This window comes from Bombina bombina, chromosome 6 (assembly GCF_027579735.1).
Source record: "Bombina bombina isolate aBomBom1 chromosome 6, aBomBom1.pri, whole genome shotgun sequence".
NCBI classification, from domain to species: Eukaryota; Metazoa; Chordata; class Amphibia; order Anura; family Bombinatoridae; genus Bombina; species Bombina bombina.
The window spans coordinates 10564249-10636337 of NC_069504.1; the positions used below are offsets into that span (position 1 = coordinate 10564249).

Genomic DNA, 72089 nt, shown 5'->3' on the forward strand with positions numbered 1-72089 from the left:
CTACTTAAAACAATTATAAATATCAATATACTGTATTATTCTTCATTTAGTTCTATGTAACATAATCATATTTAATAGGTTTTTTTTTACAAATTATCCAAATAAAGTATAATCCTAGAAAACTCATTATATGCAGAACAGTAAGTGAAGTAATAAACTTAAACAGCAGCTCTAGGCTAGCATCAAATTTGAAATATGCTACACAATAATTTTACCGAAACTAACAGGCAAAAAAACCGAAAACCGAAATAGCCAAAAATGCCATTTTCGGGCCGAAACTTTCTGCGGCCGAAATTTCGGTGCATCCCTAGTATATACCAGTGTTATAATACAATTTATTTATTTTATTCTTTAACATAACCTTCAATTAAAATGTATAAATGAAACAGTTGAAATTAATAATTATTCCTAAATTCTTTAGATTAGTTAAGATTTATATACACATTGCAATATATTTATAGAAACCAGACTATGAATCAAATTATACACACTTATGCTGTTATAATATTCTATACGACAGATCATAAAAAATATACCTTTAAAATGAAACTTACACACAATGAATAACATTAAAATACCACACTAAAATACCAGAATATGGACCACTAACTTCATAGTGTTTAGATAAACAATATACCAAGATACTTCACACAAATCTTACTGGGTCTCAATAGATTTAAGATAACTTTCAGACAATTATAATTTAGTTATTGAGCCCACAAGTTATTCTATATAACTTCAATTAGAAACATCAGAAATTGTATATATTATTAATGCAAACAGCCAATTTATCTGAGCTGAAATAACCTCTTATTTAACTACAATAAGGCAAATTCTAAATTATAAATATATAGCAATAACTTATTAATTTATGATATTAAAATACGAAATTCTTTCTAAACATTATTTAATAAAATCCCAACAGGAACCAGCACTATAACCAACTGCCAAGCCCACAATCAAATCATAAGAACAGCACAGAGGTGTCAGATTAAAAATCCCTTTATTTTAGAACATGGGGATCAAACAATGAACACAACGTTTCGGGGCGGTCCCCTTAATCATGTGATGTCATAGTACAGCCTTACAATTTCCTTTATAGCATTAGCAATTCATGTGTTTAATTACTCAATTGATTAATTAACTTAGCTAATAAAGGCTGTCAAAATTCAATAAAGTCATAAAAAACCACTTGTCATATAGGAAAAATAATCCAAACTCTATATATATATATATATATACAATTAAGTTAAAAAGACTCACAAAGTAACTAGTTACATGATTGTATATCTTGTCTAATTTTCTTGTTACACTAGCACAGTGGTTCCCAACCGCGGTCCTCAAGTACCCCCAACAGTCCTGGTTTTCATTATAGCTGAACCAGTGCACAGGTGAAATAATCAGCTGATGGATGAGAGCAGGTTGGTTACAGATCAGCCGATTACTTCACCTGTGCACTGGTTTAGCTATAATGAAAACCAGGACTGTTGGGGGTACTTGAGGACCGCGGTTGGGAACCACTGCACTAGCAAGAACTACCAAAGTAATGATACATTGTAACCATCTTAGTGTTTCAACCAGCAACCAACTATGCATTAACCGTGAAACACTAAGATGGTTACAATGTATCATTACTTTGGTAGTTCTTGCTAGTGTAACAAGAAAATTAGACAAGATATACAATCATGTAACTAGTTACTTTGTGAGTCTTTTTAACTTAATTGTATATATGTATAGAGTTTGGATTATTTTTCCTATATGACAAGTGGTTTTTTATGACTTTATTGAATTTTGACAGCCTTTATTAGCTAAGTTAATTAATCAATTGAGTAATTAAACACATGAATTGCTAATGCTATAAAGGAAATTGTAAGGCTGTACTATGACATCACATGATTAAGGGGACCGCCCCGAAACGTTGTGTTCATTGTTTGATCCCCATGTTCTAAAATAAAGGGATTTTTAATCTGACACCTCTGTGCTGTTCTTATAAACATTATTTAATACCAGTATACTTACTACAATCTAACTAAAGCTTTAGAATATCTTTGATTTAAAGGGACACTGAACCCAAATGTTTTCTATCGTGATTCAGATAGAGCATACAATTTTAAGCAACTTTCTAACTTACTCCTATTATCAAATTCTTTCCATTCTCTTGGTATCTTTATTTGAAATGCAAGAATGTAAGTTTAGATGCCGGCCCATTTTTGGTGAACACACTGTGTTGTTCTTGTTGATTGGTGGGTAAATTCACCTACCAATAAACAAGTGCTTTCCATGGTTCTGAACAAAAAAATAGCTTAAATGCCTTCTTTTTCAAATAAAGAAAGCAAGAGAACAAAGAAAAATTGATAATAGGAGTAAATTAGAAAGTTGTTTAAAATTGCATACTCTATCTGAATCACGAAAGAAAACATTTGGGTTCAGTGTCCCTTTAAATATAAAAGTATGAAATAACCTTTAATACGTTACCAGATAAAATTGAAGTTCACCTCATAAATTAAAAGAGGTATTTTTGCAATATGGATAAGGAAGTTAGCCCAAATTTGCTTTATAGAGACTGGATTCCAAGGCAACAGTTTGTCAGTCAAAATTCAGCAGCCAAGACCCCTTTCTTTCTCCTTGCATGAGGTTTTTTTTTTTTTTTAAATCCATATTTTATTAATTTCCAGCATAGTCAACAATCAGAAATGCAAAACAGAGAACCACCTTGCAGGCTGTATCAAGAACATCCAAAACAAGTCAGACAGAAAATAGGGGCGACAATAATATGAATCAGCAAGGGACAAACAAAACATGGCAGGATTATTAATATGATTACACTAATTCCTGTCAATAATTACGAGTGGTCTGCTACAAGATTATGCCTTCAAAATTTTAGCTATCTATAAAAAGAAAAAAAAGAAAGAACGAAGAGAGGGAAGCAAAATAGGAATTGCCCTGCCCCCCTCCACCAAAAAAAAGGAGAGAGTTAACTTTCCTTTAAGCCACCCTGTGGGCTAAGTACAATCATCTAAGGTTAATTCACCTCTTAAAACTGCTGTTTGAATCCATTCTGAATTTTTAAAGGGATATATTAGTCTAAGCTGAATCTCCTGTCTGTTTGAGAAAATAAAGTCAGCCCATTTTTCAAAAAAAGAGTCTATTTCTGCTTCCGATATAATTGAAGTTGCATGTTGTTCTAGTATCAACTTAGCGTTTACAGCATTAATAAATAAAGAAAATTTAGGCCCCTTCTTAGACTTCCATGAGGAAAAAATAACGTTCCTTGCACACAGGATACTAAAATTAATAGTTTGTTATCTTCCCTCTTCCTGAACTCCCTTAAAAAAATAATCTCCTCTTTATCCAGAGAGATCTCCTTCTTTAAGATTTTGGATAACCAAAAAGATACCTTTTGCCAAAATTGGCCTACTTTTGGGCATCCCCAAATACAATGCATTAAATCTGCATTAGGGCAACGACAACGGTCACACTCATACATTTGCGTCCTATTCCATCTCCCAAGATCTCCTGGAGTAATATAGACTCTGTTAATCAGTTTCAAATGTGACTCACGCCATGATAGCTGGGGCGTTGCCGCCCATGCCCTAACAATACTCTTAGGGATTGTTAATTCCTCTACTGATGGAATATCTACAATCCATTTTGCCCTTAAATGTTCCACTGCCAGTTGTCCCTCCTTAGATAATAGCATATTATACCATCCTACTATGGCCGTTTTTCCTTTTGAAAAGATATTTATTCCCGCATATATTCTTTCCCAATTTTTACTGAAGAGATTAAGATCTAGGGTATTTAGAAAATGTCTTACTTGAAAATACCCAACCATATCTCTGTTGGGCAAATTATATTTTTCTTTAAGAAAACCAAATTAATATATTACTTTACTATCCATATTGATACATTGATGAAAAGATATAAGCCCCTTACTTTTCCATCTTCTAAAGATCTCAAACTCACATCCTGGCAGAAAAATTGGATTGTCTTGGATTGGTAGATATCTAGAAAATTGGAAGTCAGCCCCCAACGCTGAACATAACTTATGCCATGCTAATATGGGATTTTTAAATGTATACATTTTTTTTAATAAAGCAGGCCAATATTTTATCTTCAGATGCACCAAAGCTTTTATAGAGTGAGGCCTAAAAAGAACAGATTCCATATCTGAGAAAATTAAGAGGGAGCTATCTGTTAACCAATCAGGCACTATTTTTAATAAACAAGCCAGATTGTATTTCTGAAAAGAAGGGAAGCTAAGTCCTGCACAATCTTTACTTTGGGTAAGTCTTTTTAAAGATAATTTAGACTTAAACTTACCCCATAAAAATAATCTACAAGCGTGGTTTAAGAGTTTTATATCAGTCTTTCTTAAAAAAAGAGGAACATTTTGCATAACATATAATAATTTAGGTAACACTACCATTTTAATTAAATTTATTTTACCCGCCAAAGAGAGAAGAAAAGATGACCATTTTTGCATGTCTTCAACAATTTTCTTAATTATACCTGAAAAATTTTCACTATACCATTTTTCCGGACAGCTAGAAACATTAATTCCCAGATATTTTAGGCTGTTGACTACCTTAAAAGGTAAAGGCGAAAATGAATCTTTATTCCTTTTTACCCACAATAATTCCGATTTTTGAGAGTTAATTGCATATCCCGAAAAGGATCCAAACATTGTTAATACTGACATTAGTTTCATAATATTCTCTTTTGTATTAGAAAGAAATATAAGCAAATCGTCCACATAAAGGGATACTTGAATGACTCTATCCCCTACCTGTATACCTTTAATACTACTGCAGAGTGCAATTGCTAGGGGTTCGATACTTAAATTAAACAATAATGGGGAGAGGGGGCACCCCTGTCGCGTACCCCGAAACAATTGAAAAAATTGTGAACATGCTCCATTAACTATCAGTGCAGATCTTGGATTACTATATAAAGCTTGGATAAATGTGAGAAAGGAGCCTCTGAAACCATAAGAAAAAGAAGCACAGAGGCGCCAACATGGCCTAGTAACGTCACGGCAGTCGGATACAAAACATCAGCAGGATAGGAAATATACTCACAAGCGTAGCGCACCCAAATGGTGCTATTGCGGCAGCCTGGAACATCAAACAGTGGTCCAGCTCACTGGTGTCTCCAGCCAGATAGAGATGATCCTTGGCGAGGGCCTATCCTATGATGCCTATAAGGGCAAAAAAGGCACACACATAGCCCAGTAACGTTTGTACACCAGATAAAAAAGGATTCAAGGTTGTACTTACAGGAAACAAAGCACCACCAGGTGCAATATCAGCAGTACTGGGACCTCTCAGCCGCCCAGTGGACTGTGGAATCCAATTTGCAGGATGCAGAAAATCACCACTTTGGAAGATAGGATTAGCACACACACTCTGCCCCCAAACAGGAGCAGAATAATTGTGATAAAGCAAGTGTATATTTAAAAACTTTTATTTTAAAAACAGCGACATGTTTCTCAGCCACCACAGGCTGTTTCCTCAGGCTAACCTGAGGAAACAGCCAGTGGTGGCTGAGAAACATGTCGCTGTTTTTAAAATAAAAGTTTTTAAAAGCTGATATTGCACCTGGTGGTGCTTTATTTCCTGTAAGTACAACCTTGAATCCTTTTTTATCTGGTGTACAAACGTTACTGGGCTATGTGTGTGCCTTTTTTGCCCTTACAGGCATCATAGGATAGGCCCTCGCCAAGGATCATCTCTATCTGGCTGGAGACACCAGTGAGCTGGACCACTGTTTGATGTTCCAGGCTGCCACAATAGCACCATTTGGGTGCACTACGCTTGTGAGTATATTTCCTATCCTGCTGATGTTTTATATCCGACTGCCGTGACGTTACTAGGCCATGTTGGCGCCTCTGTGCTTCTTTTTCTTATAGATCACGCCACACCAGGATGACCGTCCTATGACAGAGAGCTGCCTTCTTTCTTTTGGATTATTTTTTGTGCGGACATTTTGTTATTTGATTATACCAATATCATCTGGGTCCACTTGTGAGCATATCATCTCTAATAATCTGATATAAGTGTGCTAGGTTTATTGTATATTCTCTTAATTATCTGTATATATCTGCTTACTGTTTGCTGCTTATTGTTAGCGCCCCCTAGGAGTGTGGTGTATGTTCTATATGCACCACCCTCCTTATATCTTTTGTTATCGCCTCTGAAACCATAATGATCTAGAGCAGTAAATAACTGATCCCAGCTAATGGCATCAAAAGCCTTTTCCGCGTCTAACGAAATGATTACTTTATCTTCTTCACCCAGCTTCCCTTCTTCTTTTTGTGCATTATAATAGTCAACTGTTAGTAATAATTTCCTTAAATTAGAAAAAGATGATCTACCCTTAAGAAAACCAGTTTGATCAGTGTGAATTATTTTACTTTCTGTAATCTAGTTGCCAGAATAGTAGCCAATAGTTTGTAGTCTGTGTTGAGCAACGAGATTGGGCGGTAAGCATCTACCTTTTCTGGATTTTTTTCCTTTTTTCGGAATAAGAGTAATTAGAGAGCTACTAAAATTACTAGAGGGTACAAGCCCCTTAGAAAAGTATGCATCAAAAAGAATAACTAAAGGATCTGCAACATATTCCATCAACATTTTATAATATTCAGCTGGTAATGAATCTGGACCTGCAGCTTTATTAATACTACACTCTTTTATCGCTGAAATAACTTCTTCTTTGCTAATTGGTGCATTCACTAAGTTCCGGGCCTCTTCAGTCAGACATGGAACTTTATATGTATCCCAAAAAAACTTTTTATTCGATTCATGTATTCCTTTAAATGAAAAAAATCTGTTTAAAATGCTCCAAAAATTCTGCCGCAATTTCGTGAGATGAGTTACCCTTTTTTCTTTGCCTTGAAGCACTGTGATATAATTAGAGCCCCTATTTTGTTTAACAAGATTAGCCAAAGTTTTTCCTATCTTGCCACCATATTTATATAGTCTCGCATATGTTCTTACCACCTCACTGGTGGCCCTTTGTTGAAGGAAAATTTCCCTTTCTTTTTTAGCCTGCATATATCTGCGCAAGTTATTACTTGATGCTTCCTGAATGTAAGCATTATACATATTTGCTAATTGATTAACTAGCTGTGTATCCTGTCTCTGATTTCTTTTCCAAGATCTATATAAATACGCTGTTATTTCCCCTCGGAGCACTGCCTTAGAGGCTTCCCAATAGGTTTCAGGGCATGATACCGAGTTAACATTATAATATTCAAACTTTTTCCAAGATTCCACCAACCAGTTCTTAAATTTTACATTTGAGTAGAGATATTGTGGGAAGGAATAGTTCGCAGACCTTTTCCGTGAGGTGCCCAATGTTATTGACCGGGAGACAGGCGCGTGATCAGAAATAATTATTGCATCAATATCTGCCTCTACCATACCTGTTAGTTTTTCATTTATCAGGAAATAATCTATGCGAGATAATGTTTTATGCGTACTAGATTTACATGTAAAGCCTTTCATATCCGGGTTTTGGATGTGCCAGATATCTTTCAAATTTAGGGCATTCCTGAATTTTCTAAATATTGTAATTTCTTGCTTTTTTGGGGGAGCCCCTTTACCTTTAAAGAAACATCTATCTATTGGATGTTGTGCAATAAGATTTAGATCGCCAGCGACTATCAACTTACTATCTATAAACTGTGAAAATTTTGATTTCATTTTCTCCCAAAATTCTTTTATGTTATTATTGGGACCATAAATATTGCAAAGTATAAACCTTTGCTTCATTATATCCAACTGAAGAATTATAAATCTGCCATCAGTGTCTATCGCTGAGTGAATAATTTTATAATGTAAATTTTTATGTAACAGTATCGCTACCCCTCGCTTTCTAACTTGCCCTGTTGTTGCAAAAACTTCACCAACCCAATCTGTTTTAAGTTTAAGTGCTTCATTTTGCTTAATATATGTTTCCTGTAGGAAGGCAATACTACATCTAAGTTTTTTAAGATGTTTTATTATCATTTTTCTTTTCACAGGCGAGGTAATACCTCTGATATTCCAAGAAAATAAGTTAACTTTATTCATTTAAAAATTGTTCAACCAAACAACAGTCGCAGAGGGGAACAGGGCAGGGAAAAAAAAAAGGAGAAAAAAAGAGTGAAAACAGACATTAAGATAACACCTTTCGCCTAACATATGTTCCCTAAGTTTCTTAAGACTCTCGCTCATTTAAGTATAAACAAAGTGATCATTTTTGTACATGCTCTTCTAAAAATCTAGTTGCTTCTTGTTGCGTATTTAGTATATGCCAAGAATTATCCTTGAATACCTTAATCCTAGCAGGATACATTAAAAAAGCTTCATAACCTTTCTGAATAATCTGCGTACATAAAGGAGCCATTACCTTTCTACGATTAGTAGTTTCCACAGAGTAATCCTGGAATAACATTATTCTGTGCCCTTCTAGCAAAATATTTTTTTTTTTACGGTAAAAATTCAATAAATCAACTGTGACAAAACCAATCTTGCCACTGTACATTGGAGGGCCTGTTATGGAACATTGTTTGGGCTAGAGGTACATGGGCTTAAGGATACCCAGAGACTGCATGGAAATATGGAATTTTATATGCTGGACACCCCATGTACTTTCATAACTCTGTCTTATGTCTATGTCACCCTGTATCCATAAATAAAGGATGGGTACAGGGTGTGAGTGCCCCTTGTGGGAGCAATTGTGACTCTATAAGCCAAGTGGGCATAAAAGACTTTATAGCTAATAAGAACTGTTCCTATATTCAGTAATAAGATGTATTCTATGTATGTTTCAGATCTGATTGTGTCTCAGGAGTCTGTCTGGGTAAACTGATTGTGTCCTTGTGTGATTATGTTAACTAGACTGCCCAACATCAGATTGTCTGAGTACTTAATATGTTAATCTGTTTTACCTGTGAATAGACAATTCTTAGAGGTTTGATGCATTGTTCATATGTTTGCTTTACTGTTTAACCAATGCCCTCTGTAACCTGAAGCCAGGGTTATATTCAACCCCCCCATCTGGGGTCAAAACCTGTATAAATACTAGGTATTCAGCCTTTAATAAAGATATTCTGTGTAAACCTGAAAACGGGCTGGTTTGTGAATTGCTGATTCCCTATGCAGGACGTTGTTCCCTGGTATTAACCCTTGGTATCCTGTTGGTACCGTAACATCAACCTTATCTTGAAAGTTTAACATTTTGGCAATAATAGGTCTTACTATTTTTGATCAGTCTGATTTAAATCTTTCCTGCCCTATTCTATGCACTCTCTCTACAATTAGCTGGTACTGTGATTCTGGCATATCTAGCAGTGCAGGTAACTTCTCTATCATAAATTTATTTAGGTCTTTAAATTCTGCTGACTCAGGCACACCAATAATTCTGAGGTTGTTCCTTTTGGATCTGTCCTCAAGATCATCTATCCTCTCTTGAAGTTTTTTAAGTGCAGATCTATAAAAATTTGTATCCTGCTCTGCTGTATTCATTCTATCCTCTATGTCTGAAATACATAATTCAGCTGCTTCAATCCTATTATTAAACGAGTGTACTTCATTAGTTAATGTTAACACATCCTGTCTGAGCTGATCAAATTGAGGGCTCATTGCCTCATATATGGCTTTAACTAAGTGCTGAGAATCTGTATATTTTTGCTGTGGTAATTTCTTCAGTGATACTATCTTGTAGAGTAGCACTTGTTTTGCCTTTTTTCTCTTTTTTTAGGAGGCATTACTGGAGACTTAGTTCTAACCGAATGCACAAATTTCTCCATAGGTAACAGAGATAATACCAGCTATCTATACACCCAGACCTAACAAAGACAGCTTATTAATAGTTTTTCACACTTATCAGGAATATGTAGTTATGCACCCAAAGCACAAAATATGAAATAATTATCGAGCCTAAAAAATAAAATACATCAGAGCAGGCAGTCCACAACCGGCAAGAATATAGATTTGAGTATATACACGGTATTCAGAGACAGATGAAAAACACTTTTACATTGGAAAATTTCCAGTATGACTCTGAGGCTTCTCTTTTCCATTTAAAGACGAGAAAATGCTTTATACACAGCCTGGAACAATTCTTTATAATTACGATGAACTTGCTATTACATCATTTCACTGATAGCTCTGTGAGGGACTTGACTTTATCCTTGATAGTCCTTCATACTTATTATTAGAAATACAAAGTGGCAATGATGCTGACAGCAATAGTAACAACCTTTGTACACCTTATGAATGAACAAACAGGGAGAAATAAACTTAGGCCCTGTACTGAATCTTCACCCTCCAACAGAGCAAATCAGACTTGCTTTTTCAGAAAATTCCAAAACTGGCTACTTCACAAGTTAAGGATGGAACATGTAATATGCTTTTAAAGACTAAAATCCCAGAGCAGCACTGATCTTCTTTTAATAAGCTCTTCACCCACTCCCGTGGCTTAACCAGACACTAGAATGCATAAAAGTGCACGGCCAGATTAAAGCATTCTCACTGCACACTAATTACAGCCTGATATCTGGGCAACTTCACTGGTAGCTCTGTGAGGGACTTAACCTTTTAGGGAATGCAGCAATCTCTTTATAAAAACAGAGAGCAAAACTTCACCCTCCCAACAAAGTTTACCAGACTAGATCCAGCCCCTCTACTTATATGAGACTTGCCACAAAATTTTCTTCTGTACTTCAAATGTGCTAAAATGTTCAGCAAAACTATGATTTAGTAGCTGTGTTTCTTCACTGGAATTTGTGTGAGGGACTTATCCCTTAAGGAGTGCAAACAGGTCCTTTACATCAAAGAAACATGGCCATAAAGAAAAAGAGCCTAGTTTGCCTCAACTCCCAAGCATCTTAACCCTCCCAACAAAACATTGCCAGACTACTTCTAACCCAGAATCATATTTACAGTCTATCAGACAGTTTACCCCACAGGCATATATGTGAGAGTTATTCAGGCTTTTTGAGGTAAAACAAAAGAAACATAGGTCAGGTTTACGTGTCTAAGGCCACTAGACAAATTGGCCTGGTTAAAGGGTTACCGGTCAAGCAACAGATTCCCTTGCTTGTGCGAAGTCCTGTGCCCTCCTATTTCATGGCTGTTCTCAAGCTGGGGAGCCCCCCCTGCCAAGAGACTTAGACCTCGTCGACTACCCAAGAGAGTGCGTAAGCCAGAGGGAAAACAGCTCTCTTGTTCCGCTCAGCTGCAATGGCTTTTCTTTAGCTGCGTTGCTTGCCCCGTGGGATAGATGTTAAACATGCCGCCTCCTCGCACACCTCACTGAGCGTTCACGGACGCACCACGCACCTCTACATCACAACGTAAGCACAACAGACGCTGTAACCGGCAACCCTTGCATGAGGTTATATCATGTGATATACCCCACTCATTTTTATTCTAATCATTGGTGAATATGGGATATGCCCCACGGAAGCTTGTCTGTGATAGGCCCTTCGAGCTGAACATCTCTTGGTTATTTGGGAGGCGCCTCCCTGAGTTGCCATTTTCCTTTTGGTTGCGATACCATGTTTGAACTATAGGTGGCAGCAGACAACCAGAAATGCAGTCTCACTATTAATACTGCTACAGCTTAATATCTCACCTTAAAATGTTTATTCAATATACTAAAATTTCTTGTATTAATAAACTTATCTAGTCAACATATATATTCCATTTAATATAATTGAAAATGTACAATTTGAAATCAAACACAAGTATATCTCTAGTACCACATTACAAAGTAATTATTATTCATTTAAATATATGGAATATATGGGTATTTTAAAGATTTTAATACTTTTAGCATGGATCTAATTAATATCTCAGTTATCTTAATATCACATACATACCTTGAGATCAGCAATCATATGTAATTTTACATAATTATATTTATATTAGACTACTTTCCCATATAAATATTGCATGTCTGTATATCTCTTGCTGAGTGTATAAAAACATATGATGTTGTTTATATTTTTCATTTAGCAAACATTCACATTTAATATTATACAGACAATCTCATATCCATTTATTTGTACCTATTTTATAGTCTGAGGCATATATTAAATATTTGAAAACTATATAGATAATTTGGTATCAAAAGTATATAGGTTAAGATATTTTGAAATCTTGATTTTTAGGCCTTCAACTTCCCATATGTTAGCTGTATCATGAGTTCAGATTCTTTGTGTATCTAAGGTTCAGGAGCAATTTACACCTCAGTGTAAACTGTCATTTCCCTCTGTAAAAATAGGTTCTTCTCCGCATACACTTAAGCCTCAAAGGACCCATCTCAGACATCATGACTGTTTATCCACAGGGGTTCCTGTGATCTAAGTAATTAATTTTTTAGGCTAAATTAATTTAGAGATTTTAATCTGGGAAGGCTATACAAGAATAATTCATTAGAAATTACCTCTCTTCTGAGACCGTGATCAAAGGCTCTTGAGACGTGACATTATCTCTTATAGTTTGGGACCAATGTTTGTTCTTTTTAGAAGTCCTGTCTATTTCTTTTATTCTACAAGTCTGTAGTTGATAATAAAAGGGAGAGGTTGATATCACCCATTCCAGTGTTTGTTCACAATGCAGCTCAATCAATTCATAGTAGATATTAGCTAGATGAGATATTAAATTATGTAATATCCAATGCCATTCAGCCATACCCTGACAGTTGTAACTGCGCTCGGCTTGCACTGGCCCAACGCTTTTGTTACAGAAAATGAAAAATCAGACCCTTAATCCAATAAACCAAGAACGGGTCAATGTAAAGGGATAGAAAGGTGAAAAATGAAATGGGTGTATTTCAGTTTTAAATAGAAGCATTTTTGCTATATACTTCTATTAGCAAAATTACTTCTAGTAAAAGTCACTACTGTTTTTCTGGGGCAATACGCACATATCCTGTGAGGGCACGTGCACCAGAGCTCAGACACTACACCTTTCAGAAAGCTGGCAGAGGTGTGTATTGCTTTCTCAAGATGTCATTTGTGTCATACAAACCACAGCTGATTGTCTGAGGTGTAGTGTGAATACTGATGCATGTGCCATCACAGGATATTTGGGTATGCGGTAGAAAATTAATAATAATGTTTATTAGAAGCATTTTTGCTGTTGGAAGTATATTGCAAGATGTTTCTTTTTCACACTGAAGTGCTCCCATTCAACTATACGTTTTTACCTTTCTATTCCTTTAACTTTGTACATTGCAGAAGAAACAAATTGCTATTTCATGTGCCAAGTATCTTTAGTGTATGACTGGCGAGTTGGCAGCCAGAGGTCACATTAGTATAACATATACGGCCCTCTAGTCAGTATGAGCCTAACAGATAAACCTAAACAACAAAGCACCACAAACAAGGTTTATAGAAATGGTTTAATTTAGGCTGACATAAACAGCTCAGTACAAGTCTGGTGAAGTCATATGGTCTGTTGCACTAATACAGGTGTATCCTGTGGTGGCGAGCTCAGTCATCTGAGGAGAGATGTATACGTTTGCATGTGTCGCTTCACGCTCTCTGCAATATCCTGCTCTGTCTTCCCTCGGTTGTAGTAATCTGTGAACAGCCCATCTGGGTTAAGCAAATAAATGATAATCGTGTGATCCACAATATAGTCATTGTCCTTATCTGGCTGCCCGGTGCTGTAATACACGCGATAACCTTGTGCTGCCTGCTTCACCTGCTCTGAGGTCCCTGTGAGCCCCAGGAGCCGCGGGTGAAACTCACTCACGTACTTGGCCAGGGCCGACACACTGTCACGTTCTGGGTCCACAGTGATAAAAACTGGCAACACAGGGGGCAGGGAAGGGTCCTTATCCAGGATGGACACTGCAGAGCTCAGTTTCTGTAGCTCATCAGGACAGATGTCTGGGCAGTGAGTAAAACCAAAATACAGCAGAACCCACTTCCCCCTCAGATCCTGTTTGAAACATGGCTGACCATTGTGGTCCAACAGATGAAAGTCTCCCTGCCCCACAGCTAACGTCCTGAGCTGCTTTATCCTCTGCATCTTCTGCTGCTCCTGCTTCTCCCACCGAAGGTAGAGCCATGTTCCGAGTGCTGCTCCACCAATAACACCTGTCACAGCCAGCCGCAAGCGCAGGGAGATGGGCTGCCTTTTAGAATTAATATGTTGCTTCTGCTGTAATGAGGAGGAAAGAGAGAAAGTTCTTGCAGGGGTTACACAGCTGTTTGTAAAAGTTGAACACTTGGGGAAAACCCTGCAGGTAATTGCTACACTGTGAAGGCAGAGAGAGTGGAACTTGCCCAATATACTCCAGATGGCCATCTTTCTACAGGAAAAAAACAAGGTTATTAATAGAGTAAAACTCCAGACGCTGACATATGGAGCCGGGCAACACTCAAACACAGATGGTACAGGTAGCCGGCTACACTCAAACGGTACAGGGAGTCGGGCAACGCTCAAACAGATGGTACAGGAATCCGGCAACACTCAAACAATACAGGGAGCCGGGCAACTCTCAAACACAGACGGTACAGGGGGCCAGGAATAACAGGAATTTAAACATTCAGAGTAACATGTATATACCAAACATAGTTTTACAGGACTCAGTGTAGAGGTCCTTTAGAAGAACTTTATTTGTAGATGCTGAATTTTTACAATGTATATTTTTAATACCAATATACTAAGTGTATGTTTAGTATATAGTGCTTGTCAGGTCAGTCAGGCCAAAATTCCAACTGAATTTGTACATATTGTATAGTATATGCAGGTGCTTTGTGTATACCGATTTTTGCTTTATAAACTTGATATACATTTGGCAGTATGGAGTAAAACAAAATTTATGCTTACCTGATAAATGAATTTCTTTCTGGATATGGAGGCCACAACGTCATCAATTATTGTTGGGAATATAACTCCTGGCCAACAGGAGGAGGCAAAGAGCACCATAGCAAAGCTGTTTAGTATCACTTACCTTCCCACAAACCCAAGTCATTCGACCAAAGGGAAATGGAAAAAGGAATAATACAAAGGTGCCTGACGTTTAGTCAAAATAACGGTCTGAAAACAACGGGTGGGGTCGTGGACTCACCATATGTGGAAAGAAAGAAATTTATCTTAATCAGAGTTACAATGACCGACTCAGAAAAAACACGCTTAGATAGGACTAAGCGTTCAATCTCTTCGAAGTCACGCAGGAGCTATTAGAATAACCTATGCGCTCTCCTGAAGATATGAGCAATGCCTCGTGGAAAGAGAGCAAACAAAGGAAACATATGCCAGACTAAAAACCCAAGGAACCGCCAGATCAACTATCAGGGTAGCCTGCGGATCATTTGACCTTGAACTGTACCTTGGCGTTCTGAACCAACTCCAACCCCCCCCCATGTGAGGGTTAACCTGGAGAACACCTCCGGATGGAGAACCCACTCCCCGGGATGAAAATTCTGTCTGCTCGGGAAGTCTTCTTCCTAGAAACATAGAAACATAGATATTGACGGCAGATAAGAGCCATAGGCCCAGCAAGTCTGCCCGACCTTACCTAACAGTATAAACTTATCTAGTTTGTAGGATAGCCCTATGCTTGTCCCATGCATTTTTAAAGTCCCCCACAGTGTTTGTTGCTACTACCTCTTGAGGAAGTTTATTCCATAAATCAATCACTCTTTCTGTAAAGAAGTGCTTCCTCAAATTACTCCTGAATCTACTACCCTTTAGCTTGAGCTCATGACCCCTTGTTCTTGAATTTTCCATTTTATGTAAAATACCCACAGCCTCAGTTTTACTAAACCCTTTAATGTACTTGAAAGTTGCTATCATATCACCTCTTTCCCTTCTCTCCTCTAAGCTATACATATTTAGGTCATTGAGCCTGTCCTGGTAAGTTTTATTTTTTAGACCATGTACCATTTTGGTAGCCCTCCTTTGCACAGATTCAAGTTTGTTAATATCCTTCTGAAGATATGGCCTCCAGAACTGCACACAATACTCAAGATGAGGCCTAACTAATGATCTATAAAGTGGCATAAGAACCTTACTATTTCTGCTGCAAATACCTCTACCAATACATCCAAGCATTCTGCTAGCCTTACTTGCTGCATTACTACATTGTTTACTAAGTTTTAAATCATCTGAAATAATAATTCCCAAGTCCTGTTCCTCATCTGTAACAGTCAGTAAAGTGTCATTGAGTCTGTAATTAACATTTGGATTTTTCTTCCCTAAATGCATTATTTTACACTTTGCTGTGTTAAACTTTAGATCCCAGTCGTTTGTCCAATCCTCCAATTGTTGTATATCACTTCTCATTTTGTCTACCCCCCCTGGAACATCCACTCTGTTGCAAATTTTTGTATCATCTGCAAAGAGACATACTTTCCCCTGTAGCCCTTTGCTGATATCGCAGATAAATATGTTAAACAAAACAGGCCCCAGAACTGACCCCTGAGGAACACCACTAGTAACAGCCCCCTCTGCTGAATGAACTCCATTTACTAAGACACTTTGTTTTCTGTCCTTAAGCCAGCATTCCACCCAGTTCACAATTTTTTAATCTAGACCAAGGAGATATAGTTTGTGAATAAGTTTATTGTGTGGGACGGTGTTAAATGCTTTGCTGAAATCTAGATATGCTACATCAACTGCTCCTCCCTTGTCTAATACTTTTGTTACATAATCAAAGAAGTCAATTAGATTAGTCTGACATGATCTCCCTGAAGTAAAACCATGCTGATTTTGGTCCTCTAAATTGTTTGTCTTTATGTAAGTCATAATTCTTTCTTTTAAGAGGCTTTCCATTAATTTCCCTACTACTGAAGTTAAACTAACTGGCCTGTAGTTGCCAGATTCTTCTCTACTGCCCTTTTTATGAAGGGGTATTACATTTGCTATTTTCCAATCATCTGGGACAGCTCCTGTTAATAGTGACTGATTAAACAGATCAGTTAATGGGACAGTTAGCACTGATCGAAGTTCTTTTAAAACCCTTGGATGAATATTATCAGGACCCACTGCCTTTGTAACATTTATTTTTGATAATGCTAACAAAACATCATCCTCTGTAAAAAGATTACTGTTAAGCTTGTTTCTATTTTGCGTAGCATCCCTTAATGTAGACATTGTATCTTCACAATCTTTAGTGAAAACAGAACAGAAGTAATCATTGAGACAGTCTGCAATCTTGCTTATCTCCTTCTATTATTCTACCATCAACCGATTTCAATTTTACTATTCCTACCTTATTTTTTCTTCTTTCACTGATATATCTAAAGAATGTTTTGTCCCCATGTTTTACTGACTGTGCTATCTTCTCTTCTGCATGAGCTTTAACCTTCCTAATTAACTGCTTAGTCTTTTTTTGTTGGAGTCTCCATATTTTCATATCATCATCTGCTTGTGTGTGTCTGTAATTTTTATAAGCTATCTTTTTTGTCTTTACAGCATGTGCTACTTCTTTGGAAAACCAAATTGGTTTCCGCTTTCTTTTACTAGAATGTGGATGGCAGATAGACAGCCATTGTGAGCTACCACCCACTGAACAAAGCCGAGCCACCTCCTTCATGGCTAAAGAACTCCATTCCTCCCCGAGCCACTGAGGTGATAGTATCCAACTGGAGCCTGATAAACCAGCTAAGGACAACTGAGGCATTGAAAATCGCTCTCCACTCTGAGATGTTGATGGGGAGAGCAGACTCCTCTTGAGTCCAAAGTTCTTGCGCCTGTAATGAGTTCCAGACTGCTCCCCAGCCCAGAAGGCTGGCGTCCGTGGTCACAATTACCCAGGAATGTCTCCAGAAACATGCGCCCTGAGACAGATACTCTTTCAAGGAAGACTAATTTTCAGAAACTTGAGAAGATCCCAGATAATGGGAACAAGAAGATACATATCCTTCAGGTCTATGTTAGTCATGAACAGACCCTCTAGAATAAATACTACTTTGAAGGACTGTACTCTGAGAAACTTGAAACAAAAACCTAGATCCTGTTCCCTGAATGGGACTGGAACTATCAATCCCAGAAAGGAATGTCCTGAACCCAGTTCAAGAACACCTTATTATACCTGGACTGCAGATACCCTAGAAAGGTGAAATCTGCCCTTGGGAGGAAAAAAAAAAACTACTACATCACCTGGTATTCTCAGGCGGTCTCCCATCCAAGTACTAGGCAGGCCCAACCCTGCTTAGCTTCCGAGATCAGACGAGATTGGGCACATTCAGGGTGGAGTGGCCGTAGCCCCAAAAGACTTGACTGACCCTGCAGAAACAGTCTAGTCTATTCCACTTGACGTGTGGTAGAAAGAACTTTTTGCCAGACAAGGTCCAACCCTTGTAAGGAAACACCAGAAGCTTAGATTGGAGGAAAAATTAAATATAATCCAAATAATGATACGTCTTGGTCAAATTGGATATTGAACTTGCATCTGCAGTATTATAGAGCCAAGGCTGTGCCACCAAGCCCAGATAGGCTTTTCATCTGACCAAAATTTCAGCCACAACGCCCCGTAGGCTAGTACAGCAAGTCTAAATAGGCAAGGCATCACTCTAGATGATCAAATAAACCTCCAGCTTCTTACTCATGGATCCGTAAAGGAACAGCTATCCTCCATAGGGATCAAAGTACTCTGAGCCATAGTAGAAAAGCTCCCTTCTACCTAAGGCATTTTAAAGGAGTCAGCGACAGGAAAATCCTTTAAAGGACGGGAGACAGGGAGAAAAGTAACCCTAGTTTCTTTCATGTAATTAACAAGAGTCCATGAGCTAGTGACGTATGGGATATACATTCCTACCAGGAGGGGCAAAGTTTCCCAAACCTTAAAATGCCTATAAATACACCCCTCACCACACCCACAAATCAGTTTTACAAACTTTGCCTCCAAGGGAGGTGGTGAAGTAAGTTTGTGCTAGATTCTACGTTGATATGCGCTCCGCAGCAAGTTGGAGCCCGGTTTTCCTCTCAGCGTGCAGTGAATGTCAGAGGGATGTGAAGAGAGTATTGCCTATTGAATGCAGTGATCTCCTTCTACGGGGTCTATTTCATAGGTTCTCTGTTATCGGTCGTAGAGATTCATCTCTTACCTCCCTTTTCAGATCGACGATATACTCTTATATTTACCATTACCTCTACTGATTCTCGTTTCAGTACTGGTTTGGCTTTCTACAAACATGTAGATGAGTGTCCTGGGGTAAGTAAGTCTTATTTTCTGTGACACTCTAAGCTATGGTTGGGCACTTTATTTATAAAGTTCTAAATATATGTATTCAAACATTTATTTGCCTTGACTCAGAATGTTCAACTTTCCTTATTTTCAGACAGTCAGTTTCATATTTGGGATTATGCATTGAATTATCATATTTTTCTTACCTCAAAATTTTGACTTTTTTCCCTGTGGGCTGTTAGGCTCGCGGGGGCTGAAAATGCTTCATTTTATTGCGTCATTCTTGGCGCGGACTTTTTTGGCGCAAAAATTATTTTCCGTTTCCGGCGTCATACGTGTCGCCGGAAGTTGCGTCATTTTTTGACGTTATTTTGCGCCAAAAATGTCGGCATTCCGGATGTGGCGTCATTTTTGGCGCCAAAAGCATTTAGGCGCCAAATAATGTGGGCGTCTTATTTGGCGCTAAAAAATATGGGCGTCGCTTTTGTCTCCACATTATTTCAGTCTTATTTTTCATTTGCTTCTGGTTGCTAGAAGCTTGATATTTGGCATTCTTTCCCATTCCTGAAACTGTCTTATAAGGAATTTGATCTATTTTGCTTTATATGTTGTTTTTTCTTTTACATATTGCAAGATGTCTCACGTTGCATCTGAGCCAGAAGATACTACAGGAAAATCACTGCCTGCTGGATCTACCAAAGCTAAGTGTATCTGCTGTAAACTTTTGGTAGCTATTCCTCCAGCTGTTGTTTGTAATAATTGTCATGACAAACTTGTTAAAGCAGATAATATTTCCTTTAGTAATGTACCATTGCCTGTTGCAGTTCCCTCAACATCTAAGGTGCAGAATGTTCCTGATAACATAAGAGATTTTGTTTCTGAATCCATAAAGAAGGCTTTGTCTGTTATTTCTCCTTCTAGTAAACGTAAAAAGTCTTTTAAATCTTCTCTCTCTACAGATGAATTTTTAAATGAACACCATCATTCTGATTCTTTGGACTCTTCTGGTTCAGAGGATTCTATCTCAGAGATTGATGCTGATAAATCTTCATATTTATTTAAGATGGAATTTATTCGCTCTTTACTTAAAGAAGTACTAATTGCTTTAGAAATAGAGGATTCTAGTCCTCTTGATACTAATTCTATACGTTTGGATAAGGTTTTTAAAGCTCCTGCGGTTATTCCAGAAGTTTTTCCTGTTCCTAATGCTATTTCTGCAGTAATTTCCAAAGAATGGGATAAATTGGGTAATTCATTTACTCCTTCTAAACGTTTTAAGCAATTATATCCTGTTGCGCCTGACAGGTTAGAATTTTGGGACAAAATCCCTAAAGTTGATGGGGCTATTTCTACCCTTGCTAAACGTACTACCATTCCTACGTCAGATGGTACCTCGTTTAAGGATCCTTTAGATAGAAAAATTGAATCTTTTCTAAGAAAAGCTTATCTGTGTTCAGGTAATCTTCTTAGACCTGCTATATCATTGGCTGATGTTGCTGCAGCTTCAACTTTTTGGTTGGAAACTCTAGCGCAACAAGTAACAAATCGTGATTCTCATGATATTATTATTCTTCTCCAGCATGCTAATAATTTTATCTGTGATGCCATTTTTGATATTATTAGAGTTGATGTTAGGTTTATGTCTCTGGCTATTTTAGCCAGAAGAGCTTTATGGCTTAAGACTTGGAATGCTGATATGGCTTCTAAATCAACTCTACTTTCCATTTCTTTCCAGGGAAACAAATTATTTGGTTCTCAGTTGGATTCTATTATTTCAACTGTTACTGGTGGGAAAGGAACTTTTTTACCACAGGATAAAAAATCTAAAGGTAAAAACAGGGCTAACAATCGTTTTCGTTCCTTTCGTTTCAACAAAGAACAAAAGCCTGATCCTTCGTCCTCAGGAGCAGTTTCAGTTTGGAAACCATCTCCAGTCTGGAATAAATCCAAGCCTGCTAGAAAGGCAAAGCCTGCTTCTAAGTTCACATGAAGGTACGGCCCTCATTCCAGTTCAGCTGGTAGGGGGCAGGTTACGTTTTTTCAAAGAAATTTGGATCAATTCTGTTCACAATCTTTGGATTCAGAACATTGTTTCAGAAGGGTACAGAATTGGTTTCAAGATGAGACCTCCTGCAAAGAGATTTTTTCTTTCCCGTGTCCCAGTAAATCCAGTGAAAGCTCAAGCATTTCTGAATTGTGTTTCAGATCTAGAGTTGGCTGGAGTAATTATGCCAGTTCCAGTTCCGGAACAGGGGATGGGGTTTTATTCAAATCTCTTCATTGTACCAAAGAAGGAGAATTCCTTCAGACCAGTTCTGGATCTAAAATTATTGAATCGTTATGTAAGGATACCAACGTTCAAGATGGTAACTGTAAGGACTATATTGCCTTTTGTTCAGCAAGGGAATTATATGTCCACAATAGATTTACAGGATGCATATCTGCATATTCCGATTCATCCAGATCATTATCAGTTCCTGAGATTCTCTTTTCTAGACAAGCATTACCAATTTGTGGCTCTACCGTTTGGCCTTGCTACAGCTCCAAGAATTTTCACAAAGATTCTCGGTGCCCTTCTGTCTGTAATCAGAGAACAGGGTATTGTGGTATTTCCTTATTTGGACGATATCTTGGTACTTGCTCAGTCTTTACATTTAGCAGAGTCTCATACGAATCGACTTGTGTTGTTTCTTCAAGATCATGGTTGGAGGATCAATTTACCAAAAAGTTCTTTGATTCCTCAAACAAGGGTAACCTTTCTGGGTTTCCAGATAAAGACAGAGTCATGGACACTGAATCTAACAGACAAGAGACGTCTAAAATTGATTACAGCTTGTCGAAACCTTCAGTCTCAATCATTCCCTTCGGTAGCCTTATGCATGGAAATTCTAGGTCTTATGACTGCTGCATCGGACGCGATCCCCTTTGCTCGTTTTCACATGCGACCTCTTCAGCTCTGTATGCTGAACCAATGGTGCAGGGATTACACGAAGATATATCAATAAATATCTTTAAAACCGATTGTTCGACACTCTCTAACGTGGTGGACAGATCACCATCGTTTAATTCAGGGGGCTTCTTTTGTTCTTCCGACCTGGACTGTAATTTCAACAGATGCAAGTCTCACAGGTTGGGGAGCTGTGTGGGGATCTCTGACGGCACAAGGAGTTTGGGAATCTCAGGAGGTGAGATTACCGATCAATATTTAGGAACTCCGTGCAATTTTCAGAGCTCTTCAGTTTTGGCCTCTTCTGAAGAGAGAATCGTTCATTTGTTTTCAGACAGACAATGTCACAACTGTGGCATACATCAATCATCAAGGAGGGACTCACAGTCCTCTGGCTATGAAAGAAGTATCTCGAATTTTGGTTTGGGCGGAATCCAGCTCCTGTCTAATCTCTGCGGTTCATATCCCAGGTGTAGACAATTGGGAAGCGGATTATCTCAGTCGCCAAACGTTGCATCCGGGCGAATGGTCTCTTCACCCAGAGGTATTTCTTCAGATTGTTCAAATGTGGGGGCTCCCAGAGATAGATCTGATGGCCTCTCATCTAAACAAGAAACTTCCCAGGTATCTGTCCAGATCCCGGGATCCTCAGGCGGAGGCAGTGGATGCATTATCACTTCCTTGGAAGTATCATCCTGCCTATATCTTTCCGCCTCTAGTTCTTCTTCCAAGAGTAATCTCCAAGATTCTGAGGGAATGCTCGTTTGTTCTGCTAATAGCTCCGGCATGGCCTCACAGGTTTTGGTATGCGGATCTTGTCCGGATGGCATCTTGCCAACCATGGACTCTTCCATTAAGACCAGACCTTCTGTCGCAAGGTCCTTTTTTCCATCCGGATCTGAAATCCTTAAATTTAAAGGTATGGAGATTGAACGCTTGATTCTTGGTCAAAGAGGTTTCTCTGACTCCGTGATTAATACTATGTTACAGGCTCGTAAATCTGTATCTCGAGAGATATATTATAGAGTCTGGAAGACTTATATTTCTTGGTGTCTTTCTCATCATTTTTCTTGGCATTCTTTTAGAATACCGAGAATTTTACAGTTTCTTCAGGATGGTTTAGATAAGGGTTTGTCCGCAAGTTCTTTGAAAGGACAAATCTCCGCTCTTTCTGTTCTTTTTCACAGAAAGATTGCTATTCTTCCTGATATTCATTGTTTTGTACAAGCTTTGGTTCGTATAAAACCGGTCATTAAGTCAATTTCTCCTCCTTGGAGTTTGAATTTGGTTCTGGGAGCTCTTCAAGCTCCTCCGTTTGAACCTATGCATTCATTGGACATTAAATTACTTTCTTGGAAAGTTTTGTTCCTTTTGGCCATCTCTTCTGCTAGAAGAGTTTCTGAATTATCTGCTCTTTCTTGTGAGTCTCCTTTTCTGATTTTTCATCAGGATAAGGCGGTGTTGCGAACTTCTTTTGAATTTTTACCTAAAGTTGTGAATTCCAACAACATTAGTAGAGAAATTGTGGTTCCTTCATTATGTCCTAATCCTAAGAATTCTAAGGAGAAATCGTTGCATTCTTTGGATGTTGTTAGAGCTTTGAAATATTATGTTGAAGCTACGAAATCTTTCCGTAAGACTTCTAGTCTATTTGTTATCTTTTCCGGTTCTAGGAAAGGCCAGAAAGCTTCTGCCATTTCTTTGGCATCTTGGTTGAAATCTTTAATTCATCTTGCCTATGTTGAGTCGGGTAAAATTCCGCCTCAGAGAATTACAGCTCATTCTACTAGGTCAGTATCTACTTCCTGGGCGTTTAGGAATGAAGCTTCGGTTGACCAGATCTGCAAAGCAGCAACTTGGTCCTCTTTGCATACTTTTACTAAATTCTACCATTTTGATGTATTTTCTTCTTCTGAAGCAGTTTTTGGTAGAAAAGTTCTTCAGGCAGCGGTTTCAGTTTGAATCTTCTGCTTATGTTTTTCGTTAAACTTTATTTTGGGTGTGGATTATTTTCAGCAGGAATTGGCTGTCTTTATTTTATCCCTCCCTCTCTAGTGACTCTTGTGTGGAAAGATCCACATCTTGGGTAGTCATTATCCCATACGTCACTAGCTCATGGACTCTTGTTAATTACATGAAAGAAAACATAATTTATGTAAGAACTTACCTGATAAATTCATTTCTTTCATATTAACAAGAGTCCATGAGGCCCACCCTTTTTTGTGGTGGTTATGATTTTTTTGTATAAAGCACAATTATTCCAATTCCTTATTTTATATGCTTCGCACTTTTTTTCTTATCACCCCACTTCTTGGCTATTCGTTAAACTGATTTGTGGGTGTGGTGAGGGGTGTATTTATAGGCATTTTAAGGTTTGGGAAACTTTGCCCCTCCTGGTAGGAATGTATATCCCATACGTCACTAGCTCATGGACTCTTGTTAATATGAAAGAAATGAATTTATCAGGTAAGTTCTTACATAAATTATGTTTTCTCCTATTCCCAATAAAATTTCTAGAAACACTTCCTCATAGGAAGGAACATCATAGAAATGATAAAGTTAACAAACTTCCAAGGGTTGGCAACGACCGGGTTATCAATGTCATCCAAGTAGCTAAAACCTTTAACAGTACACGAGGTGTGGAAGCATACATCTAAAGGAGACCACTTCAGCATCAGATGAAGGAATTATACCCTCAGAAGCTACCAGCAAATCCTCCTCACCAGACTTAGGAGGGAGAGCAGCCTGTGGAGCAGAAACCTTACAAGCTGAAACACTAATGTCCTCTTGCATATTCCCTGTAGGTAAGAAAAAACAGATACAGCCACAGATGGTACCTAAGCTGCAAAACCTGTAGGCAAATACACTCCTCCAGGAAATTGAGAGGAACCGCAGGGAACTTCATGTGACGCAAATGAGGCTTGGGACGTTTAAGGAAAAAGTTGTGGCATTGCCTGACCAGCATCATCCTGAAAGACATGAGGCTAGCAAAAAAAATTTGCAATATTTTTTTTTTGTTAAATGAACACTGTCACTTTAAGAGTATAGAGACTTGCCGTAAAACAGGACATATATATATATATATATATATATAGAAGAGTGTGAGACAAAACAAGCGCCCAGAGGCACACTTTGTGTAGTATGTTCAAATAAATTACTTATACTGTAATGGTTGGAAAAAATCCGCTCTCACCTGGTTCAACTTCAACTTATGAGGTATGTAATAGGCACTTCTGTTTATATACTCTTGTCCCGTATCGTCCTCCTATAAGTCCTCAGGTCTCCAGTTCTTCCTAGGGGTATGCAGAGTGTTCCTGGAACTCTGCAGCCTATATTTAGAAGGGGACTAGGGCATAGGAGTAGGGTGATGTGTAGTGTTTAAAATATACAACTACCAGGTGATAGAGATAAAAACAGGTGTTTTATTTATATACAAAAAGTAATTTTTAACAGTGCAAGATAAAAAGCCCCTGCAGGCCTTTCTTTTAAAAAGAGAGAAAGATATTCCACGTTTAGCAGAAAAACACTATAGAGCTGTAGTCATACAGGTGTTACATCCAGCATGCAGTGTTAGAAACACTGGTGACTAAATCGCTCTGATAAACATATGAACAGGTATGGAGCACCAAAGGATATTCGCAGATCTGCTTTATATGAGTGTATATTAAAGCAGTCCAATCCTTTATGCAGCTCCGTGTAGATGTGTAGGCACAGCGTGCAATGTCAGCGTGTGGCGGGGGGCGGAGTCTAATGCGTTTCGTAGCCAATGGGTTACTTCATCAGAGGTGTGGGCCGCCCCCCAACCTTGATCTATTTATACGCATTAGTGAGGCTAGTTTGCCTCCTGCGTGCCCCTCTAGCGCCATTTTGAATGAGGGCAGACAAATTTGTGCTTCTTTATGTATTTACAAAAAATGTGCAATATTATTTAGACACGTAGTAATATCCTCAACATATAATCCATTGTGTACATGGTATACATGTTCTATCAGAAAATGCTAAAAGGTATTAGTCTCCTCACATATTTATATCCTATGCCAGATTCCTTCAGCTGGAAAGCATACCAGCTGGAGAGTTAACATAAGACAACATAATTTTAAAAACATAGTTACAAATTTTACACAGACAAATAAAAAGTAAATAAATACATAGAATCTATATATATATATATATATAAAGCGTTTAAAACCTTATAAAAGTATTTAAAACCTTTAAATAGTGCATTATGAAGAGGCATGTCAGAAAATTATATTTAATGTATATTTAATAGGGTTGCCTGTTTTTGTTATTACAGGACTTCTTGAAAGCGCTGTTAGTTTGTGGATAGTTGGGGGGTATATTATTTTTGGGTTTCAAACAGTTTTTCTATATCTATCACAGCCTTTATATGTAAAAGCAGATGTTAGTTGTTATATTAGTTAGTTTTTTTTGTTTCTATTGATATGAATTAGAAGTGGACACAATAGAATGCTATCTTGGATTTTACAGAAAAGCTGCAAGGTCAATATCTCTGTTTAACCCTTTGGGTTCCAGAGTTTGTAATTTGTGAATCCACATCATCTCCCGTTTGCGTAATTCTAGGAGTCTACTACCCCCTCTTTTCCCTGGTAGTATGTGGTCTATTGCTTTAATAAAAAAATCATTTTTATTTTTTCCATGAACCTGAGAGAAATGGGTTATTAGTGGGTTTTTAAGTATACCTGCCTCAATATTTTTCATATGCTCAAGGCAGCGAATTTTAAGACCCCGTGTCGTGCGCCCAATATACCTTTTGGGATTGCTGCATGTGCATTCTAACATGTAGACCACAAAGTCTGATTTGCAGTTTAGTAAGCCTTTAATGGGGTAATTGTCTCCCTTTATCCCGCTCTCAATATATTTGTTATACTTTTTCTCTTTATGTGTGTGTGCACAACAGACGCAGTTCTTTCTATAGCACTTATAGAAGCCTTGTAGATTCGTGATCTTACCACTACCTTTTTTCTTTTTCAGTTGTGTATCACTGGGTGCCAAAAAGTTCTTCAAATTTTTGTTTTTCTTATAGGTAACATTTGGTCTATTTCCTATAGTATCCTTAAGTATGGGGTAATTCTTTAGTATTGACCAATTCTTTTGTAATATATTTTTGATTTTCCATTGTCCTTCATTGAATGTAGTAACAAAATTAATTCTATTATCCCTTTTGTGTCTGACAGTACTTCTACTTATATTATTCATATTTGCAGCTGGCTGTTCTTGACTAGTATCCTTTCCTCGTATGAGTGTCTGTCTATCTAATTTAATTACTTTCTCATCGGCACCCTTGACTGTCTCTATAGGATAATGTTTCTCTACAAACTTATCTTTCAAAGTGTGTGCTTCTATTTTAAAGTTATTGATATCAGTGCAATTACGTCTCAGCCTTTGAAACTGACCGTAGGGGATGTTTTCTATCCACTTAGAGTGGTGGCTGCTTCTTGCATCTAGATAACCATTTGTATCCGTAGATTTCCTATAGAGTTTGCTACATATCTTTCCCTCAGAAATATATAGTGTAACGTCCAGAAAGTCAATAGAGGACTCTTCTAGTCTTTGGGTGAACTTTAGGTTCATACAGTTTGTATTCAGCTCTTGTACAAAGGTATTCCAAAGTTCAACTTCACCATCCCAAATAACCAGAATGTCATCTATGAACCGATGCCATCGGATTATATTTTTATATTTAAACTTAGAGTCTTCATAGATCATATCCTCCTCGAAAACTCCCATGTACAGGTTCGCAAAATTGGGCGCAAATTTAGTGCCCATTGCGGTCCCTGTACATTGTAGGTAAAAATTTCCTTCAAATCTGAAGTAGTTGTTTTTTAGGATATACTTAATGGATTCTAGTATGAAATTTCTCTGTATAGGTGCAATATGATTAGTCAAGTTTAGAGATCTTTTGATAGCGTCAATCCCACATTCATGTTGGATTGATGTATATAGAGCCGTTACGTCTAGGGTTGCCCATTTATACGTGGGTTTCCATTCTAGGCCCTCTAATATTTGTAGGAGGTGAGGAGTGTCTCAAGTATGACTTTAAATTCACAACCATTGGTCTAAGAAATAAGTCCACATATTCTGAGAGTCTGGATGTCAGAGAATCTATTCCCGAGATAATGGGTCTCCCGGGAGGTTTCTCTAGACTCTTGTGGATTTTTGGCAAATAATAAAATATTGCCGTCTTAGGTTCATCATTGGCTAGATATTTCCTCTCTCTTTCAGACAGTACTCTATTTTGATAACCGCTATTGATAAGTTCAGTATATGATCTTATAAATATGGAGGTAGGATCATTTCTCAGTGTTACATATGTGGTGGTATCTGACAGCTGACGTGTTGCTTCCTCCAGGTAGTCTATCCTATCTAGGATTACGATCCCTCCTCCCTTGTCAGCCTCACGAATTATAATTTGTTCATTGTCCATAAGTGTTTTTAGGACATTTTTTTCTTTTATACTTAAGTTATAGTTGTATATCTTATAGTTATCGCACAGATCCATGCACTCTTGTGTAACTTTGTCTTTAAACTGACTGATATATTTACCCTGTGATTGAACCGGGAAAAATATGGACTTTAGCCGTAGGCCACTATTAATTATTTTAGATTCATCTATTATTTCTAAATCATTACTGAGTTCTGGTTGGGTCTGAAAGTTATTTCTACTCTCATTTTCTAAGTCCATTAAGGCTTCTAATGTTTCCATATCTGTCTGTGTCAGGCTATCAGAATTTTGTAGCCTTTTTTCCTTTTCAAAGTGTCTGACTAGTGTGAGTTTTCTTATGAATTTGTTTATGTCAATGAAAAGCTCAAACGGGTTAGGTTTTTGAGTCGGTGCAAAGGACAGGCCTCTTTTAAGTAGACTTGTCTCCTCTAAGCTTAATATATGTTTAGAAAGGTTAAAGATTTTAATAGTATCTTCTTTTCTGACTTTTATCTCATTTCCCTTCGTCTTTTTAAGCTGAGATTTTCTTCCAGCCCTGCACCCTCTTCTTCTTCCATTTGTCTTTTTCCCCTTCTCCCTTCTGGGGGTATTTGTGGTTGTCTCCACTCTAGGGGTGTGTATTGTGTCTCCCTTCCTTCTCTTTGTGTCTCTATATTCCTGGGTCTGTCTGTCAGATGTCTCTCGTGAAAATCCTTATCTTGATAATTATTTCTATTTCTGTGGCTATTTTGGTTGTATTGCTCTCTGGGTGTCCTTATTTGGTCCCATGTGTCCCTCCATTCATGATTATGGTTCCCTATCTTATGTGGATATTGATTATTCCTGTTTGAATTGTAATTATGAAATCTTCTGCCTCTCGTATAGTAATTATTTCCTCTATATGAATGGTGTGATTCATTTCTGCTGTATCCTTCGTCCCTATAGTATTCTTGTTTGTAGTTAGTGTGTTGGGATGGATATTCTCTATTAGCACAATCATATCTATTGTGTCTAGGAGTTGGTTTTCTAGGGGGGAATTCGAATCTGATGTTAGATGGTTTAGGAGTTCTTAGATCAGATCTCTTGGTTTCTTTTTCTTTTATGTGATTGTTTTATGTGATTGTTTGTTTGTGCTGACAGACAGACCCAGGAATATAGAGACACAAAGAGAAGGAAGGGAGACACAATACACACCCCTAGAGTGGAGACAACCACAAATACCCCCAGAAGGGAGAAGGGGAAAAAGACAAATGGAAGAAGAAGAGGGTGCAGGGCTGGAAGAAAATCTCAGCTTAAAAAGACGAAGGGAAATGAGATAAAAGTCAGAAAAGAAGATACTATTAAAATCTTTAACCTTTCTAAACATATATTAAGCTTAGAGGAGACAAGTCTACTTAAAAGAGGCCTGTCCTTTGCACCGACTCAAAAACCTAACCCGTTTGAGCTTTTCATTGACATAAACAAATTCATAAGAAAACTCACACTAGTCACTTTGAAAAGGAAAAAAGGCTACAAAATTCTGATAGCCTGACACAGACAGATATGGAAACATTAGAAGCCTTAATGGACTTAGAAAATGAGAGTAGAAATAACTTTCAGACCCAACCAGAACTCAGTAATGATTTAGAAATAATAGATGAATCTAAAATAATTAATAGTGGCCTACGGCCAAAGTCCATATTTTTCCCGGTTCAATCACAGGGTAAATATATCAGTCAGTTTAAAGACAAAGTTACACAAGAGTGCATGGATCTGTGCGATAACTATAAGATATACAACTATAACTTAAGTATAAAAGAAAAAAAATGTCCTAAAAACACTTATGGACAATGAACAAATTATAATTCGTGAGGCTGACAAGGGAGGAGGGATCGTAATCCTAGATAGGATAGACTACCTGGAGGAAGCAACACGTCAGCTGTCAGATACCACCACATATGTAACACTGAGAAATGATCCTACCTCCATATTTATAAGATCATATACTGAACTTATCAATAGCGGTTATCAAAATAGAGTACTGTCTGAAAGAGAGAGGAAATATCTAGCCAATGATGAACCTAAGACGGCAATATTTACATGAATGTGGGATTGACGCTATCAAAAGATCTCTAAACTTGACTAATCATATTGCACCTATACAGAGAAATTTCATACTAGAATCCATTAAGTATATCCTAAAAAACAACTACTTCAGATTTGAAGGAAATTTTTACCTACAATGTACAGGGACCGCAATGGGCACTAAATTTGCGCCCAATTTTGCGAACCTGTACATGGGAGTTTTCGAGGAGGATATGATCTATGAAGACTCTAAGTTTAAATATAAAAATATAATCCGATGGCATCGGTTCATAGATGACATTCTGGTTATTTGGGATGGTGAAGTTGAACTTTGGAATACCTTTGTACAAGAGCTGAATACAAACTGTATGAACCTAAAGTTCACCCAAAGACTAGAAGAGTCCTCTATTGACTTTCTGGACGTTACACTATATATTTCTGAGGGAAAGATATGTAGCAAACTCTATAGGAAATCTACGGATACAAATGGTTATCTAGATGCAAGAAGCAGCCACCACTCTAGATCAATCCTTGGATTGAAAAAATTGTGCACCTGAATAGCACTCTTACCCCAATCTGGAGCGGCAAGATTTGGACAAAGGCTGAGTAACTATAGAGTGGGAGTGCTGAAGAGTATTTAAAATATAACTTTTATTTGAAAATTTAAAATAAAAAACCAAAAACACACACACATACATCTACATATATACAATGTTAAAAAATACAGGGTTTGGTCGGATTTATCTTAATCCAATGTATTCTATTTTAGATAAAGTAGTGATATCTTAGGTTTTGAAATAATTATTTCAGAGTCAGTTTTTCATTTAAAGTTAGTATAGGTCTGATATAGCGTATGTAATACGTGGTATTTATACACCTTATACCACTGTACCGATGACTCTGTTATTTCTTGTCTATTGTGCTTAAGTTACAGTCGGTCTTGTCTTGCGTGGTAATACGTGGTTGTGTGTGGTATTATATGACCCTATATCACTGTATTGAGGACTCTATTGTTCCTGATATATTGATCTTAAGTTACAGTCGGTCTTGTCTTGCGTGGTAATACGTGGTTGTGTGTGGTATTATATGACCCTATATCACTGTATTGAGGACTCTATTGTTCCTGGTATATTGATCTTAAGTTATAGTCGGTCTTGTCTTCCTAAGACATCTTTGTAATTTTAATGAAACATTTCATTCCCACCATCAGACAAATACTAACTATAAGTCAAAAATAATATTTACTATCATCCCAGCCCTTTAGAGAAAGGCTGTACAGTAACAGGACATTCAAAGTATATTGGAGAACTATTTGTTAGTACAAAATAACATACGGGAAGCGTTAAAAGTCCATAATTAATAAAAAGACAAACTCTGGGCTTAAATTTTAAGAATATGCCATACCGTTTAATAAAGAACACAACAGTACAATAACAGTTTTACTTGCACTCTTAATCTGCATATTAACTCTGATTCATAGAATCTCTAAGCATACGTAAGGCTAGAATGAGAAAACAGTCCTTCCCAATAACACTTCGCTTTACATAAGTACAAAACATCTTGCAGCGAGTGATTTGCTCCCTGTAACGAACCTCTGGATTCGTCAAAACAACTACCAATAGGAGAAGGAGTGCGAGCCAATAAAAAGACACAATTTTGGCCGCGCCGTACCCTTTGAAAAAGCCACGTTAGTGGCGAAACATGTTAGGGAAATGTTTGTTATGAATGCGTCCTAACATTTTTTAAATAGCAGGATGTTTGGTCTATAATTTAAAAATACAAGTAGTGGTACCTCAGAATTGAGCTAACAATCCCTGAAATAGGATTTGATTTAATACCGTATATCAGACACTACTCTTAACCGGCAATTATAAGTAAGGCGTTGTAAAAAGCATACTAGCAAGAGGAAGGGGGGAATGAAATATAATACCCCAATACTTAACTTTTGAAAAATACGAAAAACGCCAAGCTGTAAGCCGCATCTATATTAAGTTAGAACAACTGAGTGAAAGATGATATAGCAAAGAAATTTGACACTATTAGCTATATTTTGCTACAATGTAAGAGCGTACCCTCTCTAACGCTAAATTAAGCAGTGGTGATAAAAGACAGGATACAATCCAACTTAAAGTTATAGTGCTAATACTTGCATCACTGTTTTCAAAAGTTGTCTGCGATTATACATATCTAATATTTATCACAGCAAATATATGTGATAATAGAACCTAGTAGAAAAAACGCTAAAACCAGTAGTAATACCGGATCCATTTTGGATCATTTGATATTGAGAATATCCATTTTTAAGTAAATTCAATGTTGACCACAATATATTAGCAAAGGCAATTTATGTAGTGTTTGAATAATTAAAGTGATATTACTGGCACATCTACATAAGCAGCTTAACAATAGTTTGCCATACAACTGATGAACTAAATAACAAAAAGTTTGTCAAAGCACATTGCTACTGTGAACTAGCAAAATCACAAGAAAGATAAAAATAATTGATTTGATAGAAACAGTCAATTCTATCCAGCTAAGTCTCAGCAATCCACTCTAACTTCTCTATACACACTTTCAAACATTAAAGAACATTTTACTAAATATATGGTGAGAGACTTTAGATAAGCACTAGATACTAAGCGAAACCAATAGCAAAGAGCTTAAGAAACCATATACATATATGCTTTTCAAAGCGTTTGAGAACGTAGTATGACAATCCAATAATATGCTGAGTAACTGGGACTAGCATACTTAGATAGCAGCTACCACAGTTCAATCTAACAGCCAGAGAATATATCAGGCATAACTTATATTATATCAAGATAGTAGCTGTTAGCAAAAGAATCAGCTGACTACTGTAAGCAAAGCTTTAAATACAGAACATCACCCATTTCATATTTGAAAAATCATTCTGGTAACAACAGTGATATCTAATGTGCAAAGTCCAAAACATCAATATTTATAATAAGACAAATTAGACTCCGCCGCATATCACGTTTAAACTAGTCTCTACAAAATTGTACTACTTCATGTATGTTCAACAAAGAACTTAGGAAGACAAGACCGACTATAACTTAAGAACAATATACCAGGAACAATAGAGTCCTCAATACAGTGATATAGGGTCATATAATACCACACACAACCACGTATTACCACGCAAGACAAGACCGACTAACTTAAGCACAATAGACAAGAAATAACAGAGTCATCGGTACAGTGGTATAAGGTGTATAAATACCACGTATTACATACGCTATATCAGACCTATACTAACTTTAAATGAAAAACTGACTCTGAAATAATTATTTCAAAACCTAAGATATCACTACTTTATCTAAAATAGAATACATTGGATTAAGATAAATCCGACCAAACCCTGTATTTTTTAACATTGTATATATGTAGATGTATGTGTGTGTGTTTTTGGTTTTTTATTTTAAATTTTCAAATAAAAGTTATATTTTAAATACTCTTCAGCACTCCCACTCTATAGTTACTCAGCCTTTGTCCAAATCTTGCCGCTTCAGATTGGGGTAAGAGTGCTATTCAGGTGCACAATTTTTTCAATCCAAGGATTGATCTAGAGTGTCTCAGTATACAAGTGCACAGCACCTCAGCCATTCGGTAATTAAACTAGATTTACAGATACAAATGTACATAGAATCTATCTCTAATTCCAGAGATTCATAGGCTACCCCAACCTTTTACCCTCAGCAGTGCCATTAGTACTTTTTTCTTTCTTTGAAGAAGCAGCCACCACCCTAAGTGGATAGAAAACATCCCCTACGGTCAGTTTCAAAGGCTGAGACGTAATTGCACTGATATCAATAACTTTAAAATAGAAGCACACACTTTGAAAGATAAGTTTGTAGAGAAACATTATCCTATAGAGACAGTCAAGGGTGCCTATGAGAAAGTAATTAAATTAGATAGACAGACAGACACTCATACGAGGAAAGGATACTAGTCAAGAACAGCCAGCTGCAAATATGAATAATATAAGTAGAAGTACTGTCAGACACAAAAGGGATAATAGAATTAATTTTGTTACTACATTCAATGAAGGACACTGGAAAATCAAAAATATATTACAAAAGAATTGGTCAATACTAAAGAATGACCCCATACTTAAGGATACTATAGGAAATAGACCAAATGTTACCTATAAGAAAAACAAAAATTTGAAGAACTTTTTGGCACCCAGTGATACACAACTGAAAAAGAAAAAAGGTAGTGGTAAGATCACGAATCTACAAGGCTTCTATAAGTGCTATAGAAAGAACTGCGTCTGTTGTGCACACACACATAAAGAGAAAAAGTATAACAAATATATTGAGAGCGGGATAAAGGGAGACAATTACCCCATTAAAGGCTTACTAAACTGCAAATCAGACTTTGTGGTCTACATGTTAGAATGCACATGCAGCAATCCCAAAAGGTATATTGGGCGCACGACACAGGGTCTTAAAATTCGCTGCCTTGAGCATATGAAAAATATTGAGGCAGGTATACTTAAAAACCCACTAATAACCCATTTCTCTCAGGTTCATGGAAAAAATAAAAATGATTTTTTTATTAAAGCAATAGACCACATACTACCAGGGAAAAGAGGGGGTAGTAGACTCCTAGAATTACGCAAACGGGAGATGATGTGGATTCACAAATTACAAACTCTGGAACCCAAAGGGTTAAACAGAGATATTGACCTTGCAGCTTTTCTGTAAAATCCAAGATAGCATTCTATTGTGTCCACTTCTAATTCGTATCAATAGAAACAAAAAAAACTAACTAATATAACAACTAACATCTGCTTTTACATATAAAGGCTGTGATAGATATAGAAAAACTGTTTGAAACCCAAAAATAATATACCCCCCAACTATCCACAAACTAACAGCGCTTTCAAGAAGTCCTGTAATAACAAAAACAGGCAACCCTATTAAATATACATTAAATATAATTTTCTGACATGCCTCTTCATAATGCACTATTTAAAGGTTTTAAATACTTTTATAAGGTTTTAAACGCTTTATATATATAGATTCTATGTATTTATTTACTTTTTATTTGTCTGTGTAAAATTTGTAACTATGTTTTTAAAATTATGTTGTCTTATGTTAACTCTCCAGCTGGTATGCTTTCCAGCTGAAGGAATCTGGCATAGGATATAAATATGTGAGGAGACTAATACCTTTTAGCATTTTCTGATAGAACATGTATACCATGTACACAATGGATTATATGTTGAGGATATTACTACGTGTCTAAATAATATTGCAAATTTTTTGTAAATACATAAAGAAGCACAAATTCGTCTGCCCTCATTCAAAATGGCGCTAGAGGGGCACGCAGGAGGCAAACTAGCCTCACTAATGCGTATAAATAGATCAAGGTTGGGGGGCGGCCCACACCTCTGATGAAGTAACCCATTGGTTACGAAACGCGTTAGGCTCCGCCCCCCGCCACACGCTGACATTGCACGCTGTGCCTACACATCTACACGGAGCTGCATAAAGGATTGGACTGCTTTAATATACACTCATATAAAGCAGATCTGCGAATATCCTTTGATGCTCCATACCTGTTCATATGTTTATCAGAGCGATTTAGTCACCAGTGTTTCTAGCACTGCATGCTGGATGTAACACCTGTATGACTACAGCTCTATAGTGTTTTTCTGCTAAACGTGGAATATCTTTCTCTCTTTTTAAAAGAAAGGCCTGCAGGGGCTTTTTATCTTGCACTGTTAAAAATTACTTTTTGTATATAAATAAAACACCTGTTTTTATCTCTATCACCTGGTAGTTGTATATTTTAAACACTACACATCACCCTACTCCTATGCCCTAGTCCCCTTCTAAATATAGGCTGCAGAGTTCCAGGAACACTCTGCATACCCCTAGGAAGAACTGGAGACCTGAGGACTTATAGGAGGACGATACGGGACAAGAGTATATAAACAGAAGTGCCTATTACATACCTCATAAGTTGAAGTTGAACCAGGTGAGAGCGGATTTTTTCCAACCATTACAGTATAAGTAATTTATTTGAACGTACTACACGAAGTGTGCCTCTGGGCGCTTGTTTTGTCTCACACTCTTCTAGATCACTAAGAGGAACCTTGCCCTGCGGGGGATCATTCTTCTTCTCTCAGACGAGCAGCCCACTCCTCCACAGCACACAGGAACTAGCATTGTGGATATTAATGAATAATACACATCCATAGACTTGCCACACTTGACTGAATGAGACTGTTTGCTGCCTAATTAGCAAGTGTCTTGCGTGTATATATATATATATATATATATATATATATATATATATATATATATATATATATATATATATATATATATATATATATATATATATATATATATATATATATTTATTTTCCAGTAGTGGATGGGAAGATATAGTAAGACCAGCAGCATACTCATAAACTTCTAGCGCTGATTTCTATATATATATATATATATATATATATATATATATATATATATATATATATATATATATATATATATATATATATATATATATAATCAGACTTCTGTTCCAAACTTATACTCCTTTAGTATAACCATGAAAACCCCCAATTCTCTAGCTATAGAAAATTCTTTATTGGGACATCAAAGTGAATAATTCCTTAATAGCAGGAAATTCCCTCAAACATATGTACATGGAGGACAATCTTAGACCCCTGATACATAGCATCAATATCAGCCCAATCCCCTCCAATTATACAATAAAATTATTTATATATGCAGGAAGCATATATTAATATTGGGGGCTCCGATAAATATACAGGCTCCAAACAGCTCAAGACTGTATACCAGTCCGCCGCTCCCTTCCCAGTCGAAGAAGGAGCCCGGGTCACATGAGCCCCACAGAAACTCACAAAAAATGGCGCCGCTCGGATTCTCCAAGAAGGAGGCAGAGTCATTAGAACTGCTAGGTGTGTAGCAAAAATAAAAATGGCGTGCTAAAAAGTTAATAAAACTATGTACAAAAGAGAAAACTATGGGAGAATTACAGTGGAGACTGCCCAAGTAAAGTCTGTCACAAACTTATCCATGTATAAGTGAGGAAATTGCGCCTCTCTGTAACAGGTGCAGAGATCTCAGAAACCCCTTGAAAAGATCAGTAATCATGCCACCAGATGGCTAGACATAAAGCGATCACAAATAAGCCCATAAAGTCTCATACATGCAATATTGTACAAATAAAATATAGCCTTATATAACTGTTAACTCCTCCAACCGCTAAAAGTGAAACAGTTTCTCTCACATCTCACAATAAGTGCCTGCACACTGCCATTATTAAAATCCTAGCTAGGATATATTGTGTCCCAAGAGTCCTTAAAGTGCACAGTCTCCCTTACTTAGAAGGCAAAAGGCACTTACTTGGATCTAGCCGTCCGGCAGGAGGACAGCCTACCCGGTATGAGAGGATGCCACTCCTCATAGAGACCTGTAGAAAAAAAGAGAGAACAGAGTAAACCTACTCTGGCTTTCTATTTGAGGGCAACAACAATGTTAGGAAAACACAGCAAGGCCACCTCACAAGTTCCTAACTGCTTTAAAGCCACCACTACTCTACTGAAGAGATTAACGTGGACTACAGCTAGACCCAGAACACAGGAAAGATCAGAGCAAATCTAGTCTGGCTTTCAAAATAATAAAATCTTGATTGAAGTGAAATAGATCCAAATTTCATCAGACACCAAAACTTCACCTCCTCCATGCACGAAGGCAAAGAGAATGACTAGGGTTTGTGGGAAGGGAAGTGATACTTAAAGGGACACTGAACCCAATTTTTTTCTTTTGTGATTCAGAAAGAGCATGACATTTTAAGCAACTTTCTAATTTACTCCTATTATCAAATGTTCTTTATTCTCTTGGTATATTTATTTGAAATGCAAGAATGTAAGTTTAGATGCCGGCCCATTTTTGGTGAACAACCTAGGTTGTCCTTGCTGATTGGTGGATAAATTCATCCACCAATCAAAAACTGCTGTCCAGAGTTCTGAACCAAGAAAAAAAAGCTTAGATGCCTTCTTTTTCATATAAAGATAACAAGAGAACAAAGAAACATTGATAATAGGAGTAAATTAGAAAGGTGCTTAAAATTGCATGCTCTATCTGAATCACGAAAGAAAAAATTTGGGTTCAGTGTCCCTTTAACAGCTTTGCTGTGGTGCTCAATGCCTCCTCCTGCTGGCCAGTAGTGATATTCCCAACAATAATTGATGACATCTTGGGCTCACCATATTTCAGGAAAAAAAACAGATTTTTCCCATTGTCTTTCAGGAGAGTGAAAGTTTTTCTTTTCGTAGAAGAATATTGCACCTAATTAATCAGCTAACCTGAACCTCTTTGGGAAGAGTCCCATGATGCTGGAATTAGCTTAGTAAGTGTGGAAGCTGAAGATTGTGGATTTAATTTCTCAGTGAAAAATATGTTTTTTTTAAATCACTCCCTGTTATTACTCGTGGACTCCACAGCTTGAGTATTAGTTCCCATGAGTAATGGATCGTGGACTCTCACCACCTGTATGAAAGAAAACAATTTATACTTACCTGATACATTTATTTATTTCCTGCTGCTGAGAGACCACGAGACCCCGCCCTTGTGTTTTTCTAGTGTTAGTTTTTTCCAGCACATCTTTTTTGCTGGTCTTTTTATGGCGCCTATTTCTTACCTCACTTGCTTGGCTTTACATTAGGCTGAGGTGTGTGTGAGGGGTTTTATATAGTTCTTGGGGTTTGGGACTCTTTACCTCCTCCTAGTGCACTGGTTTTCAAACTGGTCCTCAAGCTTTCCTAACAGGCCACATTTTGAGAACATCTGAACTAGAGCACAGGTGAAATAATCGGCTACCTGCTCTCAGCCGAGATAATCCTGAAAACCTGGCCGGTTTGGGAGGCCTGAGAACAGGTTTGAAAACCAGTATCCTAGTGGAATGGATCATGAACCTTCAGCACCATGAAAGATAGATAGACTATACAAGTCACACATATATATATATATATATATATATACACATATATACATACATACACACACACACAGACTATACATGTCACTATTATAAATAGATATGTACAGACTATACATGTCACTATTATATATAGATGTGTACAGACTATACATGTCACTATTATATATAGATGTGTACAGACTATACATGTCACTATTATATATAGATGTGTACAGACTATACATGTCACTATTATATATAGCTATATGTGTACAGACTATACATGTCACTATTATATATAGATATAGATGTGTACAGACTATACATGTCACTATTATATATAGCTATGTACAGACTATACATGTCACTATTATATATAGATAGGTACAGACTATACATGTCACTATTATATATAGCTATGTACAGACTATACATGTCACTATTATATATAGATAGGTACAGACTATACATGTCACTATTATATATAGCTATATGTGTACAGACTATACATGTCACTATTATATATAGATATAGATGTGTACAGACTATACATGTCACTATTATATATAGATATAGATGTGTACAGACTAGACATGCCACTATTATATATAGATATGTACAGACTATACATGTCACTATTATATATAGATATGTACAGACTATACATGTCACTATTATATATAGCTATGTACAGACTATACATGTCACTATTATATATAGATAGGTACAGACTATACATGTCACTATTATATATAGCTATATGTGTACAGACTATACATGTCACTATTATATATAGATATAGATGTGTACAGACTATACATGTCACTATTATATATAGATATAGATGTGTACAGACTATACATGTCACTATTATATATAGATATGTACAGACTATACATGTCACTATTATATATAGATATGTACAGACTATACATGTCACTATTATATATAGATATGTTTACAGACTACATGTCACTATTATATATAGATATAGATGTGTACAGACTATACATGTCACTATTATATATAGATAGGTACAGACTATACATGTCACTATTATATATAGCTATGTACAGACTATACATGTCACTATTATATATAGATAGGTACAGACTATACATGTCACTATTATATATAGCTATGTACAGACTATACATGTCACTATTATATATAGATATGTACAGACTATACATGTCACTATTATATATAGATATATGTTTACAGACTATACATGTCACTATTATATATAGATATGTACAGACTATACATGTCACTATTATATATAGATATAGATGTGTACAGACTATACATGTCACTATTATATATAGATATAGATGTGTACAGACTATACATGTCACTATTATATATAGCTATGTACAGACTATACATGTCACTATTATATATAGATATAGATGTGTACAGACTATACATGTCACTATTATATATAGCTATGTACAGACTATACATGTCACTATTATATATAGCTATGTACAGACTATACATGTCACTATTATATATAGATATAGATGTGTACAGACTATACATGTCACTATTATATATAGATATAGATGTGTACAGACTATACATGTCACTATTATATATAGATATAGATGTGTACAGACTATACATGTCACTATTATATATAGATATAGATGTGTACAGACTAGACATGTCACTATTATATATAGATATGTACAGACTATACATGTCACTATTATATATAGATATAGATGTGTACAGACTATACATGTCACTATTATATATAGATATGTACAGACTATACATGTCACTATTATATATAGATATATGTTTACAGACTACATGTCACTATTATATATAGATATAGATGTGTACAGACTATACATGTCACTATTATATATAGATAGGTACAGACTATACATGTCACTATTATATATAGCTATGTACAGACTATACATGTCACTATTATATATAGATAGGTACAGACTATACATGTCACTATTATATATAGCTATGTACAGACTATACATGTCACTATTATATATAGATATGTACAGACTATACATGTCACTATTATATATAGATATATGTTTACAGACTATACATGTCACTATTATATATAGATATGTACAGACTATACATGTCACTATTATATATAGATATAGATGTGTACAGACTATACATGTCACTATTATATATAGATATAGATGTGTACAGACTATACATGTCACTATTATATATAGCTATGTACAGACTATACATGTCACTATTATATATAGCTATGTACAGACTATACATGTCACTATTATATATAGCTATGTACAGACTATACATGTCACTATTATATATAGATATAGATGTGTACAGACTATACATGTCACTATTATATATAGATATAGATGTGTACAGACTATACATGTCACTATTATATATAGATATAGATGTGTACAGACTATACATGTCACTATTATATATAGATATAGGATGTGTACAGACTATACATGTCACTATTATATATAGATATGTACAGACTATACATGTCACTATTATATATAGATATGTACAGACTATACATGTCACTATTATATATAGCTATGTACAGACTATACATGTCACTATTATATATAGCTATGTACAGACTATACATGTCACTATTATATATAGCTATGTACAGACTATACATGTCACTATTATATATAGATATAGATGTGTACAGACTATACATGTCACTATTATATATAGATATAGATGTGTACAGACTATACATGTCACTATTATATATAGATATAGATGTGTACAGACTATACATGTCACTATTATATATAGATATAGATGTGTACAGACTATACATGTCACTATTATATATAGATATGTACAGACTATACATGTCACTATTATATATATATATAGATGTGTACAGACTATACATGTCACTATTATATATAGATATAGATGTGTACAGACTATACATGTCACTATTATATATATATATATATAGATGTGTACAGACTATACATGTCACTATTATATATAGATATAGATGTGTACAGACTATACATGTCACTATTATATATAGATATAGATGTGTACAGACTATAAATGTCACTATTATATATAGATATGTACAGACTATACATGTCACTATTATATATAGATATAGATGTGTACAGACTATACATGTCACTATTATATATAGATATGTACAGACTATACATGTCACTATTATATATAGATATGTACAGACTATACATGTCACTATTATATATAGATATAGATGTGTACAGACTATACATGTCACTATTATATATAGCTATATGTGTACAGACTATACATGTCACTATTATATATAGATATGTACAGACTATACATGTCACTATTATATATAGATATGTACAGACTATACATGTCACTATTATATATAGATATAGATGTGTACAGACTATACATGTCACTATTATATATAGATATAGATGTGTACAGACTATACATGTCACTATTATATATAGATATGTACAGACTATACATGTCACTATTAGATATAGATATAGATGTGTACAGACTATACATGTCACTATTATATATAGATAGGTACAGACTATACATGTCACTATTATATATAGATATAGATGTGTACAGACTATACATGTCACTATTATATATAGATATGTACAGACTATACATGTCACTATTATATATAGATATATGTTTACAGACTATACATGTCACTATTATATATAGATATGTACAGACTATACATGTCACTATTATATATAGATATAGATGTGTACAGACTATACATGTCACTATTATATATAGATATAGATGTGTACAGACTAGACATGTCACTATTATATATAGATGTGTACAGACTAGACATGCCACTATTATATATAGATATAGATGTGTACAGACTATACATGTCACTATTATATATAGATATAGATGTGTACAGACTATACATGTCACTATTATATATAGATATGTTTACAGACTACATGTCACTATTATATATAGATATAGATGTGTACAGACTATACATGTCACTATTATATATAGATAGGTACAGACTATACATGTCACTATTATATATAGATAGGTACAGACTATACATGTCACTATTATATATAGCTATGTACAGACTATACATGTCACTATTATATATAGCTATGTACAGACTATACATGTCACTATTATATATAGCTATGTACAGACTATACATGTCACTATTATATATAGCTATGTACAGACTATACATGTCACTATTATATATAGCTATGTACAGACTATACATGTCACTATTATATATAGATATGTACAGACTATACATGTCACTATTATATATAGATATGTACAGACTATACATGTCACTATTATATATAGATATGTACAGACTATACATGTCACTATTATATATAGATGTGTACAGACTATACATGTCACTATTATATATAGATGTGTACAGACTATACATGTCACTATTATATATAGATGTGTACAGACTATACATGTCACTATTATATATAGATATGTACAGACTATACATGTCACTATTATATATAGATATATGTTTACAGACTATACATGTCACTATTATATATAGATATGTACAGACTATACATGTCACTATTATATATAGATGTGTACAGACTATACATGTCACTATTATATATAGATATAGATGTGTACAGACTATACATGTCACTATTATATATAGATATAGATGTGTACAGACTATACATGTCACTATTATATATAGATGTGTACAGACTATACATGTCACTATTATATATATAGATATATATGTGTACAGACTATACATGTCACTATTATATATAGCTATATGTGTACAGACTATACATGTCACTATTATATATAGATATGTACAGACTATACATGACACTAATATATATAGATAGGTACAGACTATACATGTCACTATTATATATAGATAGGTACAGACTATACATGTCACTATTATATATAGATATAGATGTGTACAGACTATACATGTCACTATTATATATAGATATGTACAGACTATACATGTCACTATTATATATAGATATGTACAGACTATACATGTCACTATTATATATAGATATGTACAGACTATACATGTCACTATTAAATATAGATATATGTTTACAGACTATACATGTCACTATTATATATAGATATATGTTTACAGACTATACATGTCACTATTATATATAGATATGTACAGACTATACATGTCACTATTATATATAGATATGTACAGACTATACATGTCACTATTATATATAGATATGTTTACAGACTATACATGTCACTATTATATATAGATATGTACAGACTATACATGTCACTATTATATATAGATATATGTTTACAGACTATACATGTCACTATTATATATAGATATATGTTTACAGACTATACATGTCACTATTATATATAGATATGTACAGACTATACATGTCACTATTATATATAGATGTGTACAGACTATACATGTCACTATTATATATAGATATGTGTACAGACTATACATGTCACTATTATATATAGATATATGTTTACAGACTATACATGTCACTATTATATATAGATATGTACAGACTATACATGTCACTATTATATATAGATATGTGTACAGACTATACATGTCACTATTATATATAGATATGTACAGAGTATACATGTCACTATTATATATAGATATGTACAGACTATACATGTCACTATTATATATAGATATGTACAGACTATACATGTCACTATTATATATAGATATATGTTTACAGACTATACATGTCACTATTATATATAGATATGTACAGACTATACATGTCACTATTATATATAGATATGTACAGACTATACATGTCACTATTATATATAGATATGTACAGACTATACATGTCACTATTATATATAGATATGTTTACAGACTATACATGTCACTATTATATATAGATATGTACAGACTATACATGTCACTATTATATATAGATATATGTTTACAGACTATACATGTCACTATTATATATAGATATGTACAGACTATACATGTCACTATTATATATAGCTATGTACAGACTATACATGTCACTATTATATATAGCTAGGTACAGACTATACATGTCACTATTATATATAGCTATGTACAGACTATACATGTCACTATTATATATAGCTATGTACAGACTATACATGTCACTATTATATATAGATATGTACAGACTATACATGTCACTATTATATATAGATATGTTTACAGACTATACATGTCACTATTATATATAGATATGTACAGACTATACATGTCACTATTATATATAGATATATGTTTACAGACTATACATGTCACTATTATATATAGATATGTACAGACTATACATGTCACTATTATATATAGCTATGTACAGACTATACATGTCACTATTATATATAGCTAGGTACAGACTATACATGTCACTATTATATATAGCTATGTACAGACTATACATGTCACTATTATATATAGCTATGTACAGACTATACATGTCACTATTATATATAGATATGTACAGACTATACATGTCACTATTATATATAGATAGGTACAGACTATACATGTCACTATTATATATAGATAGGTACAGACTATACATGTCACTATTATATATAGATATGTACAGACTATACATGTCACTATTATATATAGATATGTACAGACTATACATGTCACTATTATATATAGATATGTACAGACTATACATGTCACTATTATATATAGATATGTTTACAGACTATACATGTCACTATTATATATAGAGATATGTACAGACTATACATGTCACTATTATATATAGATATATGTTTACAGACTATACATGTCACTATTATATATAGATATGTACAGACTATACATGTCACTATTATATATAGCTATGTACAGACTATACATGTCACTATTATATATAGATATAGATGTGTACAGACTATACATGTCACTATTATATATAGATATAGATGTGTACAGACTATACATGTCACTATTATATATAGATATATGTTTACAGACTATACATGTCACTATTATATATAGATATGTACAGACTATACATGTCACTATTATATATAGATATGTTTGTACAGACTATACATGTCACTATTATATATAGATGTGTACAGACTATACATGTCACTATTATATATAGATATGTACAGACTATACATGTCACTATTATATATAGATATGTACAGACTATACATGTCACTATTATATATAGATATATGTTTACAGACTATACATGTCACTATTATATATAGATATGTACAGGACTATACATGTCACTATTATATATAGATATGTACAGACTATACATGTCCACTATTATATATAGATATAGATGTGTACAGACTATACATGTCACTATTATATATAGATATATGTTTACAGACTATACATGTCACTATTATATATAGATATGTACAGACTATACATGTCACTATTATATATAGATATATGTTTACAGACTATACATGTCACTATTATATATAGATATGTACAGACTATACATGTCACTATTATATATAGATATGTACAGACTATACATGTCACTATTATATATAGATATGTACAGACTATACATGTCACTATTATATATAGATTAGATGTGTACAGACTATACATGTCACTATTATATATAGATATAAGATGTGTACAGACTATACATGTCACTATTATATATAGATATGTACAGACTATACATGTCACTATTATATATAGATATAGATGTGTACAGACTATACATGTCACTATTATATATAGATATAGATGTGTACAGACTATACATGTCACTATTATATATAGATATAGATGTGTACAGACTATACATGTCACTATTATATATAGATATGTACAGGACTATACATGTCACTTTTATATATAGATATATGATGTGTACAGACTATACATGTCCATCTATTATATATAGATATATGTTTAACAGACTACATGTCACTTTTATATATAGATATATGTTTACTGACTACATGTCACTATTATATATCGATATAGGATGTGTACAGACTATACATGTCACTATTATATATAGATTAAGATGTGTACAGACTATTACATGTCCCTATTATATATAGATATTATGTTTACAGACTACATGTCACATATTATATATAGATATAGATGTGTACAGACTATACATGTCACTATTATATATAGATAGGTACAGACTCTACAATGTCACTTTAAATTGATAGATATGTACAGACTATACATGTCCACTATCTATATATAGATATAGATGTGTAGCAGACGTTTACATGTCACTATTTATATAGATTTGTACAGGACTATAATTCACTAATAATATAGATATTGTACAGACTATACATGTCACTATTATATATAGATATGTACAGACTATACATGTCACTATTTATAAATAGCTTATAGATTTGTACAGACTATACATGTCACTATTATATATATATAGCTATGTTACCGACTATACATGTCACTATTTTTATAGTATATAGATGTGTACAGACGTTACATGTCTCTACTTATATATAGATATAGATGTGTACAGGGCCTATACATGTCACTATTATATATAGATATAGTGTGTACAGACCTATACATGTCACCTATTATATATTGATATAGATGTGTACAGACTAACATGTCACTATTATATATAGTATATAGATGTGTACAGACTATACATGTCACTATTATATATAGATATGCTACAAGACTATACATGTCACTATTATATATAGAAATAGATGTACAGACTATACAGTGTCACTATTTATATATAGCTCTGTACAGACTATACATGTCACTATATCTCTAGATATAGATATGTACCAGACTATACATGTCACTATTATATATAGATATGTACAGACTAATACATGTCACTATTATATATAGATATAGATGTGTACAGACTATACAATGTCACTATTATATATAGATATATGTACAGACTAAATGTCACTATTATATATAGATATATGTTTACAGACATACATGTCACTATGTATATATAGATATAGATGTGTACAGACTATACAGGTCACTATTATATATAGATAAGATGTGACAGACTATACATGTCCTATTATATATAGAATAAGTTTACAGACTACATGTCACTATTATATATAGATATAGATGTGTACAGACTATACATGTCACTATTATATATAGATAGGTACAGACTATACATGTCACTATTATATATAGCTATGTACAGACTATACATGTCCACTATAATATATAGATATATGTGTACAGACTATACATGTCACTATTATATATAGATATGTACAGACTATACATGTCACTATTATATATAGATATGTACAGACTATACATGTCACTATTATATATAGATATGTTACAGACTATATACATGTCACTATTATATATAGATATGTACAGTACTATACAGGACACATATTATATATAGATATAGAATGTGTACAGGACTATACATGTCCACAATTAATATATAGATTATAGATATGTACAGCAGACTATACATGTCACTTTATATATAGATATAGGATGTTTACAGGACTAACATGTCACTATTATATATATATATAGATTATGTACAGACGTATACATGTCACTATTATATATAGATATAGATGTGTACAGACTATACATGTCTCTATTATATATAGATATAGATATGTACAGACTATACATGTCACTAGTTATATATAGATATGTACAGACTATAACATGTCACTATTAGATATAGATATGAGATGTGTACAGGACATATACATGTCACTATTATATATAGATGATGTACAGGACTATACATGTCATCTATTTTATATATAGATATGTACAGACTACACATGTCACTAATATATATAGATATAGATGTGTACAGACTATACATGTCACTATTATATATAGATATAGATATGTACAGACTATACATGTCACTTTATTATAGATATAGATATGTACAGACTATACATGTCACTATTATATATAGATGTTGTACAGACTATACATGTCACTATTATATATAGATATAGATGATGTACAGAATATACATGTCACTATTATATATAGATTAGATTGTGTACAGACTATACATGTCACTATTACATATAGATATAGATGTGTACAGGACTATACATGTCACTATTATATTATAGATATAGATGTGTACAGACTATACATGTCACTTTTATGTATAGATATATAGGTGTACAGACGATAGATGTCACTATTATATATAGATATGTACAGACTATACATGTCACTATTATATATAGATAGGATGTTTACAGACTATACATGTCACTATTATATATAGATGTGTACAGACTATACATGTCACTATTATATATAGATATGTACAGACTATACATGTCACTATTATATATGATATAGTTTACAGACTATACGATGTCACTATTATATATAGATAGTGTACAGACTATACATGTCACTATTATATATAGATATGTACAGACTATACATGTCACTATTATATATAGATATGTACAGACTATACATGTCACTATTATATATAGCTATGTACAGACTATACATGTCACTATTATATATAGCTATGTACAGACTATACATGTCACTATTATATATAGCCTATGTACAGACTATACATGTCACTATTATATATAGATATGTACAGACTATACATGTCACTATTATATATAGATATGTACAGACTATACATGTCACTATTATATATAGATATGTACAGACTATACATGTCACTATTATATATAGATATGTACAGACTATACATGTCACTATTATATATAGATATAGATGTGTACAGACTATACATGTCACTATTATATATAGATATGTACAGACTATACATGTCACTATTATATATAGATAATGTACAGACTATACATGTCACTATTATATATAGATATGTACAGACTATACATGTCACTATTATATATAGACTTATGTACAGTACCTATACATGTCACTATTATATATAGATATGTACAGACTATACATGTCACTATTATATATAGCTATTGTACAGACTATACATGTCACTATTATATATAGATATGTTACAGACTATAATGTCACTATTTATATATAGATATACATGTCACTATTATATATAGATATGTACAGACTATACATGTCACTATTATATATAGATATGTACAGACTATACATGTCACTATTATATATAGATATATGTTTACAGACTATACATGTCACTATTATATATAGATATATGTTTACAGACTATACATGTCACTATTATATATAGATATGTACAGACTATACATGTCACTATTATATATAGATATGTACAGACTATACATGTCACTATTATATATAGATATAGATGTGTACAGACTATACATGTCACTATTATATATAGATATGTACAGACTATACATGTCACTATTATATATAGATATAGTGTACAGACTATACATGTCACTATTATATATAGATATATGTTTACAGGACTATACATGTCACTATTATATATAGATTTGTACAGACTATACATGTCACTATTATATATAGATAGTGTACAGACTATAACATGTCACTATTATATATAGATATGTTACAGACTATACATGTCACTATTTATATATAGATATATGTTTACAGACTATACATGTCACTATTATATATAGATATGTACAGACTATACATGTCACTTTTATATATAGATATGTGTACAGACTATACATGTCACTATTATATATAGATATGTACAGTACTATACATGTCCACTATTATATATAGATATGTACAGACTATACATGTCACTATTATAATATAGATATGTACAGACTATACATGTCACTATTATATATAGATATATGTTGTACAGACTATACATGTCACTATTATATATAGATATGTACAGACTATACATGTCACTATTATATATAGATATGTACAGACTATACATGTCACTATTATATAAGATATGTTCAGACTATACATGGGTCAACTATAATATATAGGATATGTTTACAGACTATACATGTCACTATTATATATAGATATGTTACAAGACTATACATGTCACTAATTATATATAGATATATTTTACAGACTTATACATGGTCACTATTTAATATATCGATTATGTACAGACTATACATGTAACTATTATATATAGCTATGTACAGACTATACATGTTCACTATTATATATAGCTAGGTACTGACTTATCATGTCACTTTAATATAAGCTATGTACAGGACATATAACATGTCACTATTATATATAGCTTATGTACAGACTATACCATGTCACTATTATCATATAGATATGTACAGTCCTTATATCATGTCACTATTATATATAGAATAGTTTACAGACATATACATTGTCACTATGATATTATAGAAATTACAGACTATACATGTCACTATTATATATAGATATATTGTTTACAGACTATACATGTCACTATTATATATAGATATGTACAGACTATACATGTCACTATTATATATAGCTATGTACAGACTATACATGTCACTATTATATATAGCTATGTACAGACTATACATGTCACTATTATATATAGATATGTACAGACTATACATGTCACTATTATATATAGATAGGTACAGACTATACATGTCCTATTATATATAGTATAGGTACAGACTATACATGTCACTATTATATATAGATATGTACAGACTATACATGTCACTTTATATATAGATATGTACAGGACTATACATGTCATCTATTATATATAGATATGTACAGGACTATACATGTCACTATTATATATAGATATGTTTACAGACTATACATTGTCACTATTATATATAGAGATATGTACAGACTATACATGTCACTATTATATATAGATATATGTTTACAGGACTATACATGTCACTATTATATATAGATATGTACAGACTATACATGTCACTATTATAATATAGCTATGTACAGACTATACATGTCACTATTATATATTGATATTGATGTGTACAGACTATACATGTCACTATTATATATAGATATAGATGTGTACAGACTATACATGTCACTATTATATATAAGATATATGTTTACAGACTATACATGCTCACTATTATATATAGATATGTATCAGACTATACATGTCACTATTATATATAGATATGGTTTGTACAGACTATACATGTCACTATTATATATAGATGTGTACAGACTATACATGTCACTATTATATATAGATATGTACAGACTATACATGTCCACTATTATATATAGATATGTACAGACTATACATGTCACTATTATATATAGATATATGTTTACAGACTATACATGTCACTTTTATATATAGATATGTACAGACTATACATGTCACTATTATATATAGATATGTACAGACTATACATGTCACTATTATATATAGATATAGATGTGTACAGACTATACATGTCACTATTATATATAGATATATGTTTACAGACTATACATGTCACTATTATATATAGCTATGTACAGACTATACATGTCACTATTATATATAGATATATGTTTACAGACTATACATGTCACTATTATATATAGATATGTACAGACTATACATGTCACTATTATATATAGATATGTACAGACTATACATGTCACTATTATATATAGATATGTACAGACTATACATGTCACTATTATATATAGATATAGATGTGTACAGACTATACATGTCACTATTATATATAGATATAGATGTGTACAGACTATACATGTCACTATTATATATAGATATGTACAGACTATACATGTCACTATTATATATAGATATAGATGTGTACAGACTATACATGTCACTATTATATATAGATATAGATGTGTACAGACTATACATGTCACTATTATATATAGATATAGATGTGTACAGACTATACATGTCACTATTATATATAGATATGTACAGACTATACATGTCACTATTATATATAGATATAGATGTGTACAGACTATACATGTCACTATTATATATAGATATATGTTTACAGACTACATGTCACTATTATATATAGATATATGTTTACAGACTACATGTCACTATTATATATAGATATAGATGTGTACAGACTATACATGTCACTATTATATATAGATATAGATGTGTACAGACTATACATGTCCCTATTATATATAGATATATGTTTACAGACTACATGTCACTATTATATATAGATATAGATGTGTACAGACTATACATGTCACTATTATATATAGATATGTACAGACTATACATGTCACTATTATATATAGATATAGATGTGTACAGACTATACATGTCACTATTATATATAGATATAGATGTGTACAGACTATACATGTCACTATTATATATAGATATAGATGTGTACAGACTATACATGTCACTATTATATATAGATATGTACAGACTATACATGTCACTATTATATATAGATATAGATGTGTACAGACTATACATGTCACTATTATATATAGATATATGTTTACAGACTACATGTCACTATTATATATAGATATATGTTTACAGACTACATGTCACTATTATATATAGATATAGATGTGTACAGACTATACATGTCACTATTATATATAGATATAGATGTGTACAGACTATACATGTCCCTATTATATATAGATATATGTTTACAGACTACATGTCACTATTATATATAGATATAGATGTGTACAGACTATACATGTCACTATTATATATAGATATGTACAGACTATACATGTCACTATTATATATAGATATAGATGTGTACAGACTATACATGTCACTATTATATATAGATATAGATGTGTACAGACTATACATGTCACTATTATATATAGATATAGATGTGTACAGACTATACATGTCACTATTATATATAGATATGTACAGACTATACATGTCACTATTATATATAGATATAGATGTGTACAGACTATACATGTCACTATTATATATAGATATATGTTTACAGACTACATGTCACTATTATATATAGATATATGTTTACAGACTACATGTCACTATTATATATAGATATAGATGTGTACAGACTATACATGTCACTATTATATATAGATATAGATGTGTACAGACTATACATGTCCCTATTATATATAGATATATGTTTACAGACTACATGTCACTATTATATATAGATATAGATGTGTACAGACTATACATGTCACTATTATATATAGATAGGTACAGACTATACATGTCACTATTATATATAGATATGTACAGACTATACATGTCACTATTATATATAGATATAGATGTGTACAGACTATACATGTCACTATTATATATAGATATGTACAGACTATACATGTCACTATTATATATAGATATGTACAGACTATACATGTCACTATTATATATAGATATGTACAGACTATACATGTCACTATTATATATAGATATGTACAGACTATACATGTCACTATTATATATAGATATAGATGTGTACAGACTATACATGTCACTATTATATATAGATATAGATATGTACAGACTATACATGTCACTATTATATATAGATATAGATGTGTACAGACTATACATGTCACTATTATATATAGATATAGATATGTACAGACTATACATGTCACTATTATATATAGATATAGATGTGTACAGACTATACATGTCACTATTATATATAGATATAGATATGTACAGACTATACATGTCACTATTATATATAGATATGTACAGACTATACATGTCACTATTATATATAGATATAGATGTGTACAGACTATACATGTCACTATTATATATAGATATGTACAGACTATACATGTCACTATTTTATATATAGATATGTACAGACTACACATGTCACTATTATATATAGATATAGATGTGTACAGACTATACATGTCACTATTATATATAGATATGTACAGACTATACATGTCACTATTATATATAGATATAGATATGTACAGACTATACATGTCACTATTATATATAGATGTGTACAGACTATACATGTCACTATTATATATAGATATAGATATGTACAGAATATACATGTCACTATTATATATAGATATGTACAGACTATACATGTCACTATTACATATAGATATAGATGTGTACAGACTATACATGTCACTATTATATATAGATATAGATGTGTACAGACTATACATGTCACTATTATATATAGATATAGATGTGTACAGACTATAGATGTCACTATTATATATAGATATGTACAGACTATACATGTCACTATTATATATAGATAGATGTTTACAGACTATACATGTCACTATTATATATAGATGTGTACAGACTATACATGTCACTATTATATATAGCTATGTACAGACTATACATGTCACTATTATATATAGATATATGTTTACAGACTATACATGTCACTATTATATATAGATGTGTACAGACTATACATGTCACTATTATATATAGATATGTACAGACTATACATGTCACTATTATATATAGATATGTACAGACTATACATGTCACTATTATATATAGCTATGTACAGACTATACATGTCACTATTATATATAGCTATGTACAGACTATACATGTCACTATTATATATACCTATGTACAGACTATACATGTCACTATTATATATAGATATGTACAGACTATACATGTCACTATTATATATAGATATGTACAGACTATACATGTCACTATTATATATAGATATGTACAGACTATACATGTCACTATTATATATAGCTATGTACAGACTATACATGTCACTATTATATATAGCTATGTACAGACTATACATGTCACTATTATATATAGATATAGATGTGTACAGACTATACATGTCACTATTATATATAGATATAGATGTGTACAGACTATACATGTCACTATTATATATAGATATGTACAGACTATACATGTCACTATTATATATAGATATGTACAGACTATACATGTCACTATTATATATAGCTATGTACAGACTATACATGTCACTATTATATATAGATATGTACAGACTATACATGTCACTATTATATATAGATATAGATGTGTACAGACTATACATGTCACTATTATATATAGATATGTACAGACTATACATGTCACTATTATATATAGATATGTACAGACTATACATGTCACTATTATATATAGATATGTACAGACTATACATGTCACTATTATATATAGATATGTACAGACTATACATGTCACTATTATATATAGATATGTACAGACTATACATGTCACTATTATATATAGATATGTACAGACTATACATGTCACTATTATATATAGATATATGTTTACAGACTATACATGTCACTATTATATATAGATATATGTTTACAGACTATACATGTCACTATTATATATAGATATGTACAGACTATACATGTCACTATTATATATAGATATGTACAGACTATACATGTCACTATTATATATAGATATAGATGTGTACAGACTATACATGTCACTATTATATATAGATATGTACAGACTATACATGTCACTATTATATATAGATATAGATGTGTACAGACTATACATGTCACTATTATATATAGATATGTACAGACTATACATGTCACTATTATATATAGATATGTACAGACTATACATGTCACTATTATATATAGATATGTACAGACTATACATGTCACTATTATATATAGATATGTACAGACTATACATGTCACTATTTTATATATAGATATAGATGTGTACAGACTATACATGTCACTATTATATATAGATATGTACAGACTATACATGTCACTATTATATATAGATGTGTACAGACTATACATGTCACTATTATATATAGCTATATGTGTACAGACTATACATGTCACTATTATATATAGATGTGTACAGACTATACATGTCACTATTATATATAGCTATATGTGTACAGACTATACATGTCACTATTTTATATATAGATATAGATGTGTACAGACTATACATGTCACTATTATATATAGATATGTACAGACTATACATGTCACTATTATATATAGATATGTACAGACTATACATGTCACTATTATATATAGATATAGATGTGTACAGACTATACATGTCACTATTATATATAGATATGTACAGACTATACATGTCACTATTATATATAGATATGTACAGACTATACATGTCACTATTATATATAGCTATGTACAGACTATACATGTCACTATTATATATAGATATGTACAGACTATACATGTCACTATTATATATAGATATGTACAGACTATACATGTCACTATTATATATAGATATGTACAGACTATACATGTCACTATTATATATAGATATGTACAGACTATACATGTCACTATTATATATAGATATAGATATGTACAGACTATACATGTCACTATTATATATAGATATGTACAGACTATACATGTCACTATTATATATAGCTATGTACAGACTATACATGTCACTATTATATATAGCTATGTACAGACTATACATGTCACTATTATATATAGATATATGTTTACAGACCATATACGTCACTATAATAAATAGACCACCAGAACAAGATGCCCTCACACAGTGACTGAGACGCTCACCTCACGTTACTTCCGGTTGTTATATCCCCAGAAGGGGCGGACACTTACACTGACAAATCAGCAACGAGCTTTATTTTACGTACTTATGACGTCATTCATTGCCCACTACATGGTAAGTAGGGACGGGGGGGGGCTCGAGACCACCGCGCATGCGTGAGACTGTACCCTTGTGTGTCAGATTATGTGCAGCAGGGATGTACCACTGAGATAGAGGGGTGCAGTTACTGGTTCTGCGGGTCTAGGACTGAACCATTGGCGCCAAATCGTTGGGGGAAATCATATGCAGAAATCATAAACGTTACAACCCATTCTCCACCATCAGCTCTATTTAATTTTGTATACTATGGCATGTACCATTGTGTGTGCAGGGGGTATTTACTAACTAGTGAGTTTATTTAATTCTATATACTATGGCATGTACCATTGTGTGTGCAGGGGGTATTTACTAACTAGTGAGTTTATTTAATTCTATATACTATGGCATGTACCATTGTGTGTGCAGGGGGTATTTACTAACTAGTGAGTTTATTTAATTCTATATACTATGGCATGTACCATTGTGTGTGCAGGGGGTATTACTAACTAGTGAGTTTATTTAATTCTGTATAATCTGGCATGTACCATTGTGTGTGCAGGGGGTATTTACTAACTAGTGAGTTTATTTCATTCTATATACTATGGCATGTACCATTGTGTGTGCAGGGGGTATTTACTAACTAGTGAGTTTATTTAATTCTATATACTATGGCATGTACCATTGTGTGTGCAGGAGGTATTTACTAACTAGTGAGTTTATTTCATTCTATATACTATGGCATGTACCATTGTGTGTGCAGGGGGTATTTACTAACTAGTGAGTTTATTTCATTCTATATTCTATGGCATGTACCATTGTGTGTGCAGGGGGTATTACTAACTAGTGAGTTTATTTAATTCTGTATAATCTGGCATGTACCATTGTGTGTGCAGGGGGTATTTACTAACGTGAGTTTATGTAATTATGTATAATATGGCATGTACCATTGTGTGTACAGGGGAGTATTTACTAACTAATGAGTTTATGTAATTATGTATAATATGGCATATACCATTGTGTGTGCAGGGGGAATCTACTAACTAGTAAGTTTATGTAATTATGTATAATATGGCATGTACCATTGTGTGTACAGGGGAGTATTTACTAACTAGTGAGTTTATTTAATTCAGTATAATCTGGCATGTACCATTGTGTGTACAGGGGAGTATTTACTAACTAGTGAGTTTATTTAATTCAGTATAATCTGGCATGTACCATTGTGTGTACAGGGGTCATTTACTAACCAGTGAGTTTAATTCCGTATAATCTGGCATGTACCATTTTTTGTGTACGTAGGGGGGGTTATTTACTAACTTGTGAATGTGGTATGCTTTTACTTTAAGAAAGGTCACTCTAGAACTGTTTTTGGGAACTCTTTGATTAGAAGCCACGTTAAGTTTTAGTTTCAGTTTCTCTTGTTGCTCTTTGAATTCCATCTGAGCTGAATAAAGAACTGCTCTGTGTTCCAGCTATCAAGTAGTGCTTGCTCCTGCAACCCATATTCAAAACACACACAGAAAATACTACAGTGAGTTTATTTAATTCTGTATAATATGGCATGTACCATTGTGTGTGCAGGAGGTATTTACTAACTAGTGAGTTTATTTAATTCTGTATAATCTGGCATGTACCATTGTGTGTGCAGGGGGAGTATTTACTAACTAGTGAGTTTATTTAATTCTGTATAATCTGGCATGTACCATTGTGTGTGCAGGGGGTATTTACTAACTAGTGAGTTTATTTAATTCTGTATAATATGGCATGTACCATTGTGTGTGCAGGGGGTATTTACTAACTAGTGAGTTTATTTAATTCTGTATAATCTGGCATGTACCATTGTGTGTGCAGGGGGAGTATTTACTAACTAGTGAGTTTATTTAATTCTGTATAATATGGCATGTACCATTGTGTGTGCAGGGGGTATTTACTAACTAGTGAGTTTATTTAATTCTGTATAATCTGGCATGTACCATTGTGTGTGCAGGGGGTATTTACTAACTAGTGAGTTTATTTAATTCTGTATAATATGGCATGTACCATTGTGTGTGCAGGGGGTATTTACTAACTAGTGAGTTTATTTAATTCTGTATAATCTGGCATGTACCATTGTGTGTGCAGGGGGAGTATTTACTAACTAGTGAGTTTATTTAATTCTGTATAATCTGGCATGTACCATTGTGTGTGCAGGGGGTATTTACTAACTAGTGAGTTTATTTAATTCTGTATAATATGGCATGTACCATTGTGTGTGCAGGGGGTATTTACTAACTAGTGAGTTTATTTAATTCTGTATAATATAGCATGTACTATTGTGTGTGCAGGGGGTATTTACTAACTAGTGAGTTTATTTAATTCTGTATAATATGGCATGTACCATTGTGTGTGCAGGGGGTATTTACTAACTAGTGAGTTTATTTAATTCTGTATAATCTGGCATGTACCATTGTGTGTGCAGGGGGGTATTTACTAACTAGTGAGTTTAAGTCTGTATAATATAGCATGTACTATTGTGTGTGCAGGGGGTATTTAATAACTAGTGAGTTTATTTAATTCTGTATAATATGGCATGTACCATTGTGTGTGCAGGGGGTATTACTAACTAGTGAGTTTATTTAATTCTGTATAATCTGGCATGTACCATTGTGTGTGCAGGGGGTATTTACTAACGTGAGTTTATGTAATTATGTATAATATGGCATGTACCATTGTGTGTACAGGGGAGTATTTACTAACTAATGAGTTTATGTAATTATGTATAATATGGCATATACCATTGTGTGTGCAGGGGGAATCTACTAACTAGTAAGTTTATGTAATTATGTATAATATGGCATGTACCATTGTGTGTACAGGGGAGTATTTACTAACTAGTGAGTTTATTTAATTCAGTATAATCTGGCATGTACCATTGTGTGTACAGGGGAGTATTTACTAACTAGTGAGTTTATTTAATTCAGTATAATCTGGCATGTACCATTGTGTGTACAGGGGTCATTTACTAACCAGTGAGTTTAATTCCGTATAATCTGGCATGTACCATTTTTTGTGTACGTAGGGGGGGTTATTTACTAACTTGTGAATGTGGTATGCTTTTACTTTAAGAAAGGTCACTCTAGAACTGTTTTTGGGAACTCTTTGATTAGAAGCCACGTTAAGTTTTAGTTTCAGTTTCTCTTGTTGCTCTTTGAATTCCATCTGAGCTGAATAAAGAACTGCTCTGTGTTCCAGCTATCAAGTAGTGCTTGCTCCTGCAACCCATATTCAAAACACACACAGAAAATACTACAGTGAGTTTATTTAATTCTGTATAATATGGCATGTACCATTGTGTGTGCAGGAGGTATTTACTAACTAGTGAGTTTATTTAATTCTGTATAATCTGGCATGTACCATTGTGTGTGCAGGGGGAGTATTTACTAACTAGTGAGTTTATTTAATTCTGTATAATCTGGCATGTACCATTGTGTGTGCAGGGGGTATTTACTAACTAGTGAGTTTATTTAATTCTGTATAATATGGCATGTACCATTGTGTGTGCAGGGGGTATTTACTAACTAGTGAGTTTATTTAATTCTGTATAATCTGGCATGTACCATTGTGTGTGCAGGGGGAGTATTTACTAACTAGTGAGTTTATTTAATTCTGTATAATCTGGCATGTACCATTGTGTGTGCAGGGGGTATTTACTAACTAGTGAGTTTATTTAATTCTGTATAATATGGCATGTACCATTGTGTGTGCAGGGGGTATTTACTAACTAGTGAGTTTATTTAATTCTGTATAATATGGCATGTACCATTGTGTGTGCAGGGGGTATTTACTAACTAGTGAGTTTATTTAATTCTGTATAATCTGGCATGTACCATTGTGTGTGCAGGGGGAGTATTTACTAACTAGTGAGTTTATTTAATTCTGTATAATCTGGCATGTACCATTGTGTGTGCAGGGGGTATTTACTAACTAGTGAGTTTATTTAATTCTGTATAATATGGCATGTACCATTGTGTGTGCAGGGGGTATTTACTAACTAGTGAGTTTATTTAATTCTGTATAATATAGCATGTACTATTGTGTGTGCAGGGGGTATTTACTAACTAGTGAGTTTATTTAATTCTGTATAATATGGCATGTACCATTGTGTGTGCAGGGGGTATTTACTAACTAGTGAGTTTATTTAATTCTGTATAATCTGGCATGTACCATTGTGTGTGCAGGGGGGTATTTACTAACTAGTGAGTTTAAGTCTGTATAATATAGCATGTACTATTGTGTGTGCAGGGGGTATTTAATAACTAGTGAGTTTATTTAATTCTGTATAATATGGCATGTACCATTGTGTGTGCAGGGGGTATTTACTAACTAGTGAGTTTATTTAATTCTGTATAATATGGCATGTACCATTGTGTGTGCAGGGGGAATTTACTAACTAGTGAGTTTATTTAATTCTGTATAATCTGGCATGTACCATTGTGTGTGCAGGGGGCATTTACTAACTAGTGAGTTTATTTAATTCTGTATAATATAGCATGTACTATTGTGTGTGCAGGAGGTATTTACTAACTAGTGAGTTTATTTAATTCTGTATAATATGGCATGTACTATTGTGTGTGCAGGGAGTATTTACTAACTAGTGAGTTTAATTCTGTATAATCTGGCATGTACCATTGTGTGTGCAGGGGGTATTTACTAACTAGTGAGTTTATTTAATTCTGTATAATCTGGCATGTACCATTGTGTGTGCAGGGGGAGTATTTACTAACTAGTGAGTTTATTTAATTCTGTATAATATGGCATGTACCATTGTGTGTGCAGGAGGTATTTACTAACTAGTGAGTTTATTTAATTCTGTATAATCTTGCATGTACCATTGTGTGTGCAGGGGGTATTTACTAACTAGTGAGTTTATTTAATTCTGTATAATATAGCATGTACCATTGTGTGTTCAGGGGAGTATTTACTAACTAGTGAGTTTATTTCATTCTGTATAATATAGCATGTACTATTGTGTGTGCAGGGGGTATTTACTAACTAGTGAGTTTATTTAAGTCTATTATTATTATTATTATTATTATTATCGGTTATTTGTAGAGCGCCAACAGATTCCGCAGCGCTATAAACAAAAGGGGGAGTACAACAAAACAATTATAGGGTAGAGGGCCCTGCCAAAAGTTGCACTGTTGTAGTCAGCTCTTAAGAAGGTGATCTACAAACAGCTGGACTCTTAAGCTTACATGCTAAGAGGGTTCAGGGGATTGCAGTGGAGGAGAGGAACTAGTATTAGGAAGGGTTAGCGTAGGTTGTATGCGTCCCTGAACAGTAGAGTCTTTAGGGAGCACTTGAAGCTTTTAAAACTAGAAGAGAGTCTTGTGGAGCGAGGCAGAGAGTTCCACAAGATGGGAGCCAGTCTGGAGAAGTCCTGTAAACGGGAGTGTGATGAGGTGACAAGAGAGGAGGAGGTCATGAGCAGAGCGAAGGGGACGGGAGGGAGAGTATCTGGAGACAAGGTCTGAGATGCAGGGGGGAGCAGTGCAGTTGAGGGCTTTGTATGTAAGAGTGAGAGTTTTGTGTTTGATCCTAGAGGCAAGAGGAAGCCAGTGAAGGGATTGGCAGAGAGGCGCAGCAGATGAAGAGCGACGTGTAAGGAAGATGAGTCTGGCAGAGGCATTCATTATGGATTGTAAAGGAGCTAGGCGGCAGGTGGGGAGACCAGAGAGGACAGAGTTGCAGTAATCAAGGCGGGAAAGAATGAGAGAGTGGATTAAAATCTTAGTTGTGTCTTGCGTAAGGAAGTGTCTAATTTTAGAGATGTTTTTAAGGTGGAAGCGGCAGGCTGTAGCCAAGGACTGAATGTGAGGAGTGAAGGAAAGATCTGAGTCAAATGTGACCCCGAGACATCGGGCATGCGAGGTAGGGGTAATGATGGAGTTGTCGACAGTTATAGAGATATTAGGGGTGGAGATTTTGGAAGAAGGGGGGAAAATGAGGAGCTCAGTTTTGGAGAGATTTAGCTTGAGGTAGTGAGAGGACATCCAGGAAGAGATGTGAGAAAGACAGTTAGTGACACGGGTTAGCAAGGAAGGAGATAGTTCTAGTGCAGAGAAGTAGATTTGGGTGTCATCGGCATACAAATGATATTGGAAACCGTGGGACTTAATTAGGGAACCTAGTGATGACGTATAGATTGAGAAGAGAAGGGGACCGAGGACAGAGCCTTGCGGTACTCCGACAGAAATTGGTGACGGGGCAGAGGAGGCCCCAGAGAAGGCTACACTGAAGGTACGGTTTGACAGGTAGGAAGAGAGCCACGAAAGGGCTGTGTCACAGATGCCGAAGGATTGGAGGGTTTGGAGCAAAAAGAGGGTGGTCGACAGTGTCAAAGGCTGCGGACAGATCAAGGAGGATAAGCAGAGAGAAGTGGCATTTTGATTTAGCTGTAAGTAGGTCGTTGGTGACCTTAACAATAGCTGTCTCTGTGGAGTGATAGGGACGAAATCCAGATTGCAGCGGGTCAAGAAGGGAGTTTAACGTAAGGAAATGGGATAGGCGTGCATATACTAGTTTTTCGAGAAGCTTTGAAGCAAGAGGGAGGAGAGAAATTGGGCGGTAGTTGGATGGGGAGGTAGGATCAAGGGAAGGTTTTTTGAGGATAGGTGTGACCAGTGCATGTTTCATTGATGAGGGAAATGTACCAGTGCTGAGGGAGAGGTTGAAAATGTGTGTTAGTATAGGGGTAAGGGTAGCAGAGAGAGAGGGGAGCAGCTGTGAGGGGATAGGGTCAAGGGGACAGGTAGTGAGGTGAGAGCGCAGTATAAGTGCTGAAACTTTGTCCTCAGTAACAGGGGAGAATGAACTAAGTTTCAGGTTATGAGGGTTGTGGTTGAGTGAGAGTATTTGAGGGGGGGAGAGAATGGAATTGTGTTGAGAACTGATTTCATGTCTGATGGAATCAATTTTGTTAATGAAGTGACTGGCAAAGTCTTGAGCTGACAGAGAAGTTGTATGAGGAAGTGGAGGAGGGCGGAGGAGAGTATTGAAAGTGGAGAACAGACGTTTTGGGTTTGAAGAAAGATTAGAGATAAGAGTAGAGAAGTAGTGTTGCTTGTGGAGATTAAGGGCAGAGTAGTAGGAGTTCAAGATGAATTTGTAATGAAGAAAATCAGCTGAACTCCGTGATTTTCTCCAATGCCGTTCAGCAGTACGGGAACATCTGCGTAGGTACCGTGTCAGAGGAGTATGCCAGGGCTGGGGATGAGTGTGTGATTTCCTAGCAGTGGTAAGAGGGGCGAGATTGTCAAGGACGGATATAAGGGTGGAATTATAGTGGCAGATAGATTGTTCAGGGCAGGAAAAGGAGGAGAAGGATGAGAGGAGCGGTTGAAGGGAATTAGCAAGTTGTTGCTGATCTAAAGACCTAATGCTTCTGTGAGGTTTGGTGTGAGGAGTAGGAGGTGGGAGAGTTGTAGGAAGGGATGATATGTTGCAGGTAAAGAGATGGTGGTCAGAAAGAGGAAAAGGGGAGTTTGAGAAGTTTGAGAGAGTGCATCGATAGCTAAAGATCAGGTCAAGAGAGTGACCGTCTTTGTGAGTGGGAGAATCAGTCCATTGTGACAGACCGAAAGAGGAAGTGAGTTGCAGAAGTTGTTTAGCAGATGGGGCAGTGGGATTGTTAAGGGGGATGTTGAAGTCGCCAAGAATGAGGGCAGGGGTGTCTGAGGAAAGGAAATAAGGAAGCCAGGCAGCAAAGTGATCTAAAAATTGAGTTGGGGAGCCAGGGGGGCGGTATATGACTGCAACACGTATAGAGAGGGGAGAGAATAGCCGAATCATGTGTGCTTCAAATGAAGAAAATGTTAGTGAAGAGAAGGGCTGTATTTGTTGGAAGGTGCAACGAGAGGAAAGTAAAATACCGACACCACCTCCTTGTCTATTGCCAGACCTAGGAGTGTGGCTGAAATGGAGACCCCCATGTGACAGTGCAGCAGTGGATGCTGTGTCTGAAGTAGAGAGCCAGGTTTCTGTAAGAGCCAAAAGGTTAAGAGAGTGGGAGATAAAGAGATCATGGATAGAAGTTAGCTTGTTGCAAACAGAGCGAGAGTTCCAGAGTGCACAAGTGAAGGGGGAGGGGTTTTTAGATGTAAGAGGAATGTGATTAAGGTTACCAGAGTTTAGTTTCTGAAGTCTATTGAAAGGCACACAAGGATGTGAAAGGTTAGGAGGTTGTGAGGGACCAGGATTAGGGGAAATGTCGCCAGCAGCTAGTATGAGCAAGAGGGAGAGTGACATGAGATGAGAAGCAGATTTGCAGTAATGAGACTGTTTAACTGAAGTGCAGGGGGGAGAGAGAGTATTTAGGAATAAGTAGAGTTCATGAGTACAAAAGTAAGGTGAGTATAAGAGAGATGGGCTAATGAACAGTGCAGGTGGAGAGGGAGAAGGAGTAACTGAGTAATGTAGTTTATTGTAGAGACAAGAGGTAGCAAAAAGGAGTATGAAGATATTGAGCATTATTCTGAAAGTGGGAACCAAGTAAACACATAAGACACAGTGTTACAGCAGCACTTGCAAAAGGATACAATGATATACATAAAACATAGTAATACAAGAGTACTTGCCTTGTGTCTTGCCCCTTGCCCAATCCTTGTGGAATTCTTGTATAATTCTTAAAAATTAATGCCTCACTTATAAAATGTTCACTTGGAAAAGGTGAACATATGCTATTGTTAAAAAGTACACAGCCCTGTTACCAATGCACTCATCCCTGTGCAATGCACTTCCCCAAGCTAGTCTGCAATATATACAGGTAGGGCAGTCAACTGAGTCCACTAAATTTAATTAATTGCTAATCAAAGACAGTTGGTAAGGCCAATTGGAATGTTAGAATCTGGTCAGGGTGAGATGAGTTAAGTAAACAGACAATACAATTTGGAGGGGGTTAAGTCTGTATAATATAGCATGTACCATTGTGTGTGCAGGGGGGTATTTACTAACTAGTGAGTTTATTTAATTCTGTATAATCTGGCATGTACCATTGTGTGTACAGGGGAGTATTTACTAACTAATGAGTTTATTTAATTCTGTATAATATGGCATGTACCATTGTGTGTGTGCAGGGGGTATTAACTAACTAGTGAGTTTATTTAATTCTGTATAATCTGGCATGTACCATTGTGTGTGCAGGGGGGTATTAACTAACTAGTGAGTTTATTTAATTCTGTATAATCTGGCATTTACCATTGTGTGTGCATGGAGTATTTACTAACTAGTGAGTTTATTTAATTCTGTATAATCTGGCATGTACCATTGTGTGTGCAGGAGGTATTTACTAACTAGTGAGTTTATTTAATTCTGTATAATCTGGCATGTACCATTGTGTGTGCAGGAGGTATTTACTAACTAGTGAGTTTATTTAATTCTGTATAATATGGCATGTACCATTGTGTGTGCAGGGGGTATTTACTAACTAGTGAGTTTATTTAAAGGGACAGTCTACACCAGAATTTTTATTGTTTTAAAAGATAGATAATCCCTTTATTACCCATTCCGCAGTTTTGCATAACCAACACAGTTATATTAATATACTTGTAACCTCTGTGATTATCTTGTATCTAAGCCTCTTCAAACTGCCCCTTTTTTCAGTTCTTTTGACAGACTTGCAGTCTAGCCAATCAGCATTAAAGGTTATAGTGACCAGCGCCAATAAATATAAATACTCAAACTCCAACTAGAAGATAGGACACCCTCTGAAGGCCTATAATAAAAACCAATAAATAACTAAAAAGTATATTAGGGAGCGCTCAAACAAGAGCTAAAGAGTATAATCAAATGAAACCAGTGTAAAATTGTATATTATAACTCTAAATACAAAATATCAAAATGCTAGAAAAAACCTATATCACACAAGCGCAGAAGATAAACCACAAAAGTGGAAATAGGAATAATCGACAAAGGAGAATAAATAGAAAAAATAATAATAATAAATAATGTGGCCAAAGAAAGGAGAATATTAATTGCCAAAAAGAAAGATGCCGGTTACAAAAATAATACTAATGAAATATACATCATTACTGAAACATAAAAAAGTGTTAATTACACAAACAATAATAATTTTATATAGGTCGACCTATTACAAAATAAATACACAAAATTCACAACAACAGTAATTAAAAACAAAATATAGAGTACAAAAGTTCTATATGTCCCAATAGGGAGCAGCTTTGTATTACACCCTTGGGGCTATACTTTAGCTTTCTTGTATATTAATCCACAGATGTCTATACGGAAGTGCATAAAGTTATGAGGAGCCGTCCAAATGGTGATTGTAGGTGACGCTGTGCTCCTACGGACAGAAAGTCCTCTTAGTGTGTTATCAAGATGCAAGTAACAAACGTATATCCGTACTCACATGTCAGAAAACAGGAGCCGGCTTCCAGTATGCAAAAGCGCCGATCGTGCCGTGGACCACCCACAGAGAATACGGGTTAGGAGTGTAGGCGGAGGTGCTAAGCTGTATAAATGTACAAGATATGGCAGAAAACCCGGTGATACAGTGCAGTTTCTTTTACGGGTTTAGAATTGATCTGGCAAAACTAAATTTCCAAGACCTGATTTAACGGTCAGTACTGCAGCTCTCACCATCAAAGGGTTTATTTCGCCTGAATATCAAAAGCTCCCGTGCTGGAGCAGGTTAAAGAGCAACGCGTTTCAAAACCAAAGTTTCTTTCTCAAGCTCAGAGCTGCAGTACTGACCGTTAAATCAGGTCTTGGAAATTTAGTTTTGCCAGATCAATTCTAAACCCGTAAAAGAAACTGCACTGTATCACCGGGTTTTCAGCCGAATCTTGTACATTTATACAGCTTGGCACCTCCGCCTACACTCCTAACCCGTATTCTCTGTGGGTGGTCCACGGCATACTGGAAGCCGGCTCCTGTTTTCTGACATGTGAGTACGGATATACGTTTGTTACTTGCATCTTGATAACACACTAAGGGGACTTTCTGTCCGAAGGAGCACAGCGTCACCTACAATCACCATCTGGACGGCTCCTCATAACTTTATGCACTTCCACATAGACATCTGTGGATTAATATACAAGAAAGCTAAAGTATAGCCCCAAGGGTGTAATACAAAGCTGCTCCCTATTGGGACATATAGAACTTTTGTACTCTATATTTTGTTTTTAATTACTGTTGTGAATTTTCTGTATTTATTTTGTAATAGGTCGACCTATATATAATTATTATTGTTTGTGTAATTAAAACTTTTTTATGTTTCAGTAATGATGTATATTTCATTAGTATTATTTTTGTAACCGGCATCTTTCTTTTTGGCAATTAATATTATCCTTTCTTTGGCCACATTATTTATTATTATTATTATTTTTTCTATTTATTCTCCTTTGTGGATTATTCCTATTTCCACTTTTGTGGTTTATCTTCTGCGCTTGTGTGATATAGGTTTTTTCTGCATCTTGATATTTTGTATTTAGAGTTATAATATACAATTTTACACTGGTTTCATTTGATTATACTCTTGTTTGAGCGCTCCCTAATATACTTTTTAGTTATTTATTAGTCTAGCCAATCAGCGCCTGCTCCCAGATAACTTCACGTGCACGAGCACAGTGTTATCTATATGAAATACGTGAACTAACACCCTCTAGTGGTGAAAAACTGTTAAAATGTAATCTGAAAAGAGGTGGGCTTCAAGGTCTAAGAAATTAGCATATGAACCTCCTAGGTTAAGCTTTCAACTAAGAATACCAAGAGAACAAAGCAAAATTGGTGATAAAAGTACATTGGAAAATTGTTTAAAATTACATGCCCTATCTGAATCATGAAAGTTTATTTACTAACTTGTCTGTTTATTTAATTCTGTATAATCTGGCATGCACCATTGTGTAAGGATTCCAGTCCTGCTTTTACCTTTTGCTCCAACTCACCTCCCTCACCTGTACTTAAGGCTTCACCACGCCCCAAACAAGTGCTTAGTTGTTGAGTATTGTTGCTAAAACTCAGTGCCTGTTTCTTATAAGCTTATCCATATCAGAATAAGATTTAAACTCTTTACTTTAATTCCTGGATTACAAATACCAGCTGCAGTTTGGTTCTACTGAGGATTGATTAACAACTTGCTACATTGCAAACTTAAGGAGTCTAACTCAAGAATCAATACAACCTGTTTCAGCATTTCACCTCTGCAGGACTTAATACTTTGTTTCTATGAAAAGGATTCTACTTTCCAGCTACGGTATTTGTAAACTTTCTGCATTCCTAACGAGCGTTACTTTAAAGGCTAATAGAGTTGTCATATTTTACCTGAACATTCTCAAATAGACTTTCTCTCTGCAAATCTTCTAACACTTACAAACGTCTGCCTTAATTTAACATCATAAGGATTTTCTCATTCATTCCCATACCGGCCGTAACGGACCTTTTCTGACGTCTCACACAGCTGTACTTATCTCAGCGGGTCTCACCGCTCTCACTACTCACAAAGGACTCTGTTTGTATTTCACACTGCATAACATTATTCAGTGCGTTGTGCCTCGCAGCAGGACACGTCCCTGTCAGCACCTGCAGCTCAGTCTATCTAATGTCTCTCACGCAGCAGTGGTTTATTATTCTATCTCATGTCTCTCACGCAGCAGTGGTTTATTATTCTATCTCATGTCTCTCACGCAGCAGTGGTTTATTATTCTATCTCATGTCTCTCACGCAGCAGTGGTTTATTATTCTATCTAATGTCTCTCACGCAGCAGTGGTTTATTATTCTATCTCATGTCTCTCACGCAGCAGTGGTTTATTATTCTATCTCATGTCTCTCACGCAGCAGTGGTTTATTATTCTATCTCCATGTCTCTCACGCAGCAGTGGTTTATTATTCTATCTCATGTCTCTCACGCAGCAGTGGTTTATTATTCTATCTCATGTCTCTCACGCAGCAGTGGTTTATTATTTCTATCTCATGTCTCTCACGCAGCAGTGGTTTATTATTCTATCTATGTCTCTCACGCAGCAGTGGTTTATTATTCTATCTCATGTCTCTCACGCAGCAGTGGTTTATTATTCTATCTCATGTCTCTCACGCAGCAGTGGTTTATTATTCTATTCTCATGTCTCTCACGCAGCAGTGGTTTATTATTCTATCTCATGTCTCTCACGCAGCAGTGGTTTATTATTCTATCTCATGTCTCTCAATGCAGCAGCTCTCACGCAGCAGTGGTTTATTATTCTATCTCATGTCTCTCACGCAGCAGTGGTTTATTATTCTATCTTATGTCTCTCACGCAGCAGTGGTTTATTATTCTATCTCATGTCTCTCACGCAGCAGTGGTTTATTATTCTATCTCATGTCTCTCACGCAGCAGTGGTTTATTATTCTATCTCATGTCTCTCACGCAGCAGTGGTTTATTATTCTATCTCATGTCTCTCACGCAGCAGTGGTTTATTATTCTATCTCATGTCTCTCACGCAGCAGTGGTTTATTATTCTATCTCGTGTCTCTCACGCAGCAGTGGTTTATTATTCTATCTCATGTCTCTCACGCAGCAGTGGTTTATTATTCTATCTCGTGTCTCTCACGCAGCAGTGGTTTATTATTCTATCTCATGTCTCTCACGCAGCAGTGGTTTATTATCTGAAAGTTATCTTACCTATATGGGCACAATCTATGTAACTGCCAAAAGTTATTGCTAACATTATTTTCCTTTTACAGAGCTATATTACTTTTATGGTATAACTATAATATATAACCATATAAAGTGTCTCTTCGTTTCCTTATAAATATCACTCTGAGTTTACACAGTCTATGCTGATATAATAGCCTGTACTTCAGTTGTGAAACATATATAATTTTATTATGCT

At 34.7% G+C, this 72089-nt stretch overlaps 2 protein-coding genes and 1 pseudogene across 2 annotated transcripts in view; 1 reads left to right on the forward strand and 2 right to left on the reverse strand.

Annotated features, from left to right (window-relative positions):
- Positions 1–13384: 13384 nt before the first annotated feature.
- LOC128662532 (protein SCO2 homolog, mitochondrial) lies at positions 13385–58177 on the reverse strand. The gene is made up of 2 exons (XM_053716312.1): positions 58150–58177; positions 13385–14316 (listed from the first exon to the last, which is right to left on the reverse strand). Exon 2 carries the CDS (start codon positions 14310–14312, stop codon positions 13494–13496), a length of 819 nt encoding a protein of 272 aa, XP_053572287.1. The 5' UTR covers positions 14313–14316; positions 58150–58177; the 3' UTR covers positions 13385–13493.
- LOC128665201 (uncharacterized) lies at positions 18102–18220 on the reverse strand (annotated as a pseudogene).
- A 3172-nt stretch (positions 58178–61349) lies between the features above and the next one.
- The window catches only part of LOC128662513 (ankyrin-3), a 436289-nt gene continuing 425549 nt past the window's right edge, over positions 61350–72089 (forward strand). The window contains exon 1 of the mRNA XM_053716291.1: positions 61350–61512. The gene's annotated coding sequence lies outside the window, so the exon portion shown is untranslated. The remainder of the gene's footprint in view (positions 61513–72089) is intronic.

Coding starts and splice junctions, on each gene's coding strand:
- LOC128662532 (XM_053716312.1), bottom strand. CDS start 14,312: ATGGCCATCTGGAGTATATTGGGCAAGTTCCACTCTCTCTGCCTTCAC.